Genomic DNA, 70,514 nt, shown 5'->3' on the forward strand with positions numbered 1-70,514 from the left:
CTCACAGTTCCTTATGGCATGAATCATAGTTTTGATTTTTACTTCCTTAATCCTTAAATTCGACAGCTTGGCTGTCTGTGGTTTTGTTTCAACTCCCTACTGGGGGCAATGCCAAGCCTCTTGAAGGCGCTGCTTGACCAAGCTCACAGTGCTCGGATGACTTCTGCAGACCCCTCACTGCCCTCGGTGGAATCTGCTGCCCAGCTCTTGCCTGTGGCTCTGACATGTTTAATGTTTGAATCCCTTGCTGTTAAGGGCCCCTCACTGGAGGCTAGAGCTGGGATAATGTCGCAATTCTTATAGAAGCTGATCTTAGTAAGAATAAAACTTTCGGTGGTTCCCTGGGAGAATTAGCTAAGAAAGAAGTCAAGTTCTATAGAACCTACTACTTACAACTATAAGTGAACCACTAGGCTTTCATGTTTTGCCTCAGAAACATGAAACTGGTATAGATAGGAAAAGATACTGATTATAAAATGAATGACAAGCCTTGGTGCCCTCCTGAAGACAAAGTAAGCAGTTCTAGGAACCTTGATGCTCTTCTGCCCTTTGCAGGATTGTAATAAAGATAGAGACCATATTAAAACAGGAGTTTATGACAGAGACACAAAGAGAAACATTTTTACTCAGTGAACTGCCTGGCTTTCTGAGAAAACTTGCAGATCAAGACTTCTCTGAGCATAGAAAGAATTAAGAGTAGAACACGGTATTTCAGACACCAAGAATTTAAACAAGGGACCAAGGAATTAGATTTCCATAGAAAGATCAGTATTGATTATAGTAGATCAATGGATTAATACAGGGAAGTTTGATATAACAGGCAGTAGGAAATAACTTCTGATCTATCAACTTGATCAAACTTAAACAGAGACATCCTGTCTGTTATTTCTGTAACCTCAAGGCTCTACGACACCAATTTTAAGGAAAAAGATATTGAGTTAAAAGAATTGATTTTATCATAATGTTAGGTTTTAGTTCTCATGAAATTTGCTGTTTGCTTGTTTTGTTTCTTTTACTTTGATATGCCTATGTCATCAAGGAAGACTTTAGAAAAAGTATGTACCATAAAAAGACTTTATAATCAATGATTAAAATCTATGAGGACATGTGATAATTGTCTTTCTGTATCTGAATTACTTCACTCAAAATAATGTTTTCTAGTTCCATCCATTTTCCTGCAAAATTCAAGCTGTCGTTATTTTTTTCTGCTCTGTAGTACTCCATTGTGTAAATGTACCACATTTTCCTTATCCATTCTTTGGTCGAGGGGCATTTAGGTTGTTTCCAGGTTCTGGCTGTGACAAACAAAGCTGCTATGAACATAGTTGAGCACATGTCCTTGTGTCACGATTGAGCATCCTTTGGATACAATGAATTTGTGTGTCGATAGAGCCTGTGAGAGATGCAGGTTGTAGGAGTAGGAAGCCATCCTGAGAGGCACTTCCTCTCGGTCCATCTCCTGTAATACAACACTCAGAGGTGTCCCATGTCGGATTTCCCATTGCTGCTCTTGCTTCCACCCACTTCAGACCTTGCCGCCATCTGGATGGAACTGGATTCCGGCATGTTGGCTATTTCTTCTTGACTACAATCCAAATGCGTCTGTTTCTTTGGATGTGATGCAGAGAACATTGTGGATGACTTGTTGCTGCTCTGAATTCTGTCATTATCCACCTGGCCTCGTGCAATAGGGTTTTGTACCTTACTTGGATGATTTCTTTCCATTCTGTTCCCAATTCTAGGGTATATCCCTTACTCTTGGGGCATGGTCTTTTCCTCTAGGTGTGACTATCCTGAAATTTCAGTGGGAAGCTCGAAGTGATTTTTGCCTGGTTGTCTGAACTATCAGGACTTAAACTACTACATCCCAAGGTTCATGATCATTTTCTTTGATGTTTGCATGCCAGCCCGTGTGCGTCCACTCAGGAGGTGCAGAGATTTGAAAGGAGATTGTGGACATATGTGGAGCCTCCCGTTCAGGTGGCTCCTTCCTTTGTGAGAACATTGCTCTCTCAGAGGGGTCCTGTCCCGACCACCACCACCCTATACACACACTCTGCATGTCAACTACGTCACATCTGATATGACAACTGGTGCATATCTGCCAGGTAGGCTGAAGATTTTGATCTGCTTGGTTCCTCCCATCCCCATATGCCCACTAAGTGTCTGACATACGAGATACACAAGACAGTTCAGGGTCGTGCAGAACCTATAACTTAGCATCAGACATGTCTCAAAAGCAACTGTCAGAAGCATGATCTTTAGGTCACTAGGTCTGTAGCTCTCTCTCTCTCTCTCTCTCTCTCTCTCTCTCTCTCTGTGTGTGTGTGTGTGTGTGTGTGTGTGTGTGTGTGTCCTTGTGGAATTATTTATCCTGCTTCCTACCTTGAAAGTTGTGAGGATTAGATGTGTTAAAACATGTAATTTATGGCCTGGAACTCCACACATATTAACTGTGGCTCTTGCTTATAGCACAGTTTGTCCGCTGTGTTTTAGGCAACTGGCTTTTCCGAGCTGTACGTTTCCAGGGCAGCTAAAATAGCACTGGATACACAGAAAAAGGCATCGCTTCATTCAAAATTCCTCTGCATGCCTTACATAGTGAAGAGAATACAAGCTGGATGGCGCCAGAGAGAAGCTTATTAAAATTACAGTTTCTTGCCAAGTGCCAGTCTATGTCTGAGGGTAAGTTTGGGAAAATATCTTTGCGTCTCAAGTCGCAACTGTTTGCCAGCGTGCGGCCAATCCGGACCAGTTATGAAAGTTCACAGTGGGTCAACAGTTGCAGGCAGACGAAATTCTGAGCTCCAATAATGCATTTTTGCCTGTGTCTGTCTACTAAATAAGTAAGAAATAATGGATTTGTGGGGATGCTCAATTATTGTCCCGCTGCAGGCATGCAGGTTACGTGGGTCTAGCCAGTTTCCGGTTTATGTGCTTGACAAAATCAACCAGCTGGGGCCCGAGGAGCGCGGCTCTCTGCACGCTCGTTGCACCCGGCCCAACCCCGCCGCCCAGCCCTGAGCCGCGGTCAGACCAGTCGGACGGCTTCACTCCAGCCTGGCCCGCCCCGGCCCGGCCCGCCGATCGCCGCCCTCCCGGAAACACGGTCCCACACCGCGCCGCCCCGCAGCCCTCGCCGCCCCGGCAGGCGCCTGGGCGCGGAGCCAAGGGGGCGTCCGGGCTGCGGGAGCCGCGGCAGGAGCCCGGCAGGACGTTGGTAAAGACACGTGTGAAGGGCTCTACTGCAGTGGCAAGAATTCAATCTGTCGCCCCACTCCTGACGGTGGCTTCCCTGTCTCCGCTGTGTCTTCTCGGTGCACCGGTCAAGACCAGCAGGTGAGCGCCTAAGGAGAGCTGCTCTGGGACCAGGACGTCAAAGACAAGGGGGGGCTGAGCTGGGGAGAAGCTTTAGGAGCATCGAGAGCTGACAGGGACCCCAAGAATAAGGCCTACCTGAAGAGAGGGCTTGACTGTGCCCCCACTGAGTATCAATCCTAGTATGGGGTCCTCTCGCTAAGGTGATGGGTCTAGGCTCCAGTCCCTAGCAGGGAGCAGGGCTTTGCTTCAAATCTCCCTGATGTTCTCTGGTGCCTGTGACATCGGGGTGCCCCTCCCTTATAATACATTTTTGGTGGGAGCTTAAGGACTGCCCCCCAGCAATGAACTGGCATCGTGGAGTACAGGGCAGCTCTTTCCCACATGGTTGGCACAGGTTCCTCTCCTGAGCTCTTCCTAGTGTGTCTGTCCAGAATACAGCAGACATTCTTGGGAAGGGAGACACCCATTCAGCTGATAAGTCGCCTTCCTTGGTGGTCCTAGTGTTGGGCCGCAGTTGTCCTTTCAGTGGGATGATGATGGGACCAGGGATGTGAATTAGGCTGAGTCTTTCTAGGATACAGGATGACATTTGTAGCCCTGGTAAATGCATCCATCAGACCCCTTTGTCCATGATCTATTTGTCTAGGTCAGGAGGCCAGCATCAGAGTCAAGTGCAGAACATCTCCAGTCTCACTGCGCCTTTAAACCTCATTAGCCCAGCCCCTTCCCAAAGTCCAGAGCTGATTGGATGTAATTAGCATCAAATTGGATGTCTATGGTTCCTCTACAGGAGCAAGACCTTAAGGTCAAGTTTAGACAGCCTGACTGTGCTGTGGTTCATTTTCTCCCAGACATGTCTTCTGCTTGTGGAGGGTAACGGGAAGAGCCATTTGCTATTCCTTCATTCATTTACTTGCAGAGCAGTAGCTGATGCCCGGCAGACACCATGAACACATTGCTCTCCTTTAGATACAGTTGTGGGGAGAAAGGAAGCAAGCCGATGCTATCTCAGTGTGATCAATGCTGTGAGACAAACATAAACTAAACAGTGTGAGGAAAGGTGACAGGAACATAAGAGAAGCCGTCCCGTGGTTTCTAGCACCGCAGCAGACATCCTGCCTGAGGTGGGGAAGTGGTACCTTCTTCAAGGCCCACAAGTCTGCTGCTCAGAACAGCCATGGGGAATTACAGACTGCTGCTGAGACCTCGGGGAGCATGAGGTGGGGTAGAGTCTTCCCTCAAGTCCCAAGAGCATTTCTTGTTGGGATGTTTGACTATAAGATAGCGCTACACCCTCCAAGGAGACATGTCCTGCTGTCTTATTCGTTCATTCATTTAACAAATATTTACCCAACAGTCTCTATCTTCCAGGTTTAAAAACGTATTAATGAACTTTCCTTGTGGATGTTATTTTCTGAGAGAAGGAAAATGATAATAAGCTATTTATTTATTTATGAGAGTCTTGCTACGCACTAAGTTCCACAGGCTAGCCTTGAACTCTTGGTCCTCTTCTGACTCCAAGGTTACAGGCGCTCCACCGGACAATTTGGGCAGAGACCTGAATGGAGATAGGACATAGCCATGTGACTGCCCAGGGGAAGACGATTCCTACTCAGTGAGCAGAAAGGCTTAGCTATGTGAGCAAGGTGTGAGCTCACCGAACACGTGGGAAGAGTAGGAAGGCGGCCAGGGGAGCTCAGACAGGTGAGCAGAGGCAGATGGGAACCAGAGCCGTTTAGAAAAGCAGGCAGCCCCCTCCAGCTGCCTCTAGGAGAGTTTACAAACACTGGCTTTAACTCCAGGCCATGCCTGGCAGTCCACACCAAGCAGGCTGAGTGATTGTACTCTTGTTCCCCCCACTGTCACAAAATACCTAACAAAAACAAGGTAAGGGAAAGGTCGTTGGGCTCCTGTTTGCAGTCCAGTTCGTTACCGTGGGGAAGACAGGAATGACAGCAGGTGCGTGAGGCAGCCGGTACTGTCCTCTGCAGCCAGCAAGCAAGGAGCGAGGAATTCCTGCTAGCCAGCACTCAGGAATGGTGGGGTCTTCGGTTAAACTTTTCTAGAATCACCCTCATAGACGTACTCAGAAGTGTGTTCCACTGATGAATCTCAAAACGAAGCTGACGATTGGAGAGTCCGCAGGGGCCGCGAGCTAATCCATCTGGCAAGAGAGGGATCTGCTCATGCGCAGTACCCTGCGACCTGTTGCCAGTCCATACAAAGGGACTTAAAGTGGGAACCGTGGGATTTGAGAATGGCAGAAAAATTATTGCTTTCTGGGAAATTCCTAATAATCTTTTTTTTTTTATCCTGAAACGAATTAGATGATCCAATTAGCAGGATTTGATAAAAAAAAAAAAAAAAAATTTAAAAAAAAGCCAGGCAATGGTGGCGCACACCTTTAATCCCAGTACTCGGGAGGCAGAGGCAGGCAGATCTCTGTGAGTTCGAGACCAGCCTGGTCTACAGAGCTAGTTCCAGGACAGGCTCCAAAGCCACAGAGAAACCCTGTCTCGAAAAACCAAAAAATAAATAAGTAAATAAGTAAATAAATAAATAAATAAATAAACCACCTAGCTGGACAACAGAGTGACTGCATTAGGGAGCATGTGCTATAAACCAGCCCCTTAGCCTCCTATGTGTGGTGATTGTAGCTCTCTTTTCTAATTGGTCTTAATAATAAAAACCCAGAGTCAGCAGGGGTGGGGGGAGATACTGAAAGATCCGAGAACTAAATGAGCCAGCCACTAGAGAGACCCTTTACCTCTACCGAATCCTCAGACCAAAGTGGGCTGGATTCTTTCTCCACAAATCCTCAGACCGAATAGGCTGAGCTCCTGTCTCCTCCCACCTTATATTCCTCACTGTCCAATCATATCACTTCCCTGTCTCTACCTCGCTAGTGCTGGGTTTAAAGGTGTGAGCTATTACCGCCTGGTTCTGTTTCTTTTTCAGACTGAAATCTAGCTCTGCCTCCCAAGTGCTGGGATTAAAGGTGTGTGCCTCCACTGCCTGGCCTCTATGGCCAGCTAGTGGCTTAACTCTGCACTCTGATCTTCAGGCAAGCTTTATTTGTTAGCCACAAGTACTAGCATAGTTAAACCTCACATCAGGGCTTTGGAGTATATACACTGTTGCTATCCCATGAGAAAGCTGGGGCCCAGAGAGAGAAAGAAAGTTGCCCCAGGTTGCTTGGCAAGTACCAATCCGACTTTGCCGTCAGAGGGTGGAGTTTTCAAGCCTCTGTTTTCACCTGACATGTAGTAAAGTCAGAGACCCAGTCAGGCCCACACTGCTCAGCTCTTTCAATGAGTTCTGCCTGTCGCTCCAGCCCTTATAGAAGTGTGGAGTTGGCACTTAGAAAAGAGCCCTTCTTAAGGCTGTGGCATCTGTGGTCATTCCTTTAAGCAATGGTCCCGGGCTGTGGAAAGAGGGAATAAACATGGGCACAGGGCCAGCTAGTCAGGTTCTGTTCAGTCCTACACAGTGTGAGGCCCAACTTCACCCCCCACCCCCACTCAAAGTTCCGTTTACATGTGGTGTGGATGCTGGAGCCCCTCAGCTGCCCCTGTGTTCCCAGGCTTCCTCTGGACGCCTCCCTGTTCCCAGCACTTCCTCTTCTCTCATCTGAAACAAAAAAGCTGAGGTTAGGTTATTTACTTTTGGCCAAAAATTGCTGTTTCACTCAAAACCTGGTTCTGGAACCAGAGAAATTCATGACTGTGTAGCTGGTATCTGACAGGGCCTTCTTATTGCGTCCTGGCGGGAAGAGGGCATCACAGAACCAGATGGAGGAAGCTGGTCCGAGTAGCCTTTATAATGAAGTTACTCCTGTGGTTCTCATTAATTTATTCATTTCTTCACGAGCGCAAGAGCCTTGTGACCCAATCACTGCTGAAGGTTCCACCTCTCAAATTTGTGTATGACTGAGAATTAAGTTCTCGACTCATGAAAGGCAGGGAGCGCCTTCAGATCACAGTAACTGAGGTGGCAATGGGCTTCTTGGATCTTCACACAAAATAATCTAGTGATAGAGAGGATGGGAAGGCCGGTGCCACCTGCAGGGCAGGGAGGAAAGAGTCTCCTCGGAACACTACTACAGGAGGGGGCAATAAAAGATACGGGGATGTGGGGATGGAGGCAACATGGTGACGCATGCTTTATAATAATAATAATAATAATAATAATAATGATAATGATAATAATAATAATAGACAGGGTTCCATGTAGCCCAGGCTAGCCTCTAGAAGGCCTTGAACTCCTGAGCCTCCTACTTCCACTTTCTAAGTGCTGGGATTGCAAGCACGTGCCACCATGCCCAGTATCAGATGGTGCTGGAGCTCGGCAGGGAAGCACTCTACAACTGAGCTATCCTCCTAGCCCTTAGCAGAGACTCTGCGCTTTTATCCACAGGAAGGAGTGATTGAAGAAGCCTGTGGCTGCTCACATGGCGACCTACATCAGTCTGAAAGGGAGAAGAGAGAGATCCGGGAAGTTCTGGGTGAGTCAACCTTGTGCTCTGAGTCCAACTGATTAGCAAGGGTGGCGTGCTCGGGAGACAAACTCTTCTAGCAAAGGAAATCAAGGTGGTTAAGTACAACATGGAGGTTGTGGGCTAAATTTTCTCTGAATCATAAACATGCACACACACACACACACACACACACACACACACACACACCCCGCTCCTTTCTTTTCCTGTTTTCCTTTTATAGATAGTAAGAAATAATACTCGAACATTTACCTTTTTGTAAAGTTAGCAGCCATTCTCAACAATTAATCTTCAAGATATGTAAGGGGACCTCACCTTTTTATTTATTTATTATGTATACAATGTTCTGTCTGTGTGTATGCCTGCAGGCCAGAAAAGGGCACCAGACCTCATTACAGATGGTTGTGAGCCACCATGTGGTTGCTGGGAATTGAACTCAGAACCTTTGGAAAAACAGGCAATGCTCTTAACCGCTGAGCCATCTCTCCAGCCCGACCTCACCGTTTCTAAACAAGTCTCTCTCTAAATAAAGTCCTGTTGGGTGGGCATACCATATTTATCAAGCCAGTCCCGTGGGTTTGCAGGTTACTTTCTCTTGTCTGCTGGAGTAGACCATAATACGTTAGGTCCACCTGCACCTCATCTGTCTCAGAAGACTTGTCTCGGCAGTAGGAGGAACTCACAAATGTGCCTTAAAAGAATGTGCACACCAGACGGCTGATGCTGCCAGGCCACTCTAGTGACAGAGCGTGCCTTTTACTTATGAAAGTGATGATTTCCCAACACTTCCACCAACCCAGGGTAGCATCAACTTGTTGGTCTTGTTAGTTTCAAGATGTCATCACCTTGTAGTTTTAATAGGTATTACTTGCTGATGAATCATTTTATCGGTTCTCCATGCTTTAAGCTGTTTGTCTCTCTGTGCATGCTTCATGCCCTTTCTGTGTTGGCTGCCTTCCTGGTTCTATGGCAGCGTACACCAGAGACCGTCAACTTGGGAAATGATAAGGTTTATTGGGGCACACAGTGTTGCGGGTTCTAGTGACGGGCAGCTAGCCTGTTGTTTGGGGCCTCTGGTGAGACAACAGGTGATGACAGAGACAGGAAGTGGAAGAAGGGGCTTGCCTCCTGCCGGAGAAGCAGAGAAAGGAAGTTCTAGGTCTGGCTTTTTTGTCTGAGATACCTCCAATGACCTAAGACCTCTCGCTAGTTCCTACCTCTCAAAGGAACTGCTAGACTGGGCCTTTATTGCAGGACACTTCCAGATAGAAACTGTCGTGCTTGGCCTGAGCTTTGAATTTGATATTGGGTTTTTTGGTTGTTGTTGGTAGTGGTGGTGGTGGTGGTGTTATTGGTGGTGGTGGTGCTATTATTGAATTATAAGAAGTCTGTTCTTTGTATCTTTTTAAAAATTCTCTGTGGATTTCTCTTTATGCATCCTAATCCCACTCATTTCCCCATCCCCTAGCGTCTGCCCTCTGCTTTTGCAACCTGACCCCCCCCAAAAAAATTTTTAAAGAAAAGCCAGAAACCAAAACAACAGTAAAAAGAAAGTTGAAAAAAAATCTCAGTGTAGAACTGTAGTGTGACCCCATGAGTCACACAGTCTACCCTTTAGTCCGTACATCTTCACTTGTAAGTGTTCATTGCTATGAGTCAGTCATTGGTCTGGTTCAAGGCCCCTGCTGCCCTATTGATAATGGGCCCTCACCGGAACTCCTCTTGGATATCCTGTTGTTGTCCTGTGTCGTGGAGATCCTGCTGTTTTGGATCTGCAGGCCCGGCCCTTTCAGAGGCTCCAACAGTTCGTAGATGGGATGGATGCTGGGGTGGGCTAACTGACAGCTCTGGTTCTGGGTTAGCTGGGTTGGTCAGCCTGCCAGCATTCCCTCACTGCCAACACTAGGGTGAGCTCTCCAGCACTGTCCCAGGTAGCTCAAGGAGCCTGCAGCAAGGAGCCGGCCAGTTATACGGCTCTCAGATGGTCATATCGGGGTCACCCACTTTCACACCACCAGGGTCAGCTCTACTGTTTTGCCCAGGGGAGGTGCAGGGCCTGTGCTCCCAAGTGCAGCAGCCAGTGAAGGGAGGGCTGGCTTTCCCACCTGAATTATAATTTATGTCTTGTGTCTTCTACCTCCCCTCCCCCAACCTATGAGTAGCAACCACCCTGATGTGTTTATGCTAGGTTTATCCTTTGACCTAGACATACTTTAGAAAAATATGGTATTGACTTATATATGTATGAATCATACATAAATTACAATTGTGCTGTAATTAAAAATATCTCTCATTTGTGTGCCAAAGGTCCCCAACCTTTGTGGTTGGCACCTTCACCAGCTGAGCCATGTTGCTGGCCCCATCATCTTTTTACTTGCTAAAGGCATTTTTCCTTTTGTAATTGGATTGCCAGTGACATACATTTAGCCATATAGCTGGAGCTTGAGGAATACTCTAACAGTCAATTAGGTGTGGATTAGTCTAGAAAGAGTGAGTGGAGCCCTGGGGTGAAAGCCCTGAAGGGTGGAGAAGGTTGTGTGAGAATGGGGGGGGGGGGGAGAAACAGAGCTGACCAGGAAGAGAATGGAAGGTCCATACCATAGGGTATTTTGTTTGGTTTGGTTTGGTTTGGTTTGGTTGGGGGGGGGGGGGGGGGNGGGGGGGGGGGGGTTGTTGTGGATGGAGGGTATCCAGTCAGTGAAGATTCCCAGGGAAGGATGATGTCATATTGATGGGAACTTAGGGTGAGCTGAGGTCAGGAGCCCCCCTCCCCCCTGCAGCTTTCAAATCAGACAGGAGAGACCCAGCGCCACTGAACCCTCCAGGCATAAGGGGAAAGGACCCAGGCTGGTGGCAAGACTACTCACAGGGAAATCCAGCCTCTCTGAGACTATTTGCTAGACAGGACCTGGGAGGGGCAGGCAGGCTCCCAGGCAAGGGTGAGGAGGGTGCTCCTTGGCACAGGAGCAGGCTGCTAAGTCTGAAGTCCTGCGGAGAGTTCATCTGTGGGTAGGACTCTGGGCTCAGGGCTCGATGAGTCTTCAGCAAGAGGCTGGGAGGAAACCATGTGAGGGTGAAATCACCCTGGAGGAGCAGCGGGAAGGGCTGGAGAGGCTTGGCCAGAAAAAGAGCCCCGCGGCAGCTGTGTGCGAAGTGGAAGGACAGGCTGGGCCAGCTGAGGAGACCTGGTGCATTTTTAAAGGACTCTCTGCCATTCCGGAATCTGAGCCTGAGGTGGGGGTGGGGGTTGAGACAAGGTCTAACGAACTGTCCTTTCCCGCGGCTTTGGAGGATGCAGAACAGGTTTGGACTAAAAAGAGAGCAGATGCTTTAAGAAGCCAGTATGCAGGCTCAGTCCCCTGGGCTGGGAGGCCCAAGCACTGCTCCTGCAGGGAGTCCCAACCCTGAGGGTGACAAGGTCGGAGCAGCTTGGGTCTGTCTTCGCTGTACAGAGAGCTCTGGATATCTCAGGGCTGTGCTGCTATGGGCAATGTTAAGCATGGCACTCCTTGGCGAGAGTGGGGAGGATGTGACCTTTCTGGTCACCCAGGAAACGCCTTGGGTTGTCTTCCTCCTTCACCCCGTCAAAAGCATACCTGGTCTTTTTTTTTTTTTTTTATAGTTCCATGCTTTGCTGCTAACTCTACGCACCTGGTTTTCCAGTCAATGATTAATAACTGATCAGAATGAATGAGCCAGCGCTGTGAAGAAGACATTCTGCCTTGTCTCTGAAAGGGAAAGTGTGAGAACTGCTCAGACCCAGCTGTAGTGTTGACTCGGTTTTGTGCTCTTGTCATGATCTTTGGCAGGAGCGTTTTTCTTCTATAGTATTTTTATTTATTAGCTTTCTTTGAGCGTACGAAGCATTTTACCTTGATAATACCATCTGTGAGACTACAGGTTTACTATAGCAGCTGTGATTGTCTTAATGCAGATTCACAGAAATGCTTAACTATTCAAAATGCTCAGTTTGTATATCACACCCACTTAGACACAGCCCTGCATTTGTGTATCCACGGAGAGGTAATCTGGGAACAGAAGCTTCCGCCTAACCCTATGCACGAGAGGATAAAACTATTTCCTCTACCTCCTTAGTGACTGGGAACCAAACATGAACCAGTCAAAAGACAGATCAACAAGAGTGGCTGGATTTTTAAATGATAACATTGAAGGCCTACACCCCTAACTTAGCAGAGAAAAAGAGGGGCAGGAAAAGACTTCTCTAGGAAGAATACATAAGTTTCTGTCGGGAAGAAAGATAGACTTAAGAGAGGGAGAAAGTTTGTGAGATTGTTTGCATAGGTATGGACAGTCTTGCTGTCTTCAGGGCCAGAAACCGGTCCTGGAGAAGGGACTGGCTGAAGTGTGTTTTCTGTGTTCCCTTCCAGGAAGCCGTTTGTAGCTGCCTTACTTCTCCAAGGTTGCTGCGTTCTGTCGTGGAGAATGGAGTCCTGTCTAAGAAGGCTCCATTCGTATCTGCTGAACTAACTGTCTTTACCATGACATTTGTTTGGGAAGACTGGGTCTATCACGGGGACATGAGGCTCCCTGATTAGACTAGGTTGGTTGCCAGGGAGGTCCCAGGATCCTCCCTGATTAGACTAGGTTGGTTGCCAGGGAGGTCCCAGGATCCTCTGTGTCTGCCTCCACAGTGCTGGGACCATGAGCAGGAGCCGCATGGTGCAAATTTTTAGGTGGGTGCTGGGGATTGAACTCATGCCTTCATACTAGGATGGCAAGCAAGCATTTTCCCAACTGAGCTAGCGCCCTAGTCCATAAACAAATTTCTTATTTAATAATATACTTGGAGCATCTTTCTGTTTAAATGCTTTTTAAAAACGAGATCAGTCACGGTTGCCCAGGTTCCTCTGGCTGAGGTGGAGGACGTGAATATTTTTGCTGTCGTAATGGTGAGCTGGTGTGTTCCAGCAGATGGTTGGTGGGTGTCTTTTGGTGTGGGAGGGTGATTAACTCTGGAGACCACTCACTGATCACATGAGAGGGGCAGACGTGTGGCTATGTGCCACAAGGTGAGCGCGCACAGGGAGGGGAGCCTTGGGGAGAAGAAAGAGTGAACTTTCCTGGGGGCAGAGGAAAGCCGGGGCACCCTGGCTTGGGTACTGTGCCCAGGAGCCCCAGTCCACACACACACAGGGGGGCTTTAATTTGACCAGACTGGGTAGAACAGAACTGCTTCCCCAGGTCACCTGATCCAACTCAGGATTGAGCAGCCAATGCAGAGGTAGGTTGTAGCAGGCTTTTTCTGTTACTTTTGGGCCACCAACCAGCTTCCAAATCATGACATAGAGACTATAGAGACTTTTTATTAATTATGAATGTTAGGCCTACCTGAGGCTTTTTTTTTTTTTTTAGCTAGCTAGCTCTTTCAACTTAAATTAACCTGTTTCTCTTCCACTTTTTGCCTCTGGGCTTTTTACCTTTCTTCATTCTATATGTCTGTCTTTCCTTCTTACTCTGTGGCTGGTGGGCTGGCCCCTGGTCTCTCCCTCGTTCTCTGCTCTCTTCTCCTCTCATTCTTCTCTCTCAAGCCGAGATTTCTCCTCCTATTTATTCTCTCTGCCTGCCAGCCCTGCCTATCCTTTCTCCTGACTATCCTTTCTCTAATGACTGTTCAGCTTTTTATTAAACCAATCAGGTGCCTTAGGCAGGCAAGGTGAAACCAATATAACACATCTTTACATAGTTAAAATAATATACCACAACAATAGACACTTGCACTCACGTTTTTCTTTTTATATAAGCACTCTGCTGCTGAGATGTATACTTAGTCCGGCTTACCTTTTTTTTTTTTTAGATAGTATCTCACTACATTGCTCAAGCTGGCCTTGAACTTGCTTTGTAGGCCAAGCACGTCTTAAACTTGCCATCTTCCTACTCAGTAGCTACTCTCTAGTAGCTGCGTGCAGGCCTGTGCTGCCGTGCCCACTTTCATAACTTCCTGACTTCTTAAGGAAGCAGTAGCACCCATAGCCATGGGTGTGTTGGGAGGTTGACAGTGGCATTACCTATGGATTCTAACATCATACCTTGTCTTGACTCTGAGAGGCGTCCCACTCCCCAGTTCTAAGACACAAACACCCAGGCCTGGCCTTTGGCCCTACTGTTGTTAGACATTGAAGACCTAGTCCACTCACCTCCAGGATTTACTCTGATCCCTGGGAACCCATCCTGGCCAGTGTGATATAAACACCTAACTTGCCAGAGGGAGGTGTGGGGGGCTGGTGTCCTCCTTTCTGTACTCTCTGAGGACCCACTCTTGCAGAGCTCCGATTGCTGGCAGGGGATGGGGCTCTGACTGGAAATAGATCACACAGCTGCCTCACCGCAGGCTTCTCCAAAGGAAAGAGCTTTTCAGGGGCAGACTTAGAGACCTGTGAGGTGCAGCAAGCCTCCCCTGACGCACTGCTTGCTACTGAGAAGTTCAGTATTTCAGATCTGCCAGCCCTAGAGTTTTGAGACTTTCTGATTGGGAGGGAAATCTTCAGGGTTCAACACAGGAGCCCCACCGGCAGAGAGAGAGGGCCTGCCCTTTACCTTGGTGTTTCAGTGTTTCTGTCTGCAGCATGTGAAAGGTAGCAAGGTAGAGGAAGGGTATCTGCTGGACCCTGCAGGGCTGGTTTACTGTCTGAGCTCCAGTAGCTACTCTGACCCCCGGTCTCCTCATCGGCCTCGCATACTGGACAGCGAGACTTCATCCATATGCTCCTAAGGGAAAGTGCCTGGATTAGGAAAGCCTGGCGAAAGTCTGCCGATCTCTGTGCACTCCGGTGCTCACCGCGTGAGAAGCCGCCTCTCACTGACACCACCTGTGCCGAAGGGCTTCCTCTGTGGGCAAACAGGAAGTAGCTCACCTCTCCGGAGCAGGAGGGCTCTGGCCATACTGCAAATCTTGGGCTGTGTGGGCTGCGTGCTGCAGAGTGTGTGGTCACATCAGGACGCATTTGGTTTCTCGGGAGGGCGTGGTGGACAGGGGAGAGACTCAATGAATGGACGAGGAGACTCTTGGGAGTCTGGGATGGGGGCGGGGCATAATGTCCCTGTAGCTGGAGACCCTCAGGGATCTTCCACCCAGAGGTTTGTTTCTTATTGTAGCAGGAGCTGAAAGTTACGAGAGGCACCTGCAGGCTGAGGACTCCAGCAGTCAAGGATGGCCTCATACCCACCCTGTCTGGAAGGTGAGGGAGAGGCAGATTTCTGTCTTGTTTCCAAGTGAGCAGAAAAGAGCCATCTGTTAAAGGGAGGGACAGGTAACTCCACTGTCAAGTGCATGCAGTTCATGGTCACAGGAGGCTGTTGACCCCTAAAGGAAGGAAGGAAGGAAGGAAGGAAGGAAGGAAGGAAGGAAGGAAGGAAGGAAGGAAGGAAGGGAGGGATTGATTGCTCTGAGCAGCATCAAACAGCTTTAGGGAGCAGAGCGTACTGGACCACTAGGGAGGTAGAGGCCCCAGTCAACAAGACAACCCTGTTCACCTCCTTGTCTCTTAACACACCATGACCTTCTGCCTCAACCATCACCTCCTGGGGTCACTCATCCAGAAACTCGGTGGCCATGTTCGATGAAGGCTCACTCATGTTCCTTTTTAATCCTCCTTGACTTTCCAGTAGCCTCCAGCCCAGCCAATCGCCTCCTCCTTCGGAAGCAACCTCTCTCTCACTATTGTCTTTCTCTCACCTGCCTCCTTTACAGACCTCTCCTCTCCCATCCTGATGGATGCCACCACCCTGGGCTCACATACCTCTCTGGGGCCACACTAGCCCCTAAACTCCAAGCGTGGTGTTCAGTTGCCTGCCTCACAGTTATCTAAATCTGTGTTTTAAAAGTTGAAATCGTTTGTTTGTTTGTTTGAGACAGGGATTCTCTGTGTAGCCCTGGCTTTCCTGGAACTAGCTCTGTAGACCACCAGGCTGACTTCAAACTCACAGAGACCCGCCTGCCTCTGTCTCTCAAGTTCTGGATTTAAAGGAATGTGACTGCCCGGCAAAAAGTTGAACTCTTGATCGTCTCCCCAATACTTCATCTCCTGGTGCTTTTCCACTTCAGCAAGCCCTGTGCAGTCTCTCAAAGCACAACTCTGGAAGTGACCCTTGACTTCCCTCGCATCTGCTTAAGCAGGCAGACTTCTCAGTGGTCCCAGTTTCTAAGTCCCCAGTCACACCTCCTCCTCTCTCTCTCTGCCATCATTGCTCTCACCCAAAACAGTGCCCTCCCTTACCTGGACACCTCCCCCAACCCAGAAGCTGCTTGCCTGGGGGTTTGCTCTCAGGGAGCCCCTGGCACTTGTTCTTCATTCAGTGGGGCAAAACTTTTAGAAACAAATGAAGAAACCCTCCTTTGGCCCTCAACTGCCAACTCCACATGCACCTTGGTCTACAGTTGAGGACCCAGTGAACTCCAGCGGGCCCTGCCTCTCCTGTCTGAGGACTTCCTCCAGAGCCAGGGCTACTGACTGTTACCCAGACATTAGACTTCCCATCAACAGTAATGAACTGGACCTGCAGCCTACACTGCTCTTCCACGTTGGGATCTCTCCACGTGGTTACAAATAACACATCTCTGCCTAGGCCTCCCCTGCCACCCTCCCTGGTTTCCCTCCACCTCTTCCTGCCCACACTCAAGACATTCAATGAGCAGGGGCTGGCACCTAGTGTGCTGGCTTCTTTTCTGTCTCTAGACTGGAAGCTCCCTGGGAACAGGCAGTGTGTTTTACGACTCTCTGGTCAGCAGCTTCTAGTGTGAGGACAGGAACTCGGAAGGCACTGGCTAGAAGGCTGCACACCAGAGGGAAGGCTAGAGCCTGGAGAGAGGTTTGCTTCTGGGTGATAGATTTAGGTTTCAGGTTTATCGGGGTTGTGTTTGAGAGCCGCAAAATCAATCCCAAACGCAGTAGGTATTGCAGCTTGGACGACGGAATGGACAAGGCTATGCTGAACTGGAGGTGTTTGGGAGGTTAAGCTGTGCACAACACTTACCATCTTAGAAAGTGGTTGGTTTAGGCCTGCCAGGACCATTAGCGTTTCATCTAATGCATCAAATACGCACAAGTTCTGGGAAGCTGGCAAACTGTCATATTAGTTGTGGCGTGCCTTCCTACTTAACTTATTATCAGCCTGCAGGTCCAGGTCTGAAGCAGAATCCTCAGTTTTCCCTCAGTGTGGCTCCTGGAGCAGAACCTAGTACTGTCTTGGCCCCTGCCTGGTCCCACTTCTCTTCACAAGCTCTGTGTGAGTGGGGTGGGGGATGGGTGACTCCACCAGAGTCTAAGCCTATCCTCTACCCCACCCTCTGCTATCTGCCCTCTAGCCTCCCCCTAACTCCCCCTAAACCTAGTCTCGGGCTGTGCGGAGCTGCAATGTGCCTGGGCGAGGGGGGGGGGACACCAAGCAGGCCCAGAGCAGAGAATTCTAAGACTCTCCACACCCAGAGGAGTATGTGGGTCCAGGCAGAAACATCGCTGGATTCCCTCCTTCTACTAGAGGAGGACAGCTGGAGGAAGGCGTGAGCCAGAGACAGGCCCTCTCAATGTAGGCCACCCGCACAAGGCCCGTAACTGAGGCCTTGGACAGCACCACTGTTGTGGGCAGGCCAGTAAAGAGGACCCGGGCAAGGTAGGTGGGTTTGCGGGGGGCTGGAGCTGTGGCTAGGGTAGAGTCTGGTGGAGCTGTGACTGAAGATGTGGATTGTTTACATTGATTATGGTTCCCACTGGCCTCCGAGCCTGTCCCAGGGACTTGTGTCTGGGACTCAACTCTTGAGAATGGGCCGTGACTAGCTGCTCGTGTGCTCCGAAGGCCTAGTTTGACTCCCAGCTTTGCAACTTCCCGTTTGTGCAAGCTGAAACGCAGCTGCTTCTGTGCAGAGACTGCAGCCGTCGTGCTTGTGAGGTCAGAGTAAGAAGCGGTGAAGGAGCTTTTCGGTGGAGGGGGGAGGGCTTTGGTAACATAACATCATATCTCAGGTATCATTATCAGTGGTGGCACAGGACATAACCCTATAAAAACTGAAATGTCATATGTGAAAAACAAAATGCTTGACTTGAGACCCTTCTGTCGTCCATTGGTAACCTTCCAGGAGACCTAGCTAAGGCAGACTCAGAACCTGGGGCAAAACCACAGGGAGGAAGGAGGAGGGGCCTGTTCACAGCCCAAGCCTCACCTTCCCCTTTCTCCCTGGCCCTGGCGTCCATGGGGAGAAGGCCAATCTGTGGCAGGTTCCTTCTGGGATTGTGTTCTAGGGTAGCAGCTTCCAAGGAGCAGGCGGCATAGATAGTTTATGGGGCACTGGGAGATGCTGAAGCAGGAAGTGGAGGCCCTTGTCTTGTGGGCAGGAAGTGTGAGGTACTGAGCTGTTCTGAGGGCTGGGGAGCCCTGGGGAGCGGGAGGGGTGTGTGTCACGGTGGTGAGGGGAACGGAAGTCGGAAGCGTCAGTCACCACATTCGCAGGCGGGCAACTGTGCAACAGAAAGTGTTCCAGGAGCAGGGAGTCCAGAAGAGGCCCTAACTTCTAGTCCCTAAAGGTGAGCTAGGTGGGCTTACCGGGGGTGGAGCTGGGGTTGTTTGGGTTAGGGGACCAGGAAATAGAGAGTTTTATGAGGGCCCTTGTGGTTGAGGCTAGGGACAGGTGCGCCGAAGGGAGACAAGTTTCTGGGCTTGATCAGTCACTACTTGGATACCAGATACGAGCCTGACCTCACGGGACCCTTGCCTTCCCCTGTCTTCCTCCCACGCTATCTATCCTCTGTCTGACTCTCAATCTGGCCCTTCTCTGACGTCCTCCCTCCTTTCCCTGGGACCTCTAGAAACATGTAAGGTGAAGAGGCAAGGCTACCTGCCTTAAGTCTTCATGGCTCCTATGGTTGAGGTCCCAACTGGTCTTGACTGTAGACCTCAGAAGGCTGGGGACTCAGGAGGGTGCGTGAGAAGTTCTGGGTGTGGCCACTGTACAAATGGTGTCTGGGCTTCAGCCCTTAAGGTGCTCCCTGCTCTGCCCTATACTCCGGCCCCACCCAAAGAGGCTGGAGTTAGAAGAAGGAGCCCCCCCCAACTTGTTTAGCCTTGATTCAGGACTATTTTCCTGATGTGTGAGAGGGACCATGTCACTCCCCAAAATGTCCCTCTATGAGACACTGTAGGCCCATTAGGGCCTCTTGGAACTGGTCCTCAGCTGCTTCCATCTTCCAGGGCCTGAAATTCCATAGTTAAAGTCTTTTTTCTACTAAAAGGCTGAGACGGTTATCCCATCAGGACCAGGACTATTGAAAGAATGGGCTCCAAACAGGTGCGTCCCCAGCCCTCTGGGACTATGGAGCATCTTAGTACTTCCTCCAGCTATGAATAGGAACCACTGGTAGAGAGCATAACCCTGATCCTGGATGAGAGGCCCAAAGAAGGGGAGGTCTGACTTGACCTCCTAGGGGTCCTTCGCCTTCTGAGGCCACAGCTACTCCTGTGCTTTGATTTAGGTCAGCTCCCCACCCAGCAACCCTTGCTCTCTTTGTGAGCATGAGCTGGTTTTACCATGTGTTAATGGGGTCCCCCTTACCCCCCACATTTGCATGCAGGCACCCTTGGGAGCAAGATGTGGGACCTCCCCTAACCAGTTCTCACAGTGCTCTGGGCCCAGGTTCAGGCAGAGGAACCAGTCCTGTCCCTCCATTCCAGGAAGCTCCATTTGCTGTGGGTGTCTTCTGATTTGGAGGTTGTGGATGCCCTTCCCCCAGGGACACCGCCATTGCCTGGGCGACACACTGACATGACAGCTCACCTCCCATGTCTCTGGAAGGGTCAGGGCTGTTATGGGGTAAAAGGAAGGAAGCAGACTGACTTACTAAATTTGTTAGCTTAAATTATAGTGTGTGTGTCTGTGTGTCTCTCTGTATGTGTGCACACGTGTATGTATAGGGAGGTGTCATATTCCAGACAGAGAGGTCTGAGGGCTGTCTCCTTCAGCAGGCCAAGAGCTGACAATATGTGGATCTAGGTGAACCTGACAAGGAGGTGTGTGTGTGCATGTGTGTGTGCTTGCGTGCATGCGTGTGTGTGTGTGTGTGTGTGTGTGTGTGTGTGTGTGTTTCACTTACTTTTGCTTCTCTGGGTGAATGGCAGTGCAACAGAGTTGGGCTGCAGAGATGTGACAATTCCTTGCTCATCTTGAGGCCCAGGCCTAGTGTCAGCGCTCAGACTAGTCCCATTGCACGGCAAACCTGCTGGGTGGCCTTCCAGTCCAGTTTCCTTATTCTTCAGATAAGAGACCAGGTGAAGTCTCCCTGTCACAGGTCAGGCCATTGTAGATTTAGGATGTGATTATAGTCTGTGAGCCTCTTCATCAGATTCTCCACTGTCACCCTGATCCAGGTCGTCACCCTTCCTCCTCAGGAATGGCTGTTTTCATACTCGGTCTCTTGTTCTTTCTCTTGTTTGTTTGTTCAAGACAGGGTTTCTTTTTGTAGCCCTGGCTGTCCTGGAGCTAGCTCAGTAGGCCAGGCTAGCCTCAAACTCACAGAGCTCCGCCTGCTTCTGCCTCCCAACTGCTGGGATTAAAGGCAGGTTCCATTCTTAAGCTAGAGCAGAAACCTAAATCTGTAAGCCAAGAGTAAAAAGCAAATCCATTGTTAAAAAAAAAAAAAAAAAGAAAAGAAAAGAAAAAAAAGTAAAATCCAGGTGTCCTCTGTTCCCTCCAAAAACCAAAAAAATTTATGGACTGTGGATGTTGCTCAGTTGGTAGTCTTTACCTAACATACACAAAGCCCTGGGTTTGGTCCCCAACACCGTATATACCAGGTGTGCCAGAGCACCCCTGAAAGTCTAGCATTCATGAGGCGGGGGTGTTAGTATCACCCATGAGTTTAAAGCCAACCAGAGGTGGTACATAAGAGGGCCCTGTTGTGATGAAACCAAAAGAAAAAAAAAAAAAAACCTTGAAGCTCTAAGGTAGAGTAAGAGGGACTGATCTCCTGGTCCCCGTGTGTCACTTGCCTCCCACCGGCTCTATGTCCAGCTTAGCAATATCCTTCCTGAAAAATACCCTCCTAGTGAAAATCACCTGCAATGCGGAGCTCAAGACTGAGGCAGAAGGCACACAGTGCAGCAGCGCGGCTCCCTTTCCTACCTCACAGTAGCTTCTGGAACTCGAAGGCTTTTCCTGCACCTCGCAGGGCCATTCTGCACCTTGAAGAATGTGTCCTTAAACTTCTGGAGGAATCGCAGCACTCCGGAAATTGAAGGGCCACTTTATTCAGAGTCAACAGAACCCAGTTTAGGAGGCATAGCCTTTTACTGCCGAATCTTTGCCTTGCTGAAATGAGAGATTTGGAAAGAGATTTTACTGGTCTGGCCAAAGAGTTTAGTCAGTAAAGGAGCTTGCCACCAAGCCCAAGGAGCAGAGTACGATCACTGGAATCCATATGGAGAAGGAGAGAAATGATTCCTCCAAGCTGCCCTTACACGCAAATACAAAATAAACGAATACAAGTAAGAAAGATGGGCGGGGGTGGGGGGATTTCACTGAACTTGGGAGGTGGGAAAAGTCAAGAAAATTCTAGAAGCATGCCTAAGGTATGCATGTACTCTGCTCTCTTGTTTCTCATGGCGGAGGAGGGAGGGCACTGGGCTCAGTTTTCAATCAGATGACCACTAGGACCATCAGAAGGACTACACCCTGCCGGTCATCCGACTCATCCATTCTGGTAGGAAGACCGAAAAGCTAGAGAAAGGAAGAAGCTCACTGACTTGTGGATAGGAAGCAAGTGTGGCTTAGGGGAACCATACACCTGCGTCTGGACCCCAGCTCCTTCACTGGTTTGCTGAGCCAACTAGAAAACTGTGGACCTCCCCAAGTCTTGCTAGAGAAAATTGGGTCTTTGGGTTTGCCTTATTCATGGGAAGCCTGGTGAGAGGTGAGCTCCTGGCTGTACAGCTGGATAAGTAGGTCCCTTTGTCGGGGGGAGACAGCATTGAGTGCAGCTTCTCCCCTGGCGTTCGGGTGCCAGATAAAACACAGACTGCTCAGTTAAATGTGACTGTCGGATAATGTCGTAGGGTGTTTCAAGCATGTCACTGATACTGGGAGTGCTGGAACTTTGTTTTGTTTTGTTTTTCATTCTTTTAAAATCGTTATTGGGTATGAACCCAGGGCTTCGTACATGATAAATGCTCATCTCTTGCCCACATCCCTTAGGTGTTTATCTGCCTGATTTAGCAAACCCCACCATGAAGATCCACGCCTCCCACATGGCCTGGCCTCCTGGAACTGAGGCCCCGCCTTCAAGCTCTAGAACCCCAGGATCATAGAAAGAGACCTGAACGTCTCCAGCCAAAACCAGTCTTGAATTTTTGACCCACCTGAACTAAAAGATAATGATATGATTCCAAGAAATCTGTGGGTGGGTCTGGGGAGAACATGATCCACCACCCCAGTAATGAGACTCCCCAGTGGTCAGGAAGCCCAAGGGAACCTGCCTGTTCCAAGCTTACTTCCAGGCAACAAGAGCCCTCTGGGTAAACCCTGGGAGTTGAAATAGAGCAGTGTGGAATGCCGTCGGGTTGACTTTAATTGCTTGCAAGAATCGTGGCCCAGTCAGACCACATACCAACCAGCAGCCTTTGGGTTTCCTTAACTCACCTCTCTTCCCCTTTACCTCAGTTTCTCTTGACCTCCTAGGCCCTTCTCTCCCTAAGTCTTTCAGATACCAAATCTCAGAAATTTGCTCTCTCCTCTTTGGTCTATAGAACTGTATTTTCTCTCATCCTTCCCCTCCTCCCCCATCTTTGAAAATTGCCAGGGAGGAACACTGGATTGCTTCTGGGAGGGCAAACCCAAATAAAACCCAAAATTCAATGATGTCCATGGTAGCCATGAACATATTCCATTATTGCTGCTTTATACACATGTATGTATGTATGTATGTATGCATGCATGAATGTATGTGTAAGTACCTGTTTGCAAAGAGACGCACGGGATTCCCTCTAAGTTTTGGTGCCCCTCTTCCCATTCCCAAGACCACAGGTGCACGTGTCCCATCAAGTGAATTCTGTAGTGAGAGTAAGTGCATCGCCTGGGCTACAAGCCCAGATGCCTCCCATGACCCCTCCCTCTAGAGGAAGTCTTGTAAAATTTCTCGTGCCACCCACTAGTGCCGAGCTGTAGAGAAGACTGTAATGAATGAACCTCTGGGGGTCCGAACTACAGCAGGTTCTAAGGTATATGTATCCGTTCCTTAACAGAAGTGGGACTGTCTGAGGCCTCCGACACAGAGAGCAGTCAGGGCAGAAATGAGCAGTTGCAATGGGGAACAAGGCAGCCCACCTTGCCCTTCTGTCGTAGCTAGCAAAGGCTGTAAGTCCTCAGCCTGCAGTCGAGGGTTGGAGGCCTGTGATAAGAATGGAAGCAAGGGTGCGGAGTGGAGGCCAACCCACAACACCTGGAGAAGACTGACGGGCATGACCGAGTTCAATCCTCTTGACTCAGAGCAGAGGTTAACTACAGGCGGTAGTCCTGCTTTGTCTGGAAATCTATCTGGAAGAGACTGACTTATCACTAAACCATAGAGTGTAGCTGTACCAAAGAGTTCCACGACAGCCCGGAATGGAGTATAACAGAGGTTTCTTTATTTGGGGATAGACTCACAATAAGGGTAGAGAGCCACAGTCCTCTACACGCGCTGGGAACTGGAGCTGAACCCAGCAGAAAAGGGGCATGCACGCTTTTCATCTGCACCTATAGGACGAGGCCATGCCCAAGGTGGGCCAGTATCTTAAAGACTATTGGCTGAAAGAGTTCCCACAACAGTAGAGGGACTTGAAGCCTGTTCAGAGGCCCTTCCCCGGGTGTTAAAACCCCAGACCTTTATTATCATTGAGCAACTCCAGGTTTATATTATAATAAAGTGAGAAACAGAACATGGTGTTAGGACAGAGGGAACAGGGCAACCCAGATACAGACACTATTTTTAGGGTCTTTTAGAAAGATACCTTGAAGGTAGAAACTGGCACACATATTTCTCTCTTATGCAAAGCCATGCCTTTTAGGTAATGTTTGTTTGTTTGTTTGTTTTGTGTTGTATTGTTGGACAGGATTTCTCTGTGTAGCTTTGAAACTCACTCTGTAGACCAGGCTGGCCTTAAACTTAACAGAGATCTGCCAGCCTCTTCCTCCCAAGTCTGGGATTAAAGTTGTGCACCACGACCCCCTGGCTATTTACCAGGTAATCGTAAGTAGTAGGTAGATACCACCCAACCTTGGTGTGTAAACTCTGAGGATTATCACCTGTTGAATGTCTAAGAGCAGGCCAAGCCTGGGTTGACAGTGATGGCAGCTTCCCTCTGAGGTGGGACTCTCTATAAGTGGGCCCTCCTTAAATGACCCTCGGTCACAGGGCTGACCTTCTAAATCAATCCACTCACTCTCAGTAGCAATGACAGGTAACTCCAGGACCTGTGGTCCTTTATTCATCCCCACACTTTCTGCCACTTGGCGTGGAGGAACTGAACTGTCCCCATGGGTTGCTTATGTATTCTCGGGCACTACACAACAGGTAAGACCTCCTCTACCCTCTTTACCACCTGCCTGAGCTAGGAACACAGTTTGAGGTTTGAAGCCTGGAAAGACTGCAAGGGGATGGTGTTAGCAGAAGCCAGCCGGGCCACAACCCCCTGTGACACAAGGAGAGAGGTTCCTTCAGTAGAGAGGGGACTGAGGAAACCATGGGGTGAAGGGCAAGGGGGTCTGAAGTCAGAGCTGGGACTCCCATTCCATCTGTAGGTTGTTAAGCCAGGTTCGGGCTGTGGCTTCCTTGTTTGTGTGATGGGGAGGAAGCAGGTGTGTCTTCCAGGTGTCAGGTTACCTGGATGGCAGCAAGCATAGGCACAGCTAACTGGGTGCATAGAAGAGGCTGTCATTCCTGGCTGTATGGGAGTCAGCAATGGCTGGAGATTGGGAACGCATCTCACGTGTTCCTTTATTTTCTGTTCCCCTGCGTGCACCAGCACAGTTTTCAGGCACACCTCCAGTCTTTTCAGATAGAATTATGTTTGAAGAAAGTAAGACAGAAGGAAATTAAAGAAACATTTGATGAAGCCAGCGGGGGGTGGGATGTTTAACACTGGAAACACATGTCACACATCTGTGTACTTAGATCTGCACTTCCTGGGGACAACACAAGAGGGAAGCAGGTCCCAAATTGTGAGTTTCAGCGTCCAGCGGATGAAAACAAGCCTGTCACTAAGAGGGATCGGGGCCACTCTGGCAGCCATGTAACCGTGCATCTCACGGTGGAGACAGTGGAGACTCCTTCTCAGCGACATTCCTTATGTTCCTTTGGGGATCTGCTGAGGGGCCCACCTCAACTGAGAGAGAGAGCGATGTACCAGAAAGCTCGCTTCTCATTTGAAGCCTGAGGCACACATGGCCGTTGCTTTCTGGTCTCACCCTCTCTGGAAGTCGAGACTCACCCTTTTAGGAAACAAGCGCTGTGCTCCTTGGTGGGGGCGGAGGGGCTGGAGCTTCTCCTTCATGAGGCTGAGTGAGTGAGGAACCCCTTAGCTGCTTCTGCCTTAAGCTGCACACAGCACATTAGGAAGCCGCCAAGGAGCTGGCCTTGTCCATGGCACAGGCCCACAAACAGAACCCGTACTCTGAGAAGGTAGGCAGGAGTGGCTTTGCCGGCTTGGGGCCTGCTGCTCCTTGCCGCTTGCTATAGCCTATGTCTGACTCATGCTCACTCTGGCTTCCAAGTCTTTTTGGCTTTCTTCTGATCTCTTGGTGCCCTGAGGTGTTCTAGCCGTTTCTGCCCCCACCTACCCATCTCTGCCTTCTCTGATCCAGCTCCCAAGAGAAAGACCTGAGCTGACCTTGCATTCTTTTCATGCTGAACCACACGGGGAACCCTTCAACCAAGACATGGGTGTCTTTAGAATAAGCGCCGTTCTGATGCCAGTTTGAAGTTGTGAGGTCACAGGGCACGTCTGGTACCCCCTTTCCCATGGAAGGGCGGAGAGGGCAGTATCACTTAGCAGATGCCCCGGGCATGGTTTCTGGACATGTCTAGCACTTTGGACACAGGTCTTGTGTGGATTGTGGTCCTTCTCTAATCTATGCTCCCTTTGGGCGTTTACAGGCTGGATGTGGGTTTCCCTGTTCGCACCGTGGCTTGTGCGCCTACTGATTCATGAAATGGGATTGTGAAAACAGACACTGCCAAGGGCTTCGTCTCAGCTTTTGCTCTCTGGATGATGGGCGACAATAGACCCTCAGACCACCCCAGGCCCGGGGAATTTCTCAATATCCGCCTGGAAGACAACATACAGCCCTACCCAGGGACATGTCCAAATGAAATACGTGGCCATCCAGGCCCTTCCGAACCTTGCCAGGAACACTCCTGGCCCTTTGACCCCCCAGAATCCACCAGGCATGATGCTCATCTCGGTAGCTCTGATGAGGAGCCCGCTCGCCTGGGAAGTTACTCTTTCCAGGGGGAGGCCAGGCAGACGCCAGCATCGTCACAGCCCATGGGGGACAGCGGCTCTTTGGAGAGCCCGCAGCAGAACCAGAGCTCGTCCGCACAAGTGGTGTTCTGGGCTGGCATCCTGCAGGCCCAGATGTGTGTCCTGGACTTGGAGGAGGAGCTGGAGAAAACAGAGGGACTCAGAGCAGAACTGAGGTGCTGCATCCCCCCACCATCTAAGGACTTCCTTGAGGATGTGGGCCTGAGCCCCAGCCTGCCCAAGGAGGATGAAGACTCTGGAGATGAAGGTGGTGAGCCTGAGGAGGAGAACCAGGCCTGGCCGAGGGGGCAGATGCCAGGCTCCTCACCAGAGTGGGGTGCTGAGGAGGACAGCATCTTCTTTGACAATCCCCTCTTCCTGGAGAGCCCTGAGTCAGACACCAGTACTGAAGGAGAATGCTTTTCCTGGGGGTACCCAGATTCCCACCCAGAAATGAAGTCTCATAGCCCTCAGGCCCTGAATTCTTCTCTCCAAGAAAGCACAGGGCTCTGGAGGCCAGAAAGTGAGCTGGATTTGGGGAGCAACTCTGCTGATCATAGTGGGTGTGCCACCCCTCCATTCCCTGTGCCTTCCTATAAGCTGCACCCCTGCTTGGCCTTAGGGTCCACTGAAGGGGCTCCCACAGTACCTCCTGGTCTGGAGCGTGAGGTAAGTTGGAGGAGGAAGCCAGCTGAGGGCTGTGCTGGGGATATGGGCAAGGAGGGCCTTCCTCAGGGGGCACAAGCCCAGGACACTGTTCAGAAAGGTAGAGTTTGGGGAGATCTAGGGTGAGAGAACATCAAACTGACTCTTGTGGACGCAGTTGGGGAGACGGCTCAGTGGTAAAGTTCACGGTCCTGAGAACCCATGTAAAAGCTGGGTGTGGCAACGCACACCTATACCTATAACCCAGCACTGGAGGGAAAGAGTGTGGAGGCAGGGGATCCCAGGATCTCAAAGGCCAGCTGGCCTAGCCAAAATGGCAAGCCCCGGGTTTAATAAGAGATACTCTGTCTAAAAATAAAGTAGACTGCAACAGAGGAGGACACTAACATCAACCTCTGTCTTCTGCATGTTGGGCATGCTCACCTGAAAGCACCACTCAGAGAGAGAGAGAGAGAAAGAGAGAGAGAGAGAGAGAGAGAGAGAGAGAGAGAGAGAGAGATACGCAGAGCACATAGAAATATGTCCCTCTGTACAACGCAGATACACAGACACACAGACACAGACACACATGCATCCTTTCACACACAAAGATCAACTCATGTAGACTTCAGAATAATGAGAGATTTTTATCAGTACAGTAATGTCATTTGGAACACAGAAGCTGTTAACTCCAAGGAGTCTCTGTGTTACCAGCTTCAAGGAGCTAAGACTAGATGACCGGCTTAGAGAACAGGCAACACCTCCCTTCATGGTGTTCCAAGCCTTTCTGGGATCCTCCCTCCTACCTCCCAGGCATCTCCAGCTGTCACAGAGCTGCCTAAGAAGACCTTTGTCCCCATACAGAGAGCTGTCTATGTCAGGAGACTTGTCCTCTCTTTTGAGAGATTTTCTTGTGACTCAAGCTCAGAAGCCTTCATTTTCCTGTTAGGCAGGGTCAGTAGATCAGGCCCTTGTGACAATGACATAGGAGCCTTGATTTCAATCAGGGTTTGTCACAAGCTATAGGAGGCCAGTAGGGGATAGTTTTCCCAGAATTCTCTGCTTTATAGATAAGGGGAACTTAAGATGGCAGAGAGGGCTGTAACCTAATCTCTCCACTCCCACAGAACGGTGGCAATCAGAGGCCTGCAGTCTTTTGGCAATGCCTCATCCCAGGACCTCCTTCCAAGGCTCAAGGTCTTTAGCGGGAAGCCTGGGAACCCTGCCCTGGTGGGGCTGGCCATCATCCTTCCTGTGACACACCTCATCTAGGGTGGGAGCAGCCACACGTGGAGCCATCTAGGCAAACTATGAGGAGGAAAAGTCTTAGAGGGAATGGGGAAGGGCCTGGAACAATTTTGTGGGCAAATCGAATGTTCCTTCTTTCAGACTTCTCTGGAAGATGGTCTTAGCCCTGGCTCACCTAAGGCACCCTCCTAGAACCACAAATTGATCCAGGAATCAGATAACTTTGGATTTGACCCTAGACCTGCCATCACCACGTGTCCTACGCAGCCTTGGGTAAGTCTCTTCCCCTGTATGCCTTACCTTCTCCATCGGTGAAGAACCCTCGCCATACTGCTTTCCAGGGCTCCTATGGCATGGTGCCTCTCCCCATCCACAGTTCCTCTTCTGCACTGAGAACCCAGACTGTTGTCCATGGGCTTTGGGAGAAGGGAGGGGCTTCCATGCAGTCTTGACCTCATTCATTCCAGCTCTTCCCATTCTTCTCTATTCATTTCCCTTGACTCCCAGGGCTCACAGACACCCCAGAGCCTCTCAGATCTGGCTCCACCTGTATTTAAATACCAGCAGACAGAAGATCCTTCCTGGCCTCAGGAACCTCTTATCTCCCAGAACAGAGGTGAGATCCAGTGTGGGGATCTGGGAAACTGAGAGGTGGGGGTGCTTTGGAATTCAGAGTGGAGACAAAGTCCTTGTTGGACTCATTGCACCGTGTTGGAGCCAGACACACTTAAGATGAACTCTTCTATGCCTTCATAAATAAAATGAGCTTTCCAATACTGATAGAATGAAGGGCTATACACAAGACACAGAATTTCACTTGTCTGGGTCTTACTGGCTCAGCAAAAGTCCTGAATCCTGAGGTGTCTGGGGGCTGGAGTCCTGAGAGCTGCCACCAGATAGACAGGGAGAGATCGCTGTCTGCAGTAAAATGGGACATCCTGCCCAGTTCCAGAGAGGTACCCAAGGGAAGGAGGTCTGGAGGCAGCGGCCAGCTGTTCTCCTGCCTCCAGCCCTGAGCATGCTCATTCCTGCTATTCCTCAGGTGAGAAGGATGCTGGCCGCTTCCAGGAGCCCATACCCTGCACTTTGGCCCACTGGGGGAGCCAAGCCTCTTCACTGGAGCCCAACTGCCCAGAATCCGAGGGCAGAGGCCCTGGCCCCAGGCCCTGTCCCATGTCTTCCCAGGAGGACAGTCCACAAGTCCAGCTCCATAGCTCCAAGTGGCCACAGGATGCCTCACCTTCTTTGCTCCTGGAGGAGGATGAATCCGAGTTAAGTTCCCTGAAGATAGAGGAGTCAGAGGAGACCCCAAACCTAAGGCAGGAGGCAGAGTGTGAAGATCCAGCCAGGACTGAGGATGCTTCAGCTGCCTGCAACCATGTTCGCTTGACTTCTACAGAAGGGTGAGTCTCAGGCTAGCTGACTCCTGGGCCCTTCCTTGTCTTGTAATAAGAATGCCCTGGTTTGAGTGTAGCATGAGAAACGCACTTTGAATTGAATGTGCTAATACTTCAGTCTATAGATTCTATCAGATTACATGAGCACACTTTCAGAAGCCTGGAATGTTTAAAAGCAGAGATTTACAAAGGGTTAAGACTTAAACATACAGAAGCAGAATCCAGTGTCCCCATCCTGACACCAGGAAAGGATGAAGGGAGGAAGTCTGGGGACCCTGACTGAAGCCCTGTAAAGGCTTGGAGGATTGTGGGTACGAGGTAGTGAGTAGGGATTAAAGGCTATTTGTGAACTTGGTGTTAATGGGGGAACTTCACTAACGTGTCTAGGCCCAGGTGCTGCCTGGCATCTCAGCAAGGGGACTCTGGACTGGGACTGGTAGACTATGTCTCGGAGCCCACAGCAGGAATTGTGTAACTTCAGAACTGCAGCCATAGGTAGGAACATGTCCACAAAGAAGCCTACAGAGGTGACTCCCTGCCCCAGCACGCTGCTTCAAGGTGTTCAGTCCCTCTGAGTCTAGATAGGAAAAGGGTTTTTCTTCCAGATTAATAAATAGGGGCCATGTTAAAGAGACTAACAGAAGCCAGTTGGGGCTCAGACCATGAACCCAATAGTGTGGCAACTACAGGGTGGACCCTGCTCCTGTTTCAGGACCCTTGGGTGGTAGCAATAAAATTGTCAGTTGGTGTCACAATCAAAAAACCATCAAGAGTGAGTGTGTGTAGTGTGGCAACTACAGGGTGGACCCTGCTCCTGTTTCAGGACCCTTGGGTGGTAGCAATAGAATTGTCAGTTGGTGTCACAATCAAAAAACCATCTTGTGTGTGTGTGTGTGTGTGTGTGTGTGTGTGAATCTGGAAGCCTTGTTTCCCTGGATCCTCTTGGAGGCTGGGTAACCATGGAAGACTTGAAATCTGAAAACGGGGGTTCATTGTACCAAAGATGAAAGCAAATCCCACCCCAGGCCAAAGCAAGGCAGTTCACTTAAAATGACAACCTTCCAGAGAAAATGAAGGAAAAAACAGGAATAACTTGGACTTTACCTGGGTAGATGACACCAGATACAGATAAACAAAATTAGTATCCTGTTTAACAGTAGGAATTCTGATTTCCCTGGCCTCACTCTTTTATACTTGACTTTTCATAGTAAGAACATGAAGACGTTTTTAAATTATAGCTTTATAGAGCTATAACTCATATAGCATATGATTTGCTGATTTAAAAGTACACAATTCCACATTATGAAGTGTTTCTCCCCAACACGCCTTCCTATTGAGTCTTAACAACAATACTATTGACAAAGTTGCTTGTTAAATCATATTTTAGGGCTTCCTTGACTGATTATCCAGATCATCCTCTCTAGATGTGACGAGTGCCTAGCTATTCTTACTTCTTCATCTTCAGCGGCTCAGTGGGGTTGCCCCTCCCCGCCGTCGCTGGTTCTCCTTTTGACTCCTACAGACTTCTAGCACTGCTTTCATGGACTTCATGAAATCCCGGTGTTTTGAATTCCACCTTTCGGTGACTCTCTGTTGTACTTATGCTCCGGATGTATTTATGTTGTGTTTATTACCGAAGGGTGGGACGTTGAGGAGGCTTAGGAAGCAGGGAGTTACCAGCAAAGCACCCACCCACTGACCCGCACGTTGGTGTGGAGGAGGCTGCTGGATGAATTCCAGTGATCAGCCATGTCTCAGTGACTGTTTCCAGGTTAGCCCTACCTGTTCTACGCCCTAGCTGGAAATCCAGATAATGAAAATGTAAATGCCTAAACACCGGACATCTGGTTATAAGGTTTCAGGGGAACAGGCATGAGGCAGGGCTGGGATTGAGAATCTTAGTTTCAGGTGTTCGCTATGATGTGACTTGTCTGGGTCTGTTTATGCCTATCCTTTTCGTCCCCAGCCAGTCAAATGGTAAAAAGCTGTCAGGCAGGGAAGGGGTACCTCAGAAACCTCCTCTGACTCCTCCAGTTTTTTGCCATTCCTTAAAGCCAGACTCCCTGTTCTCAACATGATCCTCACACCTTATGTCCACCGGGGCTCTAGAGTTGGGTATGGGGCTGAGGCTGGGGTGTAGAGGCATGAGGATGGCTGCAGATAGGGAAGTAATCCTACCTGTCAGGGAGGGTTCCTAGTGCTGCCAAGAAACACCATGACCAAAGAAATCTGGGGAGGAAGGGGTTGATTCGGCCCACACTTCCACAGCACTGTTCATCATGAAGGAAGTCAGGACAGGAACCCAAACAGGGCAGGATCCTGGAGGCAGGAGCTGATGCCGAGGAGGGGAGCTTCTTACTGGCTTGCTTCCGTGGCTTTGTTCAGCCTGTTTTCTTACAGAACCCAGGATCACCAGCCCAGGGAGGGCACCACCCACCATGGTGGTAGGCCCTCCACCATCAATCACTGATTTAAGAAAATGCCTTGCAACTGATCTTACGGAGGCATTTTCTCAGCTGAGGCTCCCTCCTTTCAGATGACTCTAGTTTGGGTCAAGTTGATATAAAACTAGCCAGGACACTACCTCAACACACCACTGAGGTCCGTAAAGGACCTACCACTCAAGATGAGATAAGCTTGAGACATCTTTGTGGCTTATCCTGGGCAAGTGTGGCACCAGCTTGGCTCTAATCCCCTGGGTCTTGTTTCACTACCTCTTCTCCAAGATCTCCTTGTCCAGCCTAGCCATGCCCAAGCCCAACTTTGACCCAGTCTCTTCAGGCTGAGGACCTGGGTTCAACTTCTCCAGACGCCACCGTTCAAGGCCCAGGCGTCGTAGTTCTAACCCCGAGCTCTGGCCACTCCTTCCTGTGTCCTTGGAGGACACTTAACATGCATGTCTGCACAAGTGTGAGTCTGAGGACACCAATGGATTTTTCTAGGCTTCCTGAGAGCCCCATGCCCCAAGCTCAATCTCCAGAGAAAGGCTGGAGGCCATCATCTGGAGCCAAGTTGGCTAATAACATCAAAAATGACAAGGAGGCCTGGGACCTAGCCTTGCGTCTCTATCAGCTGGATGGTTTCCGGAAGTCTGAAGTGGCTGCCCACCTACGCAAGAAGTAAGGAGCTTTTGAGACACAAGGGTAAGGCAGTAACAGGAGGGAGCTACCCATAGGCTTCCTCCACTGACCATCTCTCTCTTTCCCTTCCCTGACCAATATCCCCTGTGTTTACACCCCCTGCCCCCAGCCTTGACACTACCATCACTACCTCTCATCCCTTTATCTCCATCCTGGCTCCTCTCCACCCCCCTTCTTGGCCAGCTCTGCTTCTTCTCAGTTTCACCTGAAACTCCTGACTCCTCCCCCTACCCATCCCAGACCCCACATGGCCTGTTGCCAACACTGATCCAAGTAGCAGGGTCAGGCTAGCCACTGACTACTTTCTTGGAACCTGACACCTAGCCTGGTTATACCTTTCTCTCATTTAGCTCTTGCCACCCTTGGTCCCCTCTGTACCTGCAGCTCAGCCTGATCCCTGTAACATGAGGGCCTGCTTTGTTGGGGTCTCTGTCCTGCCCAGTTCCCATAGCTGGTAAGCCCCAAAGAAGTTACACAGAGAGTCTGCATTAGTGATAAACCCATTGGCCCATTAGCTCAGGCTTCTTATTAGCTATTGTCACTTATATTAACCCATTACCCTTATCTATGTTAGCCACATGGCTCAGTACCTTCCTCAGCGGGGCAGGCAGGGTCACATCCTGCTTCTTCAATGGGCTGGGCAGAACTGGGAAGAATGGGCTTTCTCATTCCCAGAATTCTCCTGTTCTCATCGCCCCACCTCTACTTCCTCTCTGGTTGACCCTCCTATATTTCCTGCCTGGCCAATCAGCATTTATTTCAAACATGATTGACAGAATACAGACAATGCTCCTACACCAGATCCCCAACACCATCTTTATTTCCATTGCCCTCTGCAGCAATGACTTCAGCAGGGCTGTGGCTGAGGCGTACTTATCCTTCTTCCAGTTCGAAGGACAGAACCTGGACCGAGCCCTCCGGTAAGGCCTTCTGGCCCTTTGAGGAGGCAGGACTTGGGTGTGGGGGTGGTTAGGGACAGCTGCAGGGCAGTGGTCCCAAGATCCTAGGGGGATATGGCTCTGCTTAATCCTGGTTTTCCTGGGCAGGGGGTTCCTGCAGGCCCTGGTGCTCAGTGGAGAGACTCAGGAACGGGAACGGATTCTCTACCAGTTTTCCAAACGCTTCCATTACTGCAATCCTGGAGCCTTCCCCTCAGTAGGTATGGAGGGTGGGTCCAAAGGTGGGGCAGAAGGACTTTGGGGGTGGCATCAAAATAGCCTGTGTTTACTCGGGGTTCGTTGGGCAACAGCTTCTGGGAGTGTGTTGGGGCTATGGAGAAATGGAGGGAGTCGCCCTTAGTGTGGGCAGAAGCCACACAAGTCCGGATTCCAATGAGCTCTGTACTTGCTTCCCTCGGGGACAGATTCTATACACACCTTGACCTGCGCCGTCATGCTCCTTAACACAGACCTGCATGGACAGGTAAGGAGCGGGAGAACACCTAGAAGGGGGCTATGGCATGGTGAAGGAAGAATGGACCAGAGGCTGAGAATATGCCCGCACAGGGCCCCGGAGTTCCCCCAGTGGCCACCTAGGGTCTATTCTATCAGGGTGGAATGTTCAAACTCTCCCTCTTCTCCGTGGCCACAGAACATTGGAAAGAGCATGAGCTGCCAGGAATTCATAAACAACCTGAGCGGGCTGCAGGACGGCAGGAACTTCCCCAAGGAGCTGCTGAAGGTAAGGCTCCTTCCAAGGCCAGGACCCTCCCTGTCTTCTCTGTCTGCAGCCTGGAAATCTAGGTCCAAGAGGAAAGTAGAGCTCAGACATGGCTTGGATAAAAGGTCCTTATGAGGACAAGGTGTGTGTGTGTGTCCCTGTCTGGTAGTATCAGTGGTATCTTGGGACTGACTTGTTGACTATACAATGTGACATCCCTAGACCTACAGAACCACACTCTATGCACCTGAAAATGTCTTGTTACATTCTCAGGGAATCGTTACCCCCTTTAAAGTCTGATAAGTACTAGTGTATTGAATGGATGCATGAGACACGAAGTTCCATGTACGGAAAACCCTAACCTCAGGTTTGGGAGCTGAGTGTTCTCGGCTTGAGTCCTAGTCTTGAGCAGAATGCCACTTGGTCAACTCTAGTTGCTTCTGGGAGAAATGACCATCTCCCAATGTCAGTGTCAAGATGAAATGAAAGTTGTCAAATGTTGTGCACTATGCCTGGCTCTCATGCTTCCTGAGCAACTGGACCACTGGCTCTTTCATCTACTTGCTGATCAAATGTTACTGAACATTTCCTGTGGCCCAAGCACCTTGCCAGGAACAAGGGCTATAGAAGCAAGCAAGATGCATTACTTCAAAGTTCTAACCCAGCATTCATTCATCCATTTACCAAATATGCACTGTGTGAATGTTGTTCAGCCACGTTCCTCCTCTGTCAGGTACCCCTGGACAGGACAGTATGTGGGTGAGGGAATCATGTTCTCTCTCAAAGGACTACTTTAGAATGTACTAAGTTTGTGCAGGGAAGAGCCTTGGCTACTTTGATATCTTTGATATCCAGTATCCAGCACAGGGATGGATGGATAAATGGATCATGAATGTTGGCCTGCTAGGAAGAAAGCCAACTATGATGGGTAGAGGGATGAGGTAGTACATATGCCCACAGATGTCTGCCAACAAAACACATGTAGGTACCATAGACCCTCCATTCACCTGTATGCTTCTGTTCTAGGCCCTCTACTGGTCTATCCGGAGTGAGAAGCTCGAATGGGCTGTGTAAGTAAGAGTTCCTTTCCCTCTGCTTCTTGCCTTTCATCCCTGCCTCTGGTCTACTCACTGTTACCCACCTGAGAACTGGAGAAGGTCAGGGGCCTACACAGTCCTCCTTCTGAGTGGGTGATGCCAGAGGCAGGGCGCTGGGCCAGTTTGGGAGAGGGCAGAGGAGCTTGGGTAATCCTGGAGAAGCCAGAGCTGGTGAGGGGTAGGTATGGATGGCAGTGTTTTCGGGAGTTGATAGGTTGATCGGTCTTTGATGAGATTTTCCTTGAAGAGGTTCCGGTAATGTTCCTCCCCAGTAGAGATGGTGCTGAGTCCCCAAGAGGCAGAGGGTACCTGTCCCACCAGCAATCCTACCCTGATTCTCTGCCATCCAGAGATGAAGAGGATGCAGCCAGACCCGAGAAGGACCAGCCCTCTCCCTCAGCCGGCAAGATAAGCAACCCCTTCCTCCAGATGGCTCAGGACCCCACAGTGCCCACTTATAAGCAAGGCTTCCTGGCTCGGAAGATGCATCATGATGCTGACGGCAAGAAGAGTGAGTGTCTGTTGCTTGGGTACGAGGGTGTTCACGGGGAGCGTTCTACATGGGGAATGTGCTCTGTGCTGTGATGCAGAGAAGAATGAGAAACCCATGTTTCTTTCCTGAATGCTGAGCTAAACTAGGTCTGGCTAGTCCCAGGTCCCAGCACCCCGTGGAAAGGCGAAGACTGGACAAGCATGTTAGTGTCTCGGGTGAAAGTAGAAGGGGGGCTGTGTTGAGTATGGGGGCAAGGGGAGGGAGAGGCGGTCTGAGAACTAGCTGCAGGGACAGGCATAAGGGAGCTTCTGGCAAATGGTAGCAACTAAATGAAACCTTGTAAGAGGGTTTGGATTTTTACATTGTTTGAGCACATCCCTTACACAGCAGAGAACATTGCAGAATCCACTCAGAATGGATAAAAGGCAGGGACAAAATTTGCCATACTTGACAATTGGGGCTCAATCTCAGGGCAGCGGAAAGCTCTTGAGCAGGGCAACTGCCTGACCAGAGCAGAGATCACTGTAATAGAACCACAGATTAAACACTGCATAGTGGCTAACACTGTCCAGGTGGGGCTCCCACAGATGACTACAGGAAATCAGCCTTCCCTCTTGCCAAGTAGCTTAAAATAGGCTTTGCCTTACCAGGCCAGGATGAGGAAATTAGGAAGAGAGAGAAAAGGTGCTCAAAGGGTTTCCTGGTGCTCCCTGTTCGGGCAAACACATCACACTTTGTAGGAAGGTGCCAAGGAAGAATTGTTCGTTCCTGAGTACCTGGGGTTTGGGGAGAGAGAGTCTTCATGAGTATCTGCTTATATGTCTGTGGTCCTCTGGTTTCATCTCTGTGCGGAGTCTTTCGACGTCTATTCTGATTGTACGTTTCATTGTGTTGGTATGCTCCGTGTTCCTGCGCCTCCTTGTGAGGGACTGGAGGTGGTCTAAGGGGGGTGTGCCAAGACTCTGTGCAGACTTGTATAGACCACCCACCCTTGTGTCTCCTCTTGGGACAGCGCCATGGGGCAAGCGAGGCTGGAAGATGTTTCACACCTTACTGAAAGGGATGGTTCTCTACTTCCTGAAGGTAGGGAGTCACCTGTGCGGATTATTGGCTTCCCAGGGCTGGGGTGAAGAAGACAGGGAAGAGGGACGGAAAAGCACTTTGTAGACTGGGAAAGGTCGCTTAGGATGCTGGTTACACAAGCTGGAGGGAAAGCTAATCGGAGCGCCATCATTCTGGATGCATGCTGGTTGTCACAGCGCTCTTTAGAATCCAGCCAATGGCATCATGGGAGGTCTGGAACGGGCGGGTGGAGAGGGGGAGCGCTGCCGATAACCTTGTTTGTCACTGAGCCCCCGTGTCTGGTGGCAGGGAGAGGGCCCCTGGCTGGATGGGCAGAGTTTGGTGGAACATCTCGTGGATGAGCCCGTGGGAGTGCACCACTCGCTAGCCAGCCCCGCTACCCACTATACCAAGAGGCCGCATGTCTTCCAGCTTCGGACTGCAGACTGGCGTCTCTACCTCTTCCAGGCTCCGTGAGTTCCCGAGAGCCAGAGGGAAGTGGCGAGGCCTAAGTGGTCCCGACCCTGACTGCCTTAACCAGGAAACTTGAAAGTTCTCTGTGCTGGGGATGCAATAGAATGTGTGAAAAAAGGCTGACTCCTCTCCTTGTATGCTAACCGAAGATTCTAGAATGCCACCAGAGATTGTTTTTGACGTTTGATATAAACTCTATTACCATCCTGGATTTTCCTCTGGCGGATAAAATTCAGTCACCCCCTACTCCTCACCCCCACTAAAGTTGCGTTTCTGGTTTGGGGAGGCAACAGAGGTATGAAGCAAGGGGAGGGCAGATGATGGGACTGGGGAACCCTTGGGGACACACGACTCCTTTTGCCTGCAGCACTGCCAAGGAAATGGCTTCCTGGATTGCACGCATCAACCTGGCCGCCGCCACACACTCGGCACCCCCTTTTCCAGCCGCAGTGGGCTCCCAGCGTAGATTCGTGAGGCCCATCCTACCCATGAGCCCCGCCCAGAGCTCCCTGGTACTGCCTCACCTAACTAGCCAGGGGTGCGGGGTGGGGGGTGGGAGTGCTGAGCAGTCGTCCAGCAGGGGGGAGGCAGTGGTCCAAGCAGAGCATTAGACATGGGACAAATCGGGAAGGTGGGGAGCACTCTGCACCCTGTGACCAGGAATGCCGGGTGGGGGGGGGGGGGCTGCACAACCTGGATCAGAAGTTCGAGAGAGGCAGGGAGCAGCGAGGGGGCGGAAGACGGGTCAACTTTTCCTTCACCTTCCTCTCCCAGGAGGAGCAGCATCGATCCCAAGAGAACTGCCTGGATGCTGCCTCTGACGACCTGTTGGATTTGCAGAGGAACCTGCCCGAACGACGGGGCCGAGGCCGCGAGCTGGAGGAGTACCGCTTGCGGAAGGAGTATCTGGAACACGAGGTGAGCAGCTTAGTGTCCGCTTGGTGGTCAGTTCACAGGTTGGCTCGGTCCTCTGCCGCCCTCTCCTGGCTGCCTCTGTCTCAGAACCAGGAACACAGCATGCAGGGGCGGACGCGAAGGGAGTGGGATCTGTGAGCACTAAGGACCCTTTACTTTTCATCCCAGGAACACTTTATCCTCAAAGGAGTATATTTAGCTTTTCCTAAGATGAAGGAAAAACTATATGGCCGAATTAGTCCTCTTATTGCCTACCTAATGCTTTGATTGCCTAACTGGATTATCTCAATTAACGATTCTGGGATAGGTAACAATAGTATAAGATAGTCTACGAGTCTCATTTTATAGATGAAGAAACCGAAGTATGGAGAGATTAAATGATGTGACCGGGTCTGTTCCTTTACACCCTCCAGTCACATGTGTGCTTCATTGCGTGGTCTCTGTCGGAGTTGAGTCTATTAATTCTAGTCTCCCACTGACCTCCACCCCTGTTCTGCCATGGCCTTGTATCCGCGCACACTCTGGGACCCTAATGCCAAGTACCAGCTTCAGAGGCATTAAAGACCCTTATCAGGGTGGAGATCCACCAGAAAGGAAGGGTTGGCAAGGCATAATGTGGGAAAAGAGTGAGCCAGACATCTGGCGGCTGGAGACCAGGAAGGGGCATCATCAATAAGTTTCCTGCTCGTACCCACCCGGCCATTGTGTAGCCCACTCCCTCTCTAGCTTTCAAAGTAAGTCCCTGCCCAGCCCTTTGTCTTATTGGCTGTTTTTATGGTGGTGACTGCCCCACTTCCCAGAGGTCTTTGGGTGAGGTAAGGACCCAGCTTGTTGCTCTCACAACCCAACTATACATCTGGACCCTGTATCTATTGACCAATTCATCCTTTATAACCCACGTGAAAATAATTCACACCCAGCTAACTTCCCAGGGCAGGGTCCAGTGAACTGGGAATGATATTCTAGATTTAAAGATACTAGTCCCAGAGGCCTTAAGAGTATTAGAGGATAAGCAGGGCCAGCACTAGGGAGGCAGAGGCAGGCGGATCTCTGTGAGTTCGAGGCCAGCCTGGTCTACAAGAGCTAGTCCCAGGTCAGGCTCCAAAGCCACAGAGAAACCCTATCTCGAAAAACAAAACAAAACAAAAAAAAAAAAAAAAGTATTAGCGGATAAAGCTGCCTGCATCATGTTCCACAGTTGCCTGTCGTTCAGAAGTGTGGTTAGACCCCAGTAGGCTCATTCCATGTAGATGCTTAATAGTACAGAAGTATTAGGGCATCGCCCTACCCCCACAGCTGCAAACACCTGGGAGCTTCACTTAGGAGCCCGGATTGTGCTAAAGTGATCTGGCCGTGTGTTACAGAAAACCCGATATGAGACCTACGTGCAGCTTCTGGTGTCCCGCCTGCACTTTCCTCTGGGAGACCTGGCTCTGTGGGAAGATCAGCTCCAGAGGGAAGCGGAAGGCACTCCGGAGCCGAAGCCCAGCCTGAAGAAGTCCCACTCCAGCCCCTCCCTGCACCAGGATGAGGCGCCCACCACAGCCAAGGTGAAACGCAACATCTCCGAGCGCAGGACCTACCGGAAGATCATTCCCAAGAGAAACCGCCATCAGTTGTGACGCCGCCCCACCGTGGCCAGCTCACGGACACCGATCCCTGCTCTGGGGTAGACCTGAGATGAAACCTTACATTTCCAGAACCGTGGTGATGAAGGATGGGGCTCATTTCCCTGTGTCCTCCATTTTCTGGCTCTCGAGAACTTTCTTAATCCTGCCGTACTTGCAAATCCTGCCTTACTTGCTTGCCATCTCCCCCGTGGCAGCTCCTCCCTCACTCCATCTCTGACCATTCGAGAGGAAGGTTGTGCGAAGACGCATCTCCACTTGCAGAGTTTGTCCCCTGTGTGCTCCATCCCCTAAAACACAGAGCGGGTTCATCTCCTGGACACATATGGGCCTGAGTTTCTGGGAGGTAGCTTGAGGCAGTCTAGCCAGGATGATCACATGGCTGGAAACTGTCTTGTGTTAGAATTAGGCCACCTGACAGAGGAGGGTTCCAAGAGTATAGGGCCGGACATCTAGGTCTTGAGACCCCGGGAGCAGCGTTACTCCAGCACTGCCCACTAGAGGGCAGCCTTCTGACGGAGGCCACTGCAGGTTAAAGGCTCAGGGGGGCTGTGGGGCTTCGGGCCTCTGATCTTCCAGCTGCTTCATTCTCCCATCAGCCAGTGCCTCCAGGGCAGAGGAGAAGACTGCAGGCCAGATTGTTAATCAACAGAGCCGAGCTTGTGGCCTGTGTCAGGCCACTCAGGAGGAGTGGGGGCCTCTAGAGCTCCGTGTAGAGCTCTCGGAACAAGGAGCCTTTGTTTCCTGAGAGCAATGAGGGTGGTTCTTCAAGTGTAGACCACTGGGGAGGGTGAGGAGGTGAAAGGGTGGTGGCAGTGCCCCTTGGGAGTCTGCCTGGTGGTGAAAGTGGAGATCAGAGACCTGGGTTCTCAGCCAGACTTGGGGCACTGCCTTCTGCAGCCCTCACCCCCCCCCCTCCAAAGCCCACCCTCGATGCCCCTCAAGGCTACATTCCTGAGGGTGTCTGGACCTCTTTCTCCTTCCCAGGGCAGCTCCCAGGAATTTGCTGCCTTGCCTTAGGAAATCCCCTTATACTTTGTTTTGGCTTCTTCCCAGGTATGCCTGCTCTCTAGAGGAGGTACTGGAGACTCAGGGACTTAGGGCTGTGCCTGTAGGGGAGGAGACTGGGCTCAGGGAGCAGCTACCATTGTCTCTGTTCAGCCATGTGTGTAGAGAGGTTTCTGGCCATCTGGGGGCCTCTGCTGCCTCCCCTTCCACTGACGTGTTACCTCTCCTGCCTTCCTGCTGGGCCATATGTCCTCCCTTCCAATAATGCTTGTCACCACTCTGAGGGCTTGGAGCTCCACAAAGTGGGGCTGGTCCTTAGGGCCATGGCAGGGGAGTCCCTGGCCCATGCACCCAATGGGTGTGCAATAAATAGAACCTACCAAAGAAATACGTGTGTAAGTGTGTAAGGAAAGGGGGCATTAGGTAGCCAGGGCTACCTGCGGTGTGGCAGGCTGCATCTTCCTTTGCCCCTGTATGATATGTTTGTGTATGTATATAGAATGTTCTGCGTGCTCATGTGTGTGCCCCAGTCACACAGATAAAACCTACTGAAGCTCAGAAACATTTTCAACCCCTCAGTGTTTTTCATTTTACGGATGCTATGGGACACCTCACTTGGCCAGTGCTGGGGGATTTGAGATGAACACAATGTCGCTGACCTCGTGAACTGGCAACCTTGCCCACTGGTTCCCAGCTGTCAGTATTAAGATACCCTTTATCTTTCTGGAGAAGCGTCTATTCCTATTCCTGCCTCACAACCAGAGATCTTAGACTCGGTAGACCTGTCAGGTGGATGTACATACATGTTTGGAGCTTTCTCAGGCTACTCTGAGATCTAGCAGAGGTAACAGTCCCATGAGAGTGCAACTCTCTCATCGTGTTGAGAAGAAAACTGAGCATGGGGAGGTACGGCATGGCCCAGGGCTGATGTTTACAAGCCAAGTGGGTGTGAGTGAGTTCTTTGACCTCATTAGACACTAGTCCTGATACCTAACACCAGAATAAAAAGTAAAGGCCTGTCCACATCATGTGTGACGCCTCAACACTCTTTTGCTCGTGTAGAACATCCAATTCATTTGGTGCGTTTGGAACGGGGAGACTGTGGCTGCCTGGCTTCGCCAGGTCAATGATGCCGGGCAGTCCAACCTAGGCATGTCAACCTGGAGAGTCTGCAGCAGAGTTGGAGATGGGATGGTTGGGCTGCAATTCTAACATGTGGCCACTGGAGGGCAAGCATGCACCGGCCAGTCATTAGGCAGGCCGGGTGCTTAGCTAAAAGGCCCTGCTTATTAAGAAGGAAGTTAGCTTTGGGCCATCGCTTTAACCAGAATTTCCCATGTCTTCAAACTTACAGTGGTCCAAGCCCCGCCTCCCACAATCTGGGGAAACCTATACCAGGCAAAGGCTTAAGGTGCTGGTATCTTTCTGTAGACAAAGAGGAAGAAGTTCTGCAGCTTTATAGATGCAGCCAAGGGCTCCCCGCAGGCTGTGTCTGCCAGAACTGAGTGAGCCCCACCTGCAGTTCCAGGGGTGGGCAGGGCTACCTCCCACCGATGCACTGTGTGGGTCTCCTCTAGGAAGAAGAGGATAGGTGGGGGGCTCCTAGTGATGAATGCAGCTTCTATGGGGTCATGTAGGACTCCAGCCCTTCTTCCTTCTAAGGGAGCTCAATCCCTAGGATCCCGAGACTCCTGTACAGCCCAGGGTGATGCCTGATGGAGCCTCTTCCTGGTTCTTGGGTCTCTGCTCTGAGAACTTTCTGGAAGGGGACATTCATTTGCTGTCAGGCACCATGGAAGATTCAAAAGAAATCACTGTGGCCCAAGGCTTGGGTCCTTTAGGGGTTCAATGTCTTGTGCACTAGTGACAAGGGGACTGTGTGAGAATTAAGTAGATAGACATAATAAAAGGAGCAAGGGAAATGGGGTTGGGGGGCACTGAGTCTGGACCAGAAGGGCTTGAACATAGCCAAGATATACGGCTTTTGTGCAGAGCGGTGTTTAAGCAGAGGAATGCCAGCGCATGGCTTGCGTTCCGAGGAATAAGCCAGGGGTGGTGGTTTATGCCCATTATCCCAGTACTTGAGAGGCTGATATAAAATTACCATGAGTTCCAGGCCAGCTACAAAGTAAGTTTATAGGCCACATAATAAGTTCTAGGCTAGCCTGGGCTTCCCTTGTTCAAGCAAAACAGAGCAAATAAGTGGAGGCCAAACCATGGTCCAGCTTTTGCAACTTTTATGTGTATCTAAATTATTTCAAAATTTTAAAAGGGTAAAATGTAAAGACAATAGCCTACAGTCTTGGAACAACCCAGCCTTCTCAATCCACCCTAAGCCAGTCTTCCTAATGACCGGTGTACATTGCTCCCTCATAACACCGTTTCCTCCAGCTGTGCCTCGCCATTTTACTGGCTTGCCCACTTAGCTGCTCTCCTCTTGTTTTCTCCTCTGAAGAGAAGACAATTCCGGAATGCTGTGGTTACGAGGCAGGCATGGACTTTCTCCCTCCTTCAGGAGGCCCACTTTCTACCTGTCCAGTTGTCTTGCCTGGCAGATGCCTTCCAATGTCACCAATAGGACATAAAAAGCTTTCTTTGGACTCCACTGTGATGAACTCCCAAGATGGCTGGGTTTTACTAGCTGCTTCCTCCTTGCCTGACTCCCATTTCTACCTGGCTCTCCTCCCTCCTTCCCTCCCTCCCTCCCTCCCTCCCTCCCTCCCTTCCTTCCATCTTTCCTTTCTTCCTATCTTCTGTCCGTCCTTCCTTCCTTCCTTCTTTCCTTCCCTAACCCCAGCCCTCTCTGAAACACCCATGAAGACCTCTGATGATCTTCAGTCATTAAATACATTGTCGTCTCAGATTTTATCCAAACTCACACCAAACAACCTCTGACCTTATTGGCCACATGATCTGCATGGCTTGCACTGAGGTCCCACAGTCAGACTGCCTCAGATTGAATCCCATCAGCATGGGGTTTTTTGTTTGGTTGGTTTGGTTTTGGTCTTTTTGTTTTGTTTTTTTAGCTGTGTGACCATGGGCCAGTTATTCTGCCTCTTATATCTTTGTTTGCTTCTTGACAAAACAGGGATAATAACACCACTTACCTCACAGAGGAGGGAGTGGAATTATGCACGTAAACACCTCAGACAATGCCTGGAAGGAAAGCCTTCCAGGTTAACTATTAGCTTCATATGAAGTCTTCCTGCTTTCCTGGGCTTTGGCTTAAGTCCTGTCTCCAAACAACCATCTTGTTTAGAGCTGGGCCTCTGCACTTCACTCTCCCTCTGCTCAGAAGTTCCAAGTAGTGAATTTTGGCTCAAGTAGGCTTTAGCAGCATCTGTCCATGTTTGGAACATGGATGAAGCTTCTCTCTTATTCCTCTGGGGCTCCAGATCCTGATCTAGAGGTGGGAGCAACCCTCAGGGTACCAGGAGGGCCCTCATAGCTCCCATTAGTGCAAATCTAACAGATGAGACTTATCCTCTTCCCGGAAGAGTCCATCTCAGACCCCCGAGTCTAGCTGCCTTGGGTCCATACTTGAGTCAATCATTTAAATCCATTCCATTTTGGGAGGCGGCGTGAGTGAGGCCAGTATCACCTGAAAGACAGGACAGGTAACAGATACTAAGGTGCTCTGAGCTCTGAAAGCACAAATTAGGAGGAATACATGATGGGACAAAGCCGGCTCCAACCAACATGGTACTCCTTCCATGAAACTTTCCTTGGGTCTCCTACAGTTATTCTGAAATAAAATTATTCCCTTTCTTTATTTTTGGGTGGAAGCTTCACTTCAGCCCCTGGCTTCCATATACCCAAAGAGTCTGGAATGTTCTGGTGGAAGTTCCACCCCAAAGCCCCCTCCCCCATCTCTCTCCAAATCCTGTTGCATCTCAGAAAGCCAACCAAGGATGACCCCCACCCCCAGAGATGCTCAAGACCACTCCCACAGGGCATTTAAACTGTCCCGAGAAAACAGATGTAGTAGTTCCATTCCGTGTGTGTGTGTGTGTGTGTGTGTGTGTGTGTGTCCAGTCTCTTGATTGGGGAGGGGAGCTGTAAAATCATCCGGGAGTGTTAAACCTGAGCTTTTTTATTCGGTTTGATTTGGTCTGATTTGGATTGCTGCCTCAGAGGAAAGGCTTACGGGGTGCAGGAACTTTTCAGTTTATCTTTTCCTCTTCTTTCATCTGTGTCCCCCACCCTGCTCTCCTCGCTCCGCTCCAAGAGGAATGCAGCCTTTTAAGAAGAAGAACTGGATCTGATATCTAGGCTCAAAAGAAAACACATCTAATAAAAAAATGTTTCCTCAGTGCAGGCCTTTAATCCTCACTCAGGAGGCAGCTATAGACGAATCTTTGTGAGTTCAAGGCCAGCCTGGTATACAAGAATTAGTCCTAGGACAGCCAAGGCTGTTACACAGAGTAACCCTGTTTCAAAAAAAAAACAAAATAATAATAATAATAATTGTTATTATTATTGTTGTTATTGTTATTATTTCTGGGGCTTCTTCTTCCTTGTATGGTCCTTTTTTATGCTTCCAACATCCTTTCTGTTTGTTCTTTAAACACAGCTTTCCCCCAAGGTGTCTGCACCCTCAGAGGTCCGCATTGGCTGACTCAGGACTTTCAGAAGAACTTCAGAGACAAGTCTGTAAACGGAACCTTTAGCCCAGATTTCTCATCTGAATTTCAGACCTGGCAAATACTACACAGATGTCACTTATTACACCCACAATTTGACTAAGTGTCCTCTCCCCAAGATTTATCTTATGACTCCCCGTACTAAGGAGAGAAAGTTCTTCCCCTGCTCTGAAAGACAATACCTTGGGACCCAAACATATTTTACCCAGTGGCTTTGCCTCACTGACCTCTTTGTTTCCTTCCGTCAGGGACCTAAGACAGGGTTGAGCAGAGGAGATATTCCTCCCTTATTTGAAGTCTGCAGAGAGCCCTGCCCACGTGTCCTTGTCCCTCTTCCTCCCTATATTCAATCACCACCCTCACCTTAGGTAGGAATTAGCTTGGATCTAACTTCATCTACTAGTATCTCCCTGGCCTTGTATGTCTCCTACACCTGTGCTCCAGAACCCACGGAAACTATGTCCCAGTAGTGACAGACAGGACAGAGGCTTAATCTCTGGGTCTGTGATTGTCCATGTTGGCTGTCCCTAATGGATGCTGCCCTGGGCAGTCCTGTGGGGAACTGGTCCTGAGTTGGCTGCAGAATCTTTGAGGGACTCACCCTTACTTACTTCTCTTTTATCAGAGGCCAGGTAGATCAGTTCCTTTAGCGCCCCAGGTGCCACGGGAAATGTTTCCCCTGAGACTCAGAACACAGAATGAGAGTCAACCATGTGACAGTGGTCACCTTTTCATGCCACGCCTGGAGTCTTAACCGGCTCTGCTACCACTCGGAGTTCACCTTCCTACCCATGTGGTATTTTCCATGGTCTCAGCGTCTTTTTATACCTATCTAATAATGTCTTACTTGCATTTCCTGTGAGCTGTCCCAAATCCTCCTGGGGAACAAGGTGGGGAATACATTAATATTTAAAATAAAATAGACAAAGCATCAGTGTGTGTGTGTGTGTGTGTGTGTGTGTGTGTGTGTGTGTGTCTCAGTTGGGAAATTCCTTAAAGTCAGAGACCATGTCTGTTTATATAGCACCTGGCACAGTGTCAAATTAAGGCTTAACAAATGAATTTAGATGAAAAGAGGGACGGAGCCACATAGACTGTCTCGGGCTTCCAAACTCCATCTTTGCAGGAGGTTTCTTCCTAGTGCGGACCACACATCCTCATCCTGCTTCTGACCATCCAGGTCTGGCCAGTCAACCCCACCCGTCCACATACGTGCTATAGCCTACCTAATCCTGAACTCACAAATGCTACCTCCCCCTCTCAGGAGAGGCCACACCCTCACCTGGCTGAGTCCCTCACCTACAGACAACCCGCCTAGCCTCTCCCACACTGAACCGGCCCAGCCAGCTTGCTCAAAACTGGGCAGTTGCACATTTCCTAGGAAAGGCCACCCCGACGGAGGTGTTTGAGGTCCCTGTCCCTCTACGTGCCTTGGCCCTGGGGGGGCCTCCAGCCAGGCGGGGACCTGGCAGAGGGAGGGAGCGGATAAGCTGCCTTCAAAACTCCAGATGCAGCAGTTAAAAAGAGGACAGAGGCAATGATCCTTCAAATTGCCACATCTGTATAATCTGCCTTTTATTTTCTGCTTCATGAAGTTTTATTTCCTATTATTTATTCACCTCCCCGCCCTCCCCTCCCCCGCCTCTACTCCTCCTTAGTAGGCGACATGCTCAGATGGGTCCTAAGCCTTAGCCTGGGTCTGGCCACCCCCCACCCCACTTAGCCCCTCCTGGCTGGCTGCTGAGAGAAGGCACCTGCTCCCCCTCCCCTAACTCCTTTGCTTGCTCACCCAGGGCATCTGGGGGCTGCAGTTCTCCAAATCTCTGTCTCCCAGGCTTTAAGTAACCTTCCTCCATCCTCCAACTGTGAGAGGGGTGAGGGGCTGGAGGTGGGGTTTGTGTGCAAGGCCCTGTCACCGGCACCGTCCCCAGGAGTCCTGAAACTCAGACTTGTTTCTTTGTCCTTGTACCTGGGTAGGGAAATGGGAGGTGGGCAGCCACAGACTGCAAACCAAACACAACACAGGATGTCCCTTCCTGTATGTCTTTACCGGTATTGTCCCTCTCCTTCCCTGACCACAGGCCCAGGTAACTGGAGAGAATACAGAGAGACGGGGAGGCCAGTGGGGAGTGGGAGATGACCAGCTCAGGAAGGGAGAAAAGGTGTGGTGAGGAGGCCATGGAAAGAAAGAAGTCTGAGAGGCACCGAGGGCCCAAGTGCCAGACTTCGCAGCTAGAGCCAAAGAGAGACGGAAACAGATGGCTCCAATGGCCAGCTGGGCATTTAGGAAAGGACAGTGACGTTTTTCTTTTTTTCTGATACTAAAGGTTGGGCCCAGGAAGTCCTCTGTGATGGGCAAGCATTCTTCCACTAAAGCTGCATCCTTAGCCTGGCATTGGACAGTGTGAGTCTTCCTTGCCTGGTGATCCCCTGATCCCTCTTTCGGTCACAGACAGGGAGAGCTTGCAGGCGGCACTCCTGGTGGCCACCTACAGGAGAAGGCCAGCCTTGCCAGAGGCCTGGGAGCAGCCTGAGAGGTTTTCAACTGCTCTGTATTCTATATGTATTCTCTCTTGCGAATTTCATTACTGTCCTGTCTAGTTCCTTCCTTCCTTCCTTGGTTTTGGTTTTGGTTTTGGTTTGGTTTGGTTTGGTTTGTTTTTTCCAAGACAGGGTTTCTCTGTAGCTTTGGAGCCTATCAGGAAACTAGCTCTTGTAAACCAGGCTGGCCTCGAACTCAGAGATTAGCCTGCCTCTGCCTCCCAAGTGCTAGGATAAAGGGAGTGTACCACCACCACCCGGGAAAAATCTCATTTCTAAACACTAAGATTTTTCTTCTTTGGGGAGGTGTATTGTGATAATTCCTATTTGGTTTATCTTGTTTTCATCTTATGCTTACGAGAAGGAATGGCTCCGTAGCGCATGGTTGGTGGGAGATTTCTGACTGAGTGGGCTGAGGAGTTAACAGGAAGGGAAAGCAGAATCCTCATTTGCAAAGACTATGTCAAGTCAGCGCCCCCTGGCTCCTGCCCCAGCCCAGGGCCCTTTAGAAGTCTGGTTATAGTTAAACAAATTGAGCCAGAGCCCAAGTCTGGGTAGGTGGGGCACCATCAACTACCCCAACCAAAGTCCACATTCCAAATATGGATAGTTAAGTAGAAGCAGGAAGATCAAAAGCTCAAGGTCACCCTAGGCTATACAAAAAGTTGAAAGTCAGAGACCCTCCCTGGCTCAAAAAGTAAAAAAAAAAAAAAACAACAAACAAAACAAAATAGACAAAAAGACCCACAAACAACAAAGAGCAAAGCACCAGAAATAGAAATACACTGTTTACTTTGTGGATGAGATTTGGAAGAGGTTGCTTACCTAAGAAGGCCAGGAGAGACCCTTCCGAGATTTAATAGCAATACCAACAAAGGTTCAAGGACAATATTATTTTGAGGGAAGTCACAAGGTTCACAGCCGTGACCTGAGAAATATTGTCAGCCAGAGGGGACAGGAGCCAGCCACAACCCTACACTCCGTGCCTGGGCTCTTCTAGCAACATCCTTTCACAGGGGAGACTAGGTGAAGACCAAGGGTCTCATCTTGAAACAATAGCTACAGGGTTCTCATGACACCCAGATATAACATGCAGGGCACACCCTGTCCCCCTCATCAGGCAGAGGGCAATTCAGGGCAGAAGTGGTCTCCCAGTGCAGTAAAACACCCTAGGAAGCTCCTTACTCTTCCAGAGATAGAAGTCCACACCTTCTCTCCCCTACCTGCAAACCGCCACTCACCCAGCTACCCCACCCCGCCACCCCTGTTTCTTTCCGGTTCTGGTCTGCCTTGGCAGGAAGCAGGTTTCCCTCCTGATTGAGCTCATTCATTTTATGGATACTTTCTTCCAGCCTGCAGCAAGTCTTCTGGGTTGCCGCATCTCCCCAGGGGTACAAGTACCAGGGGAACTAATGCTGCCACAGTTGGGAGTCTCGGTTCTGGGCTCCCCCCAGAAGACTGCTGGGATGGGGGCCGAAAGGGATGGGGCAAAGTCACCTTGGTGCTGGTCCTGGCTGTGCTCTAAATGAGGCCTGCAGTTGTCAGTGACATTTTCCATCAGTATCTTGGCCACTACTGAAAAAGTAACTAGAAGGCAAACCAAAAATGCTACATGAACAACTTTCTCATTTAAGAACAGTTCTTGGAGTTTTGGCACCGGGTGTGAGTGCGCGCGAGCGCGCGCGTGGGGGGGGTGCGCACGCGCGGTTGGGCTCCTGAAACTAGGGGGTAAGTTGTCTTAGCTGAGAAGACACACTGGGGAGGATGTAAAAAGGGCGGGGCTGTGGGAAGGGCACCCTTGGCTGGGGGTCAGGGTCCTCAGGCTGACTTGGGGAGAGCAATGGCTGGGAGGGAGGATGCCCTGTTTGTGGGAGGATGTGCTAGTTATGGGAAGGTGCCCTGGCTAGGGTGGGAGGAAGGTGCTTGAACTGAGGAAGGGTGGCCTAGCTCTGGGGAGAGGTCCGCGGGAGAGAAACGATGTGGAAGAAAAGGAGGGCGCAGGGGGTCTCCGGGAGGGGAGAGGGTGGGTGGGAAGGGAGGTGTGATGAGGGGGAGGGTGTTGGCTTCATGCTGTTACTAGTTTGATTTATCCCTAATGAGTTCTCAGCACATGGCTGCTCCCGGCTCACTCCAGGGGCCAGCACTGCCTCCTGTGGGCTGAGCCCGCCCCGACTTCGCAGCGACGGCGGCTGCTCGCTCAGAAAAGAGCCAATTTCCACGCTGCACAGTCCGCTTCACTCAAGGGAAATCACATTTCCCTGGGAGAGCCGCAGGCAGGGCTTCACTCCCCAGCCTGGCCCACTGCCACGGGGCACAGATGTGGAGGAGCTCTCGCTCCTCCTCCACTGGACCTCCTCCCTGCACCCCAAATCTCCCAAAGCTGCTTCATGGCCCGGTGGCTCAAGAGACGGAGGAGGTTGCCTAGGGAAAGCTGCCTCCTCCAGGGAAAACCAGGTGCTCCGGCTCTGCTTATGGGGAGCAGAGCTGCTGGCACTGAGCATGTGCACCCATGCTGTGAGTTTGCCCAGAGCCCCAGGGACAGGGGACTGCCACCCAGGTAGTATCCATCCCAAGGTCAGGGTTGCAGAGGGCCCCAGAGAGTCAAATCAATGAGAAGAGGAAGCGGGTGGAGGAGGAGGCCTCCTGGCATTTTTCTGAAACTACACAGGACCTCCAAGCTCTTCTCCCTCATGAATCCACATCCCTGAAGATGCCAAGGTCCTTCACAAAGCGGAAAGAAATGACTGCTTGGAACTCAGCAGAAGAGCGACAGCAGCAAGAGAGGAATGAGGTGCAAGGAGAAAGAGGCGAGAAAAGGCAGGGAGTCCTTGGGGGAGGGAGGAACCTTTCCCCAGAATGGCAGAGATGCTGGGACTCTGATGTCAGCAGGTAATTATGGAGGAGTAATCCGCTCCCCCACAGAGGGAATGCTCTCTCATTCTAAAGGCCTGAGAATAACCGCTGTGGCAGTAGGTAGCCAAGAGAACCTGAGGCCAAGGACAGAAGGGAATCAAAGACCAGCCTGGCGCAGCTATTCCTCCACAGATCCCCACAGAGCCTTCAGCTGCCCCCTGGGCCTTCTCTCCAGAGCTACTGCGAAGTAGCTCAAACTGACCCAGTAACCTCTGACCCTCCCCACCAAGGCATGTGAGATCTCTCAGAAGCACGGCCATGCCCAGCCTCCTAGGGCCTTCCAACAGAGTGAATATTAGGCCTCTAATAAGGACTTTGGTCATAGTCTCCGGTCTTTTGTGGACCAGTTGATGACCTTGTTAAAGCCAATCTTGTTTCCCCAAGAGCAAAATGGGACCAGTGTTCAGAATCAGAAACATTAAGGGGATGAGAATATGCCTTGTATATAAAACAGATGTGGGGGGGGTACCAAAAGTTCTAAGGCTCAAGGAGAGACAGAAAGGTTGTCCATGCCCCCATCGGAAGGCCCATGGTGAGGCACAAGCCCACTGATGGCGGACACTGAGATCGTCAGTATCCTCTTCCTGTGCCCACTGCCAAGGAAAGTCTCTCAAAGGAAAAATACATTGGTTTATGCCAGGGAAAGATACATCTGGAGGAAATAAGATGTCTGAAAAATGGGCGCAGATGGGGCTGGGGAACCTTGGTGAGTCTAGTCCATCACTCTCTCTGGGTCAGGATAGTGGACTACGGTCACTGAACGCTATTCCTTGAGCTTCAGGTGGAGAATGTGCCTGGAGCACAGTAGGCAGAAAATACATTTCTTAGTAACAACTTGTGGCAAGAATTCTGGAGACGTCTAGGAAGGTGGTGGAAGGTGGGGTTTACAGACAGCTAGAGAAGGTGGGGGGAAAGGGGTTTACAAACAGCCTAGGGAAGGTAAGGAAAGGGGGTGACATACAACCTAGGGCTGGCTTTGGAGAGGAAAATCCCAGCTTTTATTCCCGAACCGCCTTCCTGACTTGGAGCTTGAGGACCTAGACCAGAGGAGAGTCTATGCAGGAGCTTGGGGACATAGACCAGAGGAGAGTCTATGCAGGAGCTTGGGGACATAGACCAGAGGACAGTCTATGCAGGAGCTTGGGGACATAGACCAGAGGAGAGTCTATGGCAGCCTTCCCTGTGTACCTGGGACCCATTCTTCCTAGAGCAATATATTCCTATTCATCACCTGTTTTACTGTCTTGGGCTTGCAGCAAGCTCCTGGTGACCTGGCACCCTGCTGGGGTACTGGGAAGCAGGGAGGACTGGGGGGGTGGGGCATGGGTGATAGACAAGAAGTGCTACCTTTAAAGCTGAGTCCACGTTTGGGGAGAGTGAGACGGTACAGTGGAAGAGAGTGAGGAAGATGCTCCCAGCTTTGGCGATCTTCAGGCAAACACCTCGTGCCAAGACCTCCCGCTAACATAGGCTAGTCCTCCGTAGCTCACAGAAACCAGCGCCCCCCATAGCTCACAGAAACCAGTGCCCCCAGCTCCCCCGGAGGAGTGAACCAGTCCTCTCCACTATCCCTCGCCCCATCCCCAAGGTGGGCATGGCCATTTAGCTCAGCCCCAGTAGCCACTTTGCATCTTCTCTTTGTGTTCTCTCGTATGCGGTGACCAGACTTCTCCCAGAAGCGTCCGGTGTTGTGGAACTTTGAATAGTCCCTCTCACCCAGCATATAAATGAGTGTGTTTTCTGAGCCCCAAAGGGGACTCTAGTTTGACTTAGGACAGAATATCTGCATAGATTCTGGAGAGTACTTGCCAATGTTGGGTCATGCCACATCAGCTCCCCGACATGGACCCCGAGTTTCCTGCGGTGAGCAGCTGAGCTCAGAAAAGGGAAGGTAAATTTCGCATCAGACATATGTCAGATCCCCCTGTCACTGGGGACACGAGAGTGGCTGCCAGGGTACACAGTGTCTCTGAAGGAGTTTTGTTTATAAACGCAAGGATCACTGTGTAAGCTTGTAGAACACCATGCCTTTCAAAGTGATTCTCAGTTAAGGGTTGCCTTAGGGTACCCATGAATCCAATGGTTCAGAGACGTGAACAGTCTCCATTAAAATAGGCTTCAGGTTCCTGCTGCCAAGTTTACAAATGGAGGAAATCCCTGTTATTGGAAACTGAGCCTCGTTCCAGATCCCCTACATACAGACAAGGACAGGGTTTCTTCCTGGGAAGTTTCCCCTCATGACACAATTGGGCTCATCCCACCCCTGCCTCTTGAATGTTCCCAGCACCTCCTTTGGGGTATACCTGAAGAGGTAACGACCTTAACTCCCTACTTCTGTCCGCACAACCATGGAGCCCCGGAAGGGATGATGGATGATCCTCCCTCCCAAACACTATCCTCCTATCTTCCCAGGCACCCTGTTCTCATTCTATCTGGGTCCAGCACAGAAGGAGGGTTCACATAGATGCCGGATAGCTCCCCTCCCAAATGGGGGTGGGAGGACAAACACCTGTGGAGAGCAAAAGAGAACAGATCCTTAGTAGCACCCACCCCATCCATTCCTTCTTCGTATCTAGAATCCTCTGGTTTTCGTGCTGAGGCCCCGTGGTATTGGTTGGATTTAGTGGTAATGCTGGGTTTAGGAGAAGAATACCTAGTTGAACCCACAACTTCCCACTTTGGCCATGTTATCTCACGTCTTTCCAAACACAGTTTTCTCATATGTAAAATCGGGCTAATTTGAACTTGTCTTCCTCAACAGCCCCAACACTGTGCCTGGCACAAAAGAGAAGATTGTCTTCTTGCTTGCGCCCTTCAGCACCATGAAGCTCAAAAGTGCTGCTTAAGTGGGGCCCAGCTTGTAGTTGTTTGTGGATCTTCTCCAACTCACCCCTGAGACTCGGCATTTCAGTGAAGACCAACAGCAACCACTTACGGGGGGGGTCGTAACTGGCATGGCACTGTGCCACGGCTTCCTTTATGCCAGCATCTACTTAGCTCAGAAATTGGAATAATTGATTTACCCAGCACTGGAGATCTACTAAGGCAAGCAGAGAATGCTAAGCCAGGGCATCTAAAATGTCATTGCTAATCTCTTATCTTCAAAGTGAGTTTCTCTGTCACTTGGTTCTGTGTTTAGAGGAAGTCGATCCCCAAGGTGCCCCAAAACCTGAGACCAAGAGTAATGGTTTATTGAGTCATGTGGCAATGGTGGGTTGTCATTAAAAAAAAAAAAAAGTATCAAGGAGAAAAGCCCAACATAGTAGGAAAACAATTCACTCAGAGGCCAAAGTCTGGGGCTGGAAAGAAGGAAGCTTGACCCAAACAGAGCATCATTTTGCGGTATTTACAGTGAGGTGGTGTTGGGGGAAGGAGCTGAGGAGCCAGAGAGGGAATCTTGTTGCTGGCCTCAGGGGTCTCTTCGGTGGCTGCATGGGCTGGAGATATAGAAAGCACACTCGAATCGGCATGGCTGTTGAGAAGAGAGCGCGGTGGTCCCAGCCGTCACGTCTTGCGGTGCTCTGTGTAGAGAGCCTTGCCACACTTCCCAGGAGACAGGCTCACTGCTGCCAGAGGGGTGACCCGATGGTTGAGAGGCTAGGGGGTGCCTGGAGGCTCACAGCAACACAAATGGGAAGGTCAGCTGGCATCCCCAGAAAGTTGCTGGTTGGCTTGCCCAGCAGGCGGCAGAGGCTACAGGTGGTAACTCCTAGGATGGCTGATGAGTAGACCATTGGCCCTGGGCTAGGACTCATGGGCCAGAAGGACTTGCTTACGGTCCATAATTGCTGGAGTTGTATTGATGAAGATCACACAGCTGGTCCTTGTACACCCTCAGACAGGTCTCCCTCTAAGTTCTTTGTGATCCCTTTTTCTCTCCTTTGGTGGGTACCAGCCTGGGTACACTTCTCCTCTAACACCATCTCTTTTGAGATGGGATGTGTCTGGTTTTCCTGGAATTCCTGTCCCCCACAAAAGGAATCTTGAAGGACAGTTTGGCCTTCTCCAAGGTCATCCTGACTTTCACGGTCCATTAAATTGACCACACGGGGGAATGAGCCGCAATGCTGGAATTGTGGTTATTTTTCATGTAATAAATAAAGATTCCTTTGTGTGACTCTCTGGGGCCTGTCTCAGGCCAAGTCCTCCTGTTTGCCTGGTTGTTCCCACTGTCCCCATGACAACTACAGATGGTCGAAGGCCGTGGCGGAGGTGGGCGGTGCACTTGGCCTTGTTGTGGAGCTGTAATAATATGGGGAACCTGGACACATTAAAACAACAACATTGCTGGTCAGAGGGGAAGCTGTACCATGGCGTTCCTCCAACATCTGCTGACCTTTAAGACAGCACGTGTTAATCATTTATCCCTCGCCCATCTGACCATCAAAGATTAACTCCTCTCAGCCCTTCCTCCTTCTCTGGCCTCACCTTTTGAGTTTCTAGCCAGAAAAATGATGGCTTTTTGCCCCCTACCACCTCATGACCGCTTTGACCTTCAACACTCTTGTTTCAGGGCGTAGGCAACAGAGAACAGTTATGCGTGGCACCTCAAAAACTGAGCACAATGTGGGGTCGCTGGGATGCTCTCTAACCTTGCCTAAATAATGGCAGGTCGGAGTATCTTCTGAAAACCCAAAACAATTTGTCTCCTGACTGGTCCAAGGGGTTCTGGACTTGAGGGACTTCCCCTAAGCTCAAGAGGAAGGTCCTCTATACCCTTCCAGCCTCACCGACTTTGCCCTTTCTGGCAAAACTGAACAAGAGGTAGCTTGGAGCTGAACACATCTGGCTGACAGAGTACAGGTAAGTCCCCTCCAGGTCATTTCTGGGACTGTAAGATACCACAATAAAAGAATGGATGATCCAGCCAGTTTGCCAAAGCATCTATGCAACTGGACATCCTAAGACCACTGTTTCTCTCTGACCTAGATTTGTACTAACAACCGAAGGGCTACCACTCGAGAAGGTGCTAGAAGAATTCCATAAGTTATTTGTAAACTTATTTTCCTCAAAATCTTCCCCAAACAGTTCAGGGACCCAGAGCAAGGCACGGGTGAAAAGGCAGTCTCGAGGCTCACTGGAACTCACTTTCTAGACAGCAACCCTGAATACTCGTCACGTCTCCCGCCACATCTAAGGGGCTGGATGGAACAAAGCTGTGGCGGTAACTCAAGACTATTTTCCATCTACTTAGACAACTAATGAGCAAGATGGTGACTTGGCCTCAGCTCTCAGGGAAGGAGAAGAGCTGGCATGTGCAGGGAACTCCTGGATAGTGCCTCCTAGAGGGACCACAAACCCCTGCAGGCAGGGCAGCCACTCTCGGGCTTTGCTTGAGTGTAACTTCACCCTTCTCTACCCTTGCCCTTCAAGGCTTGATTCCTGAATTTTACACAAAACAAAATTTTAACAGACAGGGTTGTGGAAAGAGAAAAGAATGTCTGACCTTCTGTTTTCTTCCCTAAACCTGCCAGATACTGCAATCGGCTACTGGCTTCTATGACCAAAAGCTGCCACCTCTCTAGGCATTCTATCGAACCTGGAGCCTCCCAGCTCTTTGGTCTGGCTTCACTCCCCACCCCAACCCTCCCCTGCCCACCAGAGGGCCTGGACAACCCCAGGAACTTACTCAGCAGGCTGGAGTTGGGGAAGCGCCAGGCCTCGCTGTAGGAGGAGTAGGGGGTGTGGCTGTAGGCATTGCCAGAATATTCACTTCCTGTTGGAGCACACAGGCAAGAGACCTGTGAGGGTCATGACACCAGCAAGGGGACCGGGATGGGGAGACAGGTCTGTGGGGTTAGCAGGGCTGGGTCCAGAAATGAATGGCACCGGAGAGGGCAGGTAAAACCACAACAGGGACAGTGGAGCTCAGGAGGGCCCACCATATGGGTCACTTTGGGCGGGTCCTTGATACACCGCAGCCCTCCGGAGAGCCCCGGGAGGCAGATGCCACCACCCCCATTTTCCAGATCTCTATGGTCTGCAGAGTGTGGAGACTGCCAAACAGTAGGAGCCAGATTCAAATTCTACTTTCTCTGTTGCTGGGGACTCTCTACAGAAGGGACTTTCCGAGGGGGCTGGTGGTCTAAGAGGAAATCACTTCTCAGGAAAGCCATGCCCTTGTTTTAGGCAAACTCAGTATATGAACTGACCCAAAGCATGTCAGGTTACCTCTTTCGGTCAGCTGATCCTTGGCTTTCCCAAAAGAAGTATTTGTCAAAGAATTTACTGAAGAATTCCCTTACACAACAGCTGCTACGTTGAGCTGGCTACCACACCTACCACTGGTGTATAATTTAAAGCTTGCAAAGCTTGTTCCTGCAGTGCCCGCCCTTTCCATCGCTCCCAAGCATCCCATAAAGCCTTCGCCCATGCTACCAATTTAAAAAAGGGGAAACTAGAGTAGAGCCTGAGTAAGCAGTTTGGCTCAGCTTGCACTGTTGACCAATGATGGACCTTGAATTTGACCTTAGAACTCTTATAAATCCCAGGTAATCCCTTCAAGCATTTGCCTAGCCAATTTAATATGCAAAAGCTGTTTACACAGTCTTTTGGGATCTCATCGGTGATTGTGAGCTAGGTGCTGTCTGTGACTTCTTGCCTCCACCCCAGACTTTCCACCTTCCCACCTTCTACTCCTGGGCTTGGCTATCTCTGTCTCTGTCTCTCTCTCCTGGGCTTGGCTATGTCTCTGTCTGTCTGTCTCTCTCTCTCCTGGGCTTGGCTATGTCTCTGTCTGTCTGTCTCTCTCTCTCCTGGGCTTGGCTATGTCTCTGTCTGTCTGTCTCTCTCTCTCTAAGCCTTAAGTGTCCTTGTCTATCAAATGGAGTGAACTCTTGTCCCTGTCTCATGGGATTTGGGTGAGGATTAAACTAGCTGGTGTGTATTAAGTACTTAGACTCAAGCTCTTGATAAAAGCAGCATCAATGAATGTTGACTTCCTTTTATTCTCTCCTGAAACAAGTGCTAAAAGGAAAGTTCGAGGGCTGGAGAGACGGCTCAGTGGTTAAGAACACTGACTGCTCTTCCAGAAGACCTGGGTTCAATTCCCAGCACCTACTACGGCAGCTTGTAACTGCCTGTAACTCCAGTTTCAGGAGACCTGACAGCTTCACACAGACATACAGGCAAAGTACAATTGAACATAAATAAATAAATGATTTTTAAAAGTTCAGTGGATACTCATATCAGTCACACCATCAATCGGAAAGGCTGGGCTGGGGCCAGATGGAATGCTTCATTCCTGAGGAGTTGTCATTTGTATGAGTGGAAGCCAGGGAAGAGACAGAGCTAGGGGAGGTTGCTGAACCCTCCTTGTGTCTAGCAGTTCCATACCGGGCAGCAAGCTTATGGTCGGAACAAAAGCACTTTCTTTGGGTTAGGGACAGACTCAAACACAGGTCTGGGAGAAAATAAATACACAGGAAGAGGGGAAAGGAGAAAGAAAGAAGAAAACTAAGAAATTATCTAATCCAACCATTTACTTATGAATGAAGAAACTTCTCTATGGAAGGCCTCAAGGCTTTCTCCCAAGGCCACACTGCTAAAAGAGAGCCTGAACTGAAGCCTGGTTGGCACGTTCCTCTGCCGAGGCTTGCTCCTATAGCCCACAGTAGGAACTAAGCCTGTTGACTGCCTATGTAGTCCGGTTTCAGCATTCCTTTGGAGAAGGGCAATTCTCTTCTGGCTGTGCAGCAAGGGCCCCCATCCTATGCCCTTCCTCTGACCTCCCAGTGCTAACACTGCCATCTCTAAAGGTCAAGGGAGAGAGCAATACAATGTGTGTGTCCTCTCATTTTACCACTCATGCACACATCCGCTCGCTCAGCATCGGTTGTTTAACATATGCTCTGAGTGCCTCTTTGCCTCCGTCACTGGGAAGCTGGGATAGAGGCTGCGTCTGGGTAGATGATGCACCTTGGAGTGCGGCATTTCTGCTAGCAGATCTGTCAACCTATACATAGCCACAGAAAATGAAACGGCACCGTGTCCAGGAAAGGCCAGTCCCCTTTGTTCTTATATCAGATGCCACTAGTTTCTTTCTCTGCCTTCATCTTCACATTCTATTCCAATCAGGCCAATGCTGTTCTAGGCAAAGCGCCTTGGAGTCAAAGCTGATCATTCCAAGGACCACTTCAATGGTAACAAACAGCCACCTGGCCTCTTAGTCTCTCACTTCCATTGGAATCCATGCTACTCAGATCCCCCACACTGCTTTGCAACATGCCTACTCTTTCTGCTTCCTCTCTTCCCAGCCCCTTCTTTATTAGAACTCCACAGTATATGGAAGAACCAACCACAGATTCATTTTAAAGCCTTCTAGGATATCAAGGTTGCTATTTAGTTAATCACCTCAACTCTGCTCTTGCCTCTGAACCCTTGATTTCCTCCTCACCGCTTCCTCTCCGACGTTCCCACTTGGGTGCTCACCACCATCACCCACGAAGCTCCCCAAACCCTACCCATGTCTGCTGCCTCTAGCTCTCATCTCTGCAGTCAACTTGTGGGCAGGTAATGTTCGATTCATCACCAACACATATCGAGTGTCCCTCTTATCCTTCAGGCCTACTCTCCTAGCTAAAGCAACTGTTGTCTCTTACAAAAACCTGAGCATTGATTACCTAACTTGTCTCGGTATCTGCAATCTATTTCCTCAAGCACCTGAGAAGCCTTCTAATGCGTGGCCCTGCCACCGCCGCCCATTTCTGCACACTCTGCGGGGACTTCTCTCCCGGTGCTCACTACTCTCCAATCCGCTCATCTTCTTTCAGGATACTGTCATGCTAAATTAGCTCTCCTGCCTCGGGGCCTTTGTGCACTTGGTCTTCTTTTGGGCCAGGGATGGTCAGCCTCAGTTTATCACTTGGCTGACCACTTTGAAAATCTTTTCAGGAAGATCTTCCTGTCTATTCAATCTCAAGTAGTTATCTGCTCTCCCTGTGGCTCTTCGTTGATCAGCACATTTTATTGCCTTTACATAGCTATCTTCATGGGATATTATGTTTATTCATTCATTGACAGGCTCACTGCTTGTTCCTGCCCATCCCACAAATAGAGGGACATGCTGAATAGTGATATGTGGATAATAGAAGTATTAGTAATGAGAGAATAAAAGCTGGAGGGATGGCTGGAAAGAGGGATAGGTAAAAGTATGTATACATGGGAAGAAGGAAGAGATATGGATGGATGGATGGATGGATGGATGGATGGATGGATGGAAGGAAAGGCGTATGGGTAGAAAGAAGCATGGGATGATATATGTGTGTATATATAAAGGTGGACGGATAAGAATAGGCAGAAGGATTAATAAAAAAGGAAGATGGTTGAATGAAAAGAGAAAATGGAAGGATGGGAGAAATGATGGATAGATGTCAGGATGAATCTAACTATCTAGTCCGCTGGTTCTATTTTCTAGCTGGTATCAAAGCCCTGAGCTATTTGCAGGATGAGGATGTAGCTTGCGTCTTTATTTATGGTATGATGGAATGCAGTGTGGGAAAACGGAAAGAGCACAGACGCTAAATCAATAGACTTGTGTTTGAACGACTCAGTCACTTAGTACCATCCCTGAGCACACCATTTGGTTCTTGTAGACCTCGGTTTCCCTAGCTAGGAAACTTGAATTCTACCAGCCTCCAAGATTTACTATAAGGATGAAAGAGAAATAAAGTTACGCATATAAATGGCCAGGTATGCAGAAATGTGTAATAAATGATCACTTATTCCTTTGCAAACTGATTGAAGAATGTAGTTGGCGAGCCTTATTTAAGCCCTTAATTATGTGCCTTACATGTATGCAGTAGGTGCTTACTGAGTTAAGTGACTTTAATGGAAAAAAAAATCCCCATTCAGTCAACTGACAGATCATAGGCAGTGGTAAGAGATGAATATGGTGATATTTTTCTACGAAAGACCTTCCTTCAGGAGTCATTTGCACAGGCGTGCTCTCAGGAACCGGGAGACTCATTTTAATGGCATTGCGTTTCCTGAAAACCAATGCGGACACAGCTTACTGGAGACCCTCACTGTGTGCGGTGGGACCCTTCCCAGCTGCAATTCGCTTGCAGTCTATGTAGCAGGTGTGGTGAATGCATGTGTGTGTGTGTGTGTGTGTGTGTGTGTGCTCGTGTGTGAGAGTGTTTCTTCACAGCACCCACTCTTGCACAGGTCTTCCTAGAAGCAGTCCTTCCCCTGTCTTCTGCCCCCCACATACACATCACACTCTGGCCTGAGGAACCCCTTGCCCTGGACCTGCCCCCAAGAACCATTCATAATTAAGGTGGGGGGGGGTCTTGCTTTACATCGCTTCCTTCTCCTCTAAGCAGGCAGCAGGGAACGCGGAGGGCTTGGAAAGGGGAGGTGCAGGGAGCAGACTGGAGCCTAGGATTTTGATTGAGAGGCCCCATTATCCACACTCTTAAAAAAATAACCGAATCTTTTCCTTTTTTATCTTGACCAATCTCATTTCACGCTCCACAAGAGGGAGGGAGGGAGGGAGAGAGGGAGTCTGGGGCCAGGAGGGAGAGAGGAGTCAGAATTCTGTATTTTCAACGCTGCATTAACCACATCGCCACGGTAACCGGGCAGCAACAAGTGCCAGCTCAGCAGGTTCCCAGGGAGCAAAGCCTCCTCTCCTTGATCCCTCCCCTCTCTCTGCCTAAGAGAACTCAACCCACCTGCCTGTGCACAGGGTGCCCGGAGTGGGTGGGTGGCTGGCAAAGATTAACCCCTGCCAGGGGGAAGCAGGCTTGGTGGAATGGGGCCAAGTCTTTAGGGTCAGAGCCAGGGAGGTTGGTACAGGGATGTTATTGGGGTGGCACACATGGCCCTGAGTACAGAGCCCTCCCCCAAAAGCTTCAGGCCCTTATACCTCTATGGGCAGTTAGAAATGGTTCCGTTCTAACCTTACCCATCGATCCCTGGAGCTTTCCCACATGGCTCCTAAAAGACTGGGACTTTCCCAAAGAAACTATTCATTTCTTCAGACCCTGAAATCCCGGGTCATCGGATCATGACTGGCAGACAGACACCAAAAGGACTGTCAAGCAAAATCGCAGGGCATTTCAAAATGAGTGTGAAGGACTCTTAGCTCACACTCTGTGGCATCCTTACAGTCGGTAGAACCTGGGCCCTCCTCAGTGCTGGGTGAGTGTGGACCACAGAGGAAGGTCTATTTCACTCATCTCATCACCGGTGTGTCCATTATCGCTGTTACCTTCACCATAATCATCATCACCATCACTCAAATTTCAGAATTTATTGGAAAGGCAAACTGAGGTTCATCATCTGATTTCATTTAAATCACGGGAGACCAGGGGATGGGGCTCGTGTTTGTCTCACGGTGTTTATTTCACACTCTTCCACTTGAACGCAGTGCAAGAGGAGGAAGCAGGGGAGCTTGGGTGTGAACGTAGGTCTGTCTACATGGGGGGTCTGGGGAGACTAAGCCGAGAGGGGTCCAGGAGCCAAGCTGGCACTGGGGATTTTCTCTACGTGCTTATATGAAGGTACCCCTCTGGCCCATCCCTCAGTGTCCTTTGGAAGCCTGTGAGTGGGACCTGGCCTATCTCTTGTCACCTACTGTGTCCCATTTCTTTGACACTTCCCTCTTCCCATGCTTACGCCCAGTCCCTCAGCCCTTACCTGCCACCATGCCTGCGATAGCAGAAGAGGCATAGCTGCCCTGTCCAATGGTGGGGATGTGGGGTGGGTATCCAGGCAGCGTGGGCCCCACCATCTCTCGCCCTGGTAAAAGACACCCAAGAGTCATTAGTTGGCGTATAGGTGGCTCCCAGGCTCACCAGCCCACCCTGCAGAGGCTCAGCAAGTCTGTCCTCAGTCAATAGTGCTGGAACCCCAGTCATTCTCTAAACCTGCCAGTTCTCTCCTCTGAGCCCAGCTTCTTGTTTTGTCTGGAAGAAAAGGCTCGCCAAGCAAGGGGATCTTGCAACTGCAGTCCTACTTTGTTCCCCACTCCCTAGGAGCTTTATTTTCACAAGTATTTTATTCCTCTACAAAAAATCAAGGTATTGGGTGCCAGGGGTGGAGTCCTCTTAGTCTTTGACTCCCTGTCCAGCATAGTAGTTAGCCCCAGTGGACTAAATAAATACACGAGAAGCCACAGAACTCAGGGCACCACGTTTCACCTGGCTTTCAAAAGAATGACGAAAGCAGGCCTTGTGAAATAGAGAGAGATGGATGATCCATCACTGTCCTTTGGGGGATACATGGCAGACAAAGCTAATCAACCACAGAGGAATCTCCTGCTGGTTGGCCTGGACTTCCAGGTGGATATAATTAATCAGAAAAGTAAGGGACCTGAAGCATGTTGACGATTCCTGATATAAAAGGAACACCACCAAGGGACTCCTGTCTTTCCCACACAATCTTAACTGGCATTCTTATCAATCGTACTTCTTTAAAAAGCCATTTCCAGGATGTTTCATCCCCGATTGATCTTTGCTGATCTGTGATTTGTGGCATGCCTACATCCTCGTGACGCCGAGGCATCCCTATGAACCTCCGTCTCCCTGGATCTGCCTTTCCTTCGCATCCCTTCTGGGAGACCTCATTTGACCCTCTGGTGTTCTCTCCATCTACCCCAGCCCAAGAACCAGAGTCCTTGGACTGCTTGCCTCCTCATCGTTCCTGTTCTGTGGACCAGACCAGAATCTGCACATCCTGGCTGCCCAGGTCTCTTCGTGGGATGAACACTGACTCAGAATGTTTAGTAACGATGGAAAGTCCACTCTGAAAATGCTACGATACGAATAATAAATTACTTGGGCAAACTAGTTCTTAGTGATGTTTGTAGAATTCCATCTCGGTGGTACTGATGTGACAAGCTGGTAAATTCTTTGTTGGGCAGCTGTCCTGTGCATTAAAGCATATTGAACAGAATCCCTGGCCTCTACCCACCAGATTCCAGTACACCAGGTGAGTATAAAGTATCTCCAGACATTGCTATATGACCACAGGGTGGAGGAAGCAGGGGTAAAAATCACTCCTAGTAGAAAAACCATTGTGTTAGATGATAGCCACTCGGTCCAAATGCTTTCCGCCATCTTCCTGAGAGGCTGCCTGTGAGTCCCTGTCAACCAACTCACCAGACATATCTACTCTATGTTAGATTGTCCCCTCTTCCCATATACCCTCCCAGGTCCTTCACCCCTAAACTTCTTGGAAGGGAACCTAGCTAATGATAAGAAGGGAAGGGCCAGGCAGTGGTGGTGCACGCCTTTAATCCCAGCACTAGGGAGGCAGGGGCAGGCGGATCTCTGTAAGTTCGAGGCCAGCCTGGTCTACAAGAGCTAGTTCTAGGAGAGGCTCCAAAGCTACAGAGAAACCCTTGTCTCAAAAAACAGACAAAAAAAAAACTGGGGGGCTGGAGAAATGGCTTAGTGGTTAAGAGAACTGACTGGTCTTCCAGAGGATCTGGGTTTAATTCCCAGCACCCACATGGCAGCTCTCAGCTGTCTGTGACTCCACTATCTGACACCCTCACACAGTCATACATGCAGCAAACACCAATGCACATAAAGTGAAAATAAACTTTAAAAAAAGGAGAGAAATGTGAAGGTACATACCATGACCCCATGTGAACTGTCAGCCCCACAGGGACTCACTCCTTCTAACCCCATGAGGACAATTCTTTCATTCAACAGTGCTTATTGAGAAAGTTCTAAGGGCTAGGCACTTGAGAACTTAGCAGAGAGAGAGAGAGAGAGAGAGAGAGAGAGAGAGAGAGAGAGAGAGAGAGAACTGAAGAGCAAATCTTCACACTAAGTTGAGACGGATTTTAAGTTAAGATGAACTTTAGATGCAGCCCAGCGAACAACACCTGCACTTTCAAGTTCTGCCCTTCTTCCAGAGAGAAGGGACTGGAAACCAGAGGACTTTGGGTACTCATCTTGCTTCTCTGGCTTTCTATTTGCCCTGAGACCAGTCACTCTGACCCTAAGCCTGTTTCCTCAAAGGGGCGGTGGTGAATATGCATGACCTTATACAAACTGGTCCTACAACTGTGAGGATTTGAGTATAATTTGAGTATAAAGCTGTTCCTCATGCTCTAGGTAGACACTGGCTAGTGCAATGGACACATCCTAGAAATATTCATATCGGTGAAGTTATTACAGAAAAACATCCTGTCAGAAATAAGCTGTTAGCATTCATTATTTAAAATAGCATTAGGATTTTTAAACAACAGAACACCAGTTTCAAATTGACCCACCTTTCCTGAGTATCTAGCTCTGACTGGTCTGCACTGAACAGCTGGTCTCTGTTCACCTGACATAAGAGCATCAGAAAAACAAAGGAAGGGCTGAAATCACGGGGAAAGAAAGGGGAACTGTAACATTTAGAATGAGGAATAAACAGAAGATTTACCCAAAATCAGCTTTGATTTTCAAGACAAAGAGTCAACAATGTAATGCCATTGCTGGGGACGATGGTTGGGAAAGGGGGGGTGTGAGGGAAGGGGAGCAGGATGATGGACAGCTGGGTGACATATTAGAAAGAGACAGGGAGGGCTTGCTTAGGCTTCATGCATTTGCTTTTCTTCTCTCTGACCTACTAGAGGGAAGGAGGAAGCAAGAAAGGGGGAAGGAAGAGAAGGAGGGGGAAGTAGTGAGGGAGGGGGAAGACAGGGAGAGACAGAGCAAGGGTGTAGGAGAGAAGGGGGGAGAGAGAGATTTTGAAACTGAGACTGAATACCAGATCCAGGCAAGACTAAGAACAAATTAATTTCTCCAGACCAAAATCTTCCTATCTGCCACACAAAGATGTAATTCAGAGAAGAGCATGTAACTAGGGTTCACCTTATTTCCTGGCTGGTGGGACTTCTAGGCACACTGTGTGGTGGATTTTGAGGCAGGGTCCATGTCTCCCATGAATTAATATTAGTTCTGGCTCTCTGGCCTTCTATTTGCTAACGCCAGTCTGTTGCTCCCTGGGCCCTTTCTCATGCTGGGAGCCTGTGGTCCCACGCCTCCCGCCTTCCTGGCCTTTGTCTACCACCTGAACAACAGCTTCTTCTAGGCTGTCTAGCGCATATAGACTCCCTGGCCACACTCCTCAGGCCACGGTTTAACCCATGATCTCTATCAGTTGGGCCTCACCCTATGAATGCCAGCTCTTGCGAAAGAACTCACTGGTCTTTGTCCCCCTATTCAGGGACCTTAATCTTCATTTCTCCTCAGTTACCTAATTTTCTCTCAGCAAGAAAGATTTCTGAGTCAATGGCCCAAGCTGACCACTGAAGACTTCCCCCAATAAAACCTCCTGGAAAGACAAGCAGGACACTGTTCTACCCAAACAGTACCTTCACAGACTGTCTCAACAGTCCCACAAAACTCTCTGCTTTTATTTCTTTTATTTAAAGAAGATGTATTTGTTTCTGTATTTTATGTCTATGGGTGTTTCATCTATATGCGCATCCTCACACCAGAATAAGAACCCCCAAGACTGCAGTGATAGAAGGTTGTGAGCCACCATGTGGGTGTTAGGAACTGAACTCAGGCCCTCTGCAAGAGCAGCCAGTGCTCATCATTGCTGAGCCGTCCCTCCAGCCACTGTGCTTTAGTTTCTGAAAGAACAAGATTCTGTAGTGTGGGAATGCAGCTCAGCAGAGCACTTGTGTGGCTTGAATGTAATGCCCAGTAATGCAAACAAACAAATAAACAAACAACAACAACAATAAAAGGCTTTCAGAGAGTCAAGAATCTTGAACCACATCAGGTGTGGTGATGCACGCCTTTAATCCCAACACTAGAGGCTAGCAGGATCTCTGTGAGTTCCAGGCCAGCCTGGTCTACAGTGAGTTCCAGGACCGCCAGAGTGACATAGTAAGAACCTGTCTCAAAACAAGAAATAAAACAACAGAGAATCTCGAACAATCTATGAAACAAAACAACAGAAGCCACCAGTTGGAGATGGACACACCCTTTGGTCAGACACACCCTCTTCCCCATTCTGTTTTGAAGGCTCTTCATAATCAATTTCTCTTTACTATCCAATTCCACCTCCTTGGCACTTCCAATGGGGGCCTCGTTTTAAAATGTTGGCATGGGCATCAACATAGGTTGGCAGGCTACAAAGCGGGGTTCTCTAGGAAAATTCTGGAACCCCAGAGCTCTTGGTAAATATTCTAATTAGAGGTAGATTGCAGGAACTGAAAGCCACCGGCTAGAGGAAGGAATCCAGAGGGGTAGAGGTGATTTTAGGCTATTTCATCTGGCCCCTTTGATGTCTGCCCTCTGTGTAACCCCTTTTCAATGCCTTATCTTGTTCTGAAAGCAAGGAAAATTTATGGCAACCCAGAAAATCTCTTTGGCAGGACTAAATATAATTTGTACAGAAGATTGGAGGAGGATCCTGAGCTCCTTGATGATAAAAACCTAACTGCAGCTTTCCCATCCACTGAGCTGAAGTCAGTCTCAGAACAGCAAGGACAAGGATGTCCTTGATGTCACTGTCGTGGGCAGTGAGTTGGAATCCAACAAGCCGCTGGGTGGGTAGGTGGGTGGGGGTGTTTTAAAGGGGACTACCAGGAACTGGAGGTAAATCTCACTATTGCCCAAGTCCTAGTGTTTCCTGTTTCTTGGCTGACCCAGAAAAAATGCCGAGGCTCAGAGAGCAGTCATTCTGGAGACAACATTCACAGAACCCAGGGAGAAAATGTCTGTGAAACAGGTAAAGGAGGTTCAGCAGGTGGCAGGGTCACAGAGAGAAGGGGACTGGGAAGATCCAGGCAGGATTGAGCGTGGCTAACTTCACAATGAGAATTCCTGACTCTCTCTTCCACCCTCCTTTGGGGCAGAATATCCCGGGAATGTGTGGCTCTCTGCCTCCTCCTCTTTCTCTCAAGTTTAGCTCTTTGCCTGGGTAGGTTATAATTCTCAGGCTCCTAAGCTCAGTCCTTTCCTAACATTCCTGCACCCCTACATGTTCTCTCAACCTCGTGAGGACTCAGTCATGTGATGGGTATTTAGGGCCCATTTTGGCCAACCCTCAGGTGGGAACGATCTGCACCAATTGCCTGAACTCAGCTTAAACACTAGCAGTCACCTACCTTGTCTCTAAACTGAAGATCTGGGCTTGGCTCTCTAAACTCTACTCCTAACTTGCTTCTTGCTCTTGGATCCCTGGATCCCAGATCCCACAAACCTGTTCACTCTGTGCTCTTCTTACGGTCTTCGCCTCGATACTAGATTTTAACATTGTGGCCAGTCGTTCAGGAGTGATCCCATCTAGGCCTGGCTGAGGGGATCATCTGGCCGAGGGTCTTCTAAGCTACATATTTGGTTACCTAATGCCTGGGTGACCACCTGGTATCTGTTGTCAGCTGCTTTAGCCCACAGACTGGATGACCTCCTAGTCCTGTAGCTGAATTGACTAAATTGACAGACAAGAGAAGCATCAGCCCTGATTGGACATATTGACAGGGATACTTCCAACTTTAGAAGGTGATAGAATGGGAGAAAGTGTGGGGCTTGGAGCGAGGAAGTCTGCCCTAGGCTGTTCTAACTATAAGCCATAATGCAGCCTATGTCTCGGGGTGGTGGTGGCCTATACCTTTAATCCCAACACCCAGGAGGCGGAGGCAGACAAATCTCTGAACTTAAGACCAGTCTAGTCAACCCAGTGAGCTCCAGAACAGTTAATGTTACACAGAGAAAACCTGTCTCAGAAAAAAGAAGGAGGAGGAGGAGGAGGGTGAGAAGGAGGGGGGGAAGAAGAAGAAGAAGAAGAAGAAGAAGAAGAAGAAGAAGAAGAAGAAGAAGAAGAAGAAGAAGAAGAAGAAGAAGAAGAAGAAAAGCCTGCATCTGTGACGATTTGTTTATACTTCCAGCTACTATCTGTCCTTCTCTCTCAGCCACAACTCTGCAGCTCACACAGTAAAGGCAGAACTGCTCTGGACACGTGCCTGTCACCCTCAGCCATATCCCTCACCTGCTTCCCAGCCTCTCATCCCTGTGAGGCAAACAAGCGAGCCCTGCTCCGAAGCCTCTGTGCCCTTACAAGCACAGACCATCTCTTTCCCCTCCTCCACCTCCCATTCAGTGTCCTCCGGCTGACATAATTTCACTCAGCTCACAGGTTTGTGCCTTTTAATCACTCGGCTCAGAACAAATGAGCCATCTCTGCTGACTTCACTCTCCTGAAATCTCAAACCCCAAGTCAACACTTTTTCCCTTTCTTCAGACTCTTAACCACTGCCTCTCCGCCCTCACATGGCCCATCTCCCTCACAGGAGTGCGTGGATGCACGGGGAAGGGAAAAAATACCAGCTGTCAGACAATAGGAAATGCTAAGCCTGGGCTTAGGTCAGGGCCTTCAGAACCGCTGAGGCATTGGGGGCCAAAGTCACACTGCTGCGGCTTCTCAAGCCTGTGGGCCTCTGGAGGCAGCATTCCTGCTTTAGACGGAGCTACCCTGCTCTGGCTGGGACACCCGGCTTTGGCAAAGGCTTTCATTTCAAATTGCAAGAAAGCTGTAGAATACTGGAAGACTGCTGGTCCAGATGGCCTAGACTGCCCAAACTCTGCGCTGTCCCTGACCGAGTCTCCCTGTCTCACTCATCACCTCTCGAGGTGACAGGGCCAGGGAGCAGGAGACAGGGAGGTATGCCCTCTGTCATGAACTGTCCAGACTCAAAAGGAGACATCTCTCTTCACACAGGAGGCTTCCAATGGTGGCAGCTCACTTCCTTTCTTGGTTCTGGGCCTCCCCAGGGCCCCCACTATAATAGTCAGATATCTCAAGACTTTCAAGGGTCTTTGCCTCTGCCCAAACCCCACTTTGATGCTCAGGTCCTGACTTGTTGCGATAATGTCCTGTTTGGAAAATCCACTAGGATTAGACACACGAGAGGTCAGCCCTTACTCTGTTCCCATCTGGAGATTGTAGTTAGACCCCTCTTCCTCTTGGACTGTTTCCGTTATCGGGATATAGAGGTTTGCTCCAGACGTCCCTGGCCTACTTCAGGCTTTAAGCCAGAACAAGAACCTCAACACCTCCAGCTGTGAGGCTGTGCAAGTCACCAAAACTGAGGGAGGTCTTCAATGGTGCCGCTGCTCCCCTGGGAGTGACCGACATTCCTTTTCAGGAAGTTGATCCAGAAATTGGCTCAAGAGCTTTTTCCCCTCCACATTTTGTCTTTTTTTCTTTTTGAACCTATTTTTTTTTTTAAAGTTTACATTTTACAGCACCTAGCTCCTTTGTATGCGTCCCTATTTCCTCATAGGCTTTTGACGCCATGTCTCCCACTTGCCGGAACCCCCAAAATGACTGTTTTTGATTCCTAACTTCTCCCAAAAAGGAAAGAACCATGTGCTGAA

The 70,514-nt window shown here is 49.9% G+C and overlaps 2 protein-coding genes across 9 annotated transcripts in view; one reads left to right on the top strand and one right to left on the bottom strand.

The window, feature by feature from the left end:
• Positions 1 to 3,059: 3,059 nt before the first annotated feature.
• Psd4 (pleckstrin and Sec7 domain containing 4) lies at positions 3,060 to 41,644 on the top strand. Its single transcript, XM_050139979.1, is given in 18 exon segments — positions 3,060 to 3,339; positions 7,738 to 7,825; positions 25,948 to 26,983; positions 28,349 to 28,480; positions 28,715 to 28,823; positions 29,250 to 29,610; positions 32,547 to 32,723; positions 33,584 to 33,664; positions 33,791 to 33,903; positions 34,108 to 34,166; positions 34,335 to 34,424; positions 35,430 to 35,473; positions 35,851 to 36,011; positions 37,006 to 37,076; positions 37,365 to 37,528; positions 37,897 to 38,041; positions 38,304 to 38,447; positions 39,809 to 41,644. Coding segments are annotated over 16 exon segments (3,033 nt in total). The 5' UTR covers positions 3,060 to 3,339; positions 7,738 to 7,825; positions 25,948 to 26,059; the 3' UTR covers positions 40,067 to 41,644.
• A 12,702-nt stretch (positions 41,645 to 54,346) lies between these two features.
• Positions 54,347 to 70,514, bottom strand: part of Pax8 (paired box 8) — a 59,933-nt gene continuing 43,765 nt past the window's right edge. For 4 of the 8 annotated variants that reach the window (XM_050139938.1, XM_050139931.1, XM_050139934.1 and 1 more), the window contains 3 exons: positions 62,821 to 62,922; positions 56,807 to 56,893; positions 55,230 to 55,438 (listed from right to left, as the gene is read on the bottom strand). In XM_050139938.1, coding sequence (XP_049995895.1) covers positions 55,362 to 55,438; positions 56,807 to 56,893; positions 62,821 to 62,922 — 266 coding nt within the window. In that variant the 3' untranslated portion in view covers positions 55,230 to 55,361. Of the gene's footprint in view, positions 55,439 to 56,806; positions 56,894 to 62,820; positions 62,923 to 70,514 lie in introns of all 8 variants that reach the window. The other 4 variants (XM_050139937.1, XM_050139936.1, XM_050139933.1 and 1 more) reach the window with 4 other exon arrangements.

The sequence above is a fragment of the Alexandromys fortis genome, unplaced genomic scaffold, assembly GCF_014885135.2.
Source record: "Alexandromys fortis isolate MF-2015 unplaced genomic scaffold, M_Fortis_MF-2015_v1.1 scaffold_33, whole genome shotgun sequence".
Lineage (NCBI taxonomy): Eukaryota > Metazoa > Chordata > Mammalia > Rodentia > Cricetidae > Alexandromys > Alexandromys fortis.